The 72,089-nt window shown below is 40.8% G+C and overlaps 1 pseudogene; it reads left to right on the forward strand.

Moving 5' to 3' along the window:
* Window positions 1-21,642: 21,642 nt before the first annotated feature.
* Window positions 21,643-22,469, forward strand: LOC116479691 (large ribosomal subunit protein eL8-like; annotated as a pseudogene).
* The last annotated feature ends 49,620 nt before the right edge of the window (window positions 22,470-72,089 follow it).

Raw genomic sequence — 72,089 nt, forward strand, 5'->3', positions numbered from 1 at the left:
GTGAGCAAGATCACACCGCTGCACTCTAGCCTGGGCAACAGAGCGAGACTCTGTCTCAAAAAAAAAAAAAATTCCTCTAGACAAACAAAAACACAACATATCAAAACTTAAGGGCTGCAGCAAAGGCAGTACTAAGTTCATAGTGATAAACAGGTGCATTAAAAAATTAGCAAAAAGAAGGAAATAACAAACATTAGACTGGGAATAAATGAAATAGAAAATAGAAAAATAATAGAAAAAAATCAGCACACCTAAGAGTTGGTTTTTTGAAAAGATAACTAAAATTAAACTCTTAGCTAGACTAAGAAAAAGAAGAGTCAAATAAGTAAAATCAGAAATAAAAGAATAGACATTACAACTGATGCCACAGAAATACAAAAGATCATAAGAGACTACTATGAAAAACTAAAAGCCAACAAACTAGATAAACTGGAAAAAAAAATGGATAAATTGCTCATACAACCTACTAAGACTGAATCAGGAAGAAACAGAATGCCTGAACAGAACAATAGCTAGTATGGAGATTGATTCAATAATCAAAAACTTCCCCAAAAAGAAAAGTCCAGGACCAGGCTTCCCTGGTGAACTCTACTTTAAAGACAAATTAATGTCAGTCACTTTTGACCTCTTCAGAAAAATTAAAGAGGAGGGAAAGGTTCTAAACTCATGAGGTCAGCTTTATGCTGATACCAAAGACAGACAAAGACACCACAGGAAAACTACAGCTCAATATTCCTAAAGAATATTGATGTAAAAATTTTCAACAAATACTAGCAAAACAAATCCAACAGCACATTAAAAAGATCATATACCATGACCAAGTGTGATTTATGCCTGAGATACAAAGATTTCAATATATGAAATCAACTAATCTGATACAGCATATTAGCAGAATAAAAAATAATCATCACATGATTCTTTCAGTTCATATGTAGGCATTTCACAAAATTCAACATGATAAAAACTCTTTGTTGATGAAAATTTCCAACACATAGTAATAGAAGGAAATGACCTCAACATAATAAAGCATATATTGCAAAGCCCACAGGTAACATCATACTCAACAGTAAAAAATTGAAAGTTTTTCCTCTAAGATAATTGAGACAAGGGTGCCAACTCTTGCCACTTTTATTCAACATAGTACTGGAGATTCTAGCCAGAATAGCTAGGCAAGAAAATGACATATAGGCCGGGTGCGGTGGCTCACATCCTATAATCCCAGCACTTTGGGAGGCCGAGGCGGGCGAATCACCTGAGGTCAGGAGTTCAAGAGCCGCCTGGCCAACATGGTGAAACCCCATCTCTACCAAAAATACAAAAATTAGCCGGGTGTGGTGGCAGGCACCTGTAATCCCAGCTACTCGGGATGCTGAGGCAGGAGAATCAGTTGAACCGAGGAGGCGAAGGTCGCAGTGAGCCAAGATTGCACCACTGCATTCCAGCCTGGGTGACAGAGTGAGACTCTGTCTCAGAAAAAAAAAAAAAGAGGAAAATGAAATATAAGGCTTACAATTGGAAAAGAAGAAGTAAAATTGTCCCTCATTGCAGATGACATACTCTTATATATAGAAAACCCAAAGACTTCCTTTAAAAAAGGTTAGAACACAATTATGACCATGACTCTGATGTAGAGACAATATCAGCACATTTCAAAAGAAAATACCCAGATAATTTGTCCTCTTTGAGAGCAGGGAGCATGTCTTAGTCATGTTTGTTTACCCAGTACCTACAAAGAGCCTGAAACAGTAGACAGTAAAGGTAAATGCCTGCTAAGAGAAGGTTGTAATATATTACCATATTGATATATTGTAGTTTCTGAATATTCATGGAAATAAGTGGCATATAAGCCAAGAACTACTATTATATACTTATATTAATGTAAGTTTAAGTAACAAAGCACAGTGTTGATTTAGTTGGTGGTAAATAAAGCTGGCAACTACCTCACAACAAAAAATTTTAAAATTCAAAAATTAAAATTAAAAAGGTCAAAGCAAGTAAACAAAATTCAGTAAAGTAGTAGAATACAAAATCAACAACAAGGATCAATTGCATTTCTATACACTAACAATAAGCTATCTGAAAAGGAAATTAGAAAAACAATCTCATTTACAGTAGCACCAAAAATAATAAAATACATAGGAGCAAACATACTAAGGAGACGAAAGATTTCTATTCTAAAAACTACAAAACATTGATGAAAAAGTGCACAAGACACAGGAAAATGGAAAGATATCCCATGTTCATGGATTGGAAGACTTAATATTATTAAAATGTTCATTCTTCCTGAAATGATCTGCAGACTCACTGAATTCCTATCAAAATCCCAGTGGCATTTTAAAATAAAAATAGAATAAATAATTCTAAAATTCATATGGAGTTATAAAAGACCACAAATAATCAATCAATCTTGAGAAAGAACAAAACGGGAGGCACTACATTTTCTGATTTCAAAATATATTACAAAGCTGCAGTAATTAATACAGTAGGTACTGGCATAAAGATAAACATAAACCAATGGGACAGGACAGAGACCCTGAAAATAAACTCACACACACACAATCAACACACCATTCTCCTGCCTCAGCCTCCCGAGTAGCTGGGACTACAGGCGCCCACCACCACGCCCGGCTAATTTTTGTTTGTATTTTTAGTAGAGATGGGGTTTCACCATGTTAGCCAGGATGGTTTCAATCTCCTGACCTCGTGATCCACCTGCCTCGGCCTCCCAAAGTGTTGGGATTACAGGCATGAGCCACTGCGCCTGGCCATCTTTATTTATTTTTAATTAATTTATTAATTGTTTTTTTGAGACAGTTTCACTCTGTCACCTAGGCTGGAGTGCAGTGGCACGATCTTGGCTCATTGCAACCTCTGCCTCCCAGGTTCAAGTGGTTCTTCTGCCTCAACCTCTCAAGTAGCTGGGATTACAAGTGCACGCCATCACACACAGCTAATTTTTGTAGTTTTACAAAATTAGCTGTAATTTTGTAAAAATACAAAATTACATGGGGTTTTATTATACAAATTACATGGGGTTTTAAATACAAAATTAGATGGGGTTTCGCTATGTTGGCTAGGCTGGTCTTGAACTCCTGACCTCAATTGATCTGCCCACCTTGGCCTCCCAAAGTGCTGGGATTACAGGCATGAGCTACTGTCCCTGGTCTATTTTTAAATTTTTTTTTTAGAGACAGATTCTGACTCTGTTGCTCAGGCTGGAGTACAGCGGCACAATCATGGTTCACTGCAGCCTCAAACTCCCGAGTTCAAGGATCTTTCTGCCTCAGCCTCCCCAGTAACTATAACTACAGCATGCGTCACCAGGTCCAGCTAATTTTTAAATTTTTTTGTGAAGATGGGGTCTGACTGTGTTGCTCAGACTGATTTTAAACTCCTGGCCTCAAGTGATCCTCTCTTCTTGGCTTTCCAAAATGGTGGGATTACAGGCATCAGCCACTGTACCTGGCCCAGTCAACAGGTTTTTTACAAGGGTGCCAAGATAACACAATGGGGAATAGATATTATCCTAAACAAATGGTGCTGAGAAAACTGGATATCTATATGCAAAGAATGAAATTGGACCCTACACCTGTAATCCCAGCACTTTGGGAGGCCAAGGCAGGTGGATCATGAGGTCAGGAGATGGAGATCATCCTGGCCAACGTGGTGAAACCCCATTTCTACTAAAAATACAAAAATTAGCTGGGCGTGGTGGTGCACGCCTGTAGTCCCAGCTACTTAGGAGGCTGAGACAGGAGAATTGCTTGAACCTGGGAGGTAGAGGTTGCAGTGAGCTGAGATGGCGCCACTGCACTCCAGCCTGGTGACAGAGCAAGACTCTGCCTAAAAAAAAAAAAAAAAAAAAAAGGAGAAAAGAAATTGGACCCTTATCTGACACCATCCACAGAGTAAACTCCAAATGTGGCCTAAGTGGTGGTGCCTATAATCTCAGCTTCTTAGAAGGCTACGGCAGGAAGATCACTTGAGTCCAAGAATTCAAGACCAGCCTGGGCAACATAGAAAGACCCAGTCTCTTAAAAAAATAAAAATAGATTAAAAACATCAGACTCAAAATAGTAAAACTCCCAGAAGAAAACAAGGTTAAAAACTTTTGGTCTTGACAGTGATATTATGGCTATGACACCAAATGCGCAGGCAACAAAAGCAAAATAAACAACAGTCTGGAAGTTCCTCAAAAAACTGAAAGTAGAACTACCATTTATCCAGCAATCTCCCTTCTAGGTCTTTGTCCAAAAAATTGAAACCAAGATCTTAAAGAGATATTAGCACTCCTATTTTCATTGCAGCACTATTCATAATAACCAAAATGTGGAAATAAACTCAATGTTCATTGACAGATGAATGGATAAAGTGGGTAAATACGTACAATAGAATACTATTCAGCCTTTAAAAAGAAGAATTTCTGCAATATGAGACAACATGGATGAACCTTGAGGACATCATGCTAAGTGAAATAAGCCAGTCACAGAAAGATAAATACTGCATGGTTCCACTTATATGAGATATCTAAAATAATCAAATTCATAGAATCAATGAGTGAAGTGGTAGTTTCCAAGGGCTGGGGGAAAGAGGAAATGGGGAGTTACTAATTAATGGACATAAAGTTTCAGTGAAGCAAGGTAAATAAGCTCTAGAGATCTGCTGTGCAACATTGTACAATTTCAATAATGTATTATTTTCTTAAAAATTTGTTAAGAGACCAGGCGTGGTGGCTCACTCCTGTAATCCCAGCACTTTGGGAGGCTGAGGTAGGCAGATCACGAGGTCAGGAGATCGAGACCATCCTGGCTAACAAGGTGAAACCCCATCTCTACTAAAAAATACAAAAAATTAGCCAGGCATGATGGCACGCGCCCTTAGTCCCAGCTACTTGGGAGGCTGAGGCAGCAGAATCACTTGAACCGGGGAGGCAGAGGTTGCAGTGAGCCGAGATTGTGCCACTGCACTCCAGTCTGGGTGACAGAGCGAGACTCCGTCTAAAAAAAAAAAAAAAAAAATTTAAAAGAGTAAATCTGCCAGGCGCAGTGGCTCATGCCTGTAATCCCAGCACTTTGGGAGGCTGACGCTAGTGGATCACGAGGTCAGGAGTTCATGACCAGGCTGACCAACATGGTGAAACCCTGTCTCTACTAAAAATACAATAATTAGCTGGGCGTGATGGCAGGCGCTGGTAGTCCCAGCTACGTGGGAGGCTGAGGCAGGAAAACTGCTTGAACCTGGGAAGCAGAAGTTGCAGTGAGCCGAGATCATGCCACTGCACTCCAGCCTGGGTGACAGAGCGAGACTCTGTCTCAAAAAAAAGAGAGTAGATCTCATGTTAAGTGTTCTTGCCACAAAACATGTTTTAAATATAAAAGGGAGGATAGTGCCTAAATCAAGAAACTTGAATTGACACAACTTATTCCAAAATCCCTGGCAGGTTTCTACTTCTTTAAAAAGAAATGTGCTATCTATAAGGTCACTCTTAGCTGCAAGAGAGACAGGATATTTTTAAGTTTACATTGTCGTCCCAACTTGGATTGTATTTCTGTTACTAAGGAAGAAGCAGAAAATGGATATTAAGTAGGTAATTTGTCATAGTCCATTCATTGGACTGTGAATGGCTTAACACATCATACTGTAAATATATTTTTTGAAATCTGTTTCTTTCCCTAGACTGTAAGATCAGGACTGATTTTTTTGAATGTCTGTATCCCCTCATTTGGCAAAGTATTTTGCACACAGTATGTGCTCAGTATTTACACATGATTTGCTATTGAATGTTTCTTGTGGATCAGTTTATTATGAGTAAAAATTAGGAAAACTTTATTACCAGTAAAAAGTAGGGAGGAAGTTAGGAAAAATTATCACTAAAAATGTTAGCATATGTGACTTCTTGTTCATACTTTTAATTTTTGTATTAATTGATTTTTAGTATATCATAAAACCCTATTTCTTATATAATTAAAAAGTAACTTCAGAACACAAAAATTTTCAAGAATATCACAAGTATCTTAGTTCATTCATGCTGCTATAACAAAATACCACAGTGTGAGTGGCTTATAAACAACAGAGATTTATTTATCAAAGCTCTAGAGGCTAAGAAGTCCAAGATACGATACTGGCAGATGCAGTATCTGGTAAGGGTCTACTTCCTCATAGACAGCTGTCTTCTCATTCTAACCTCACACAGTGGAATGAGGGTTCTCTCTCAGGCCCATTTTATAATAGCAATAATCTTATTAATGAGGGTGGTAACCCTATAATCTAATAATCTCCCAAATGCCCCGCCTCCCAATACCATCATTTTGGAGGTGAGGAGTTCAACATATGAATTTTGGGGGAACATAAACATTCAGACCATAAGAACAATAATTTGTTTATATTAAAAGGAACCATCTTCTCTGCCTCACAGTTTTCCTACCTGGCTCTTAAAATAGAAATATGCTTCTTTCAGAACTATAGAGTCAAGAGGAAATTCATCTTTCTTTCTGCTACTTTCCCCACGTGGAAGGAGTATTGTATTTAATTGGTGATTTGGGGAGAAAAACATAAAACCCAAGCCATTTCTTCCCATCTTTTTCAAATCTTCCCACCCATAAGAAATTATATTCTGCTTAGTTCCTCAATATATGTAATAAACTAAAAACACACGGATCAAGGCCTATGCTTGTCTTCTAGAACAGGCCTGAGGCCTAACTGTCATTCTTTCTACTGTTGATCTCACCAGACATGAAACAGTGATTCTACGTAAGTCTATCCATCTTGCAGACTCAAATTCTCCTATGGTGAGTCATCACCCATTTGGACTTAAGAAGTATTTGATCAGCCTGGCCAACATGGTGAAACCCCGTCTCTACCAAAAATACAAAAATTAGCTGGGCATGGTGGCAGGTGCCTGTAATCCCACCTACTCGGGAGGCTGAGGCAGGAGAATTGCTTGAACCCAGGAGGCAGGTGTTGCAGTGAGCTGAGATCACACCACTGCACTCCAGCCTGGGTGACAGAGTGAGACTTCGTCTCAAAAAAAAAAAAAAGAAATATTGAAAAACCTGGTCATGGCTGTATATTATAATACATCCAATCAGCTTTATCTTAAGAAGCTTTTTTGAAATGAAGTCTCACTCTGTCACCCAGTCTGGAGTGCAGTGGCATAATATCACTGCTCACTGCAGCCTCTACCTCCTTGGCTCAAGCGATCCTCCCACCTCAGTCTCCCAAGTAGCTGGGACTACAGACGTATGCCACATGCCTGGCTAATTTTTAAAACATTTTGTAGAGATGGAGTCTCCCTATGCTAGGCTGATCTTGAACTCCTGGACTCAAGCAACTCTCCCACCTTGGCCTTCTGAAGTGCTGGGCTTACAGTCATGAGCCACCATGCCAAGCCAAGAAGTTGGTATTTTAACTTTTTGGCTTCCTATCAATTGGGTCTGAATTCAGGGAAGAGTTAAGATGTGTGAGCAGCTATCACTGCCTAAGTCCCATTAATGACAGGATAGTAATACATTTTTTAATAGGTAACTCTAACCAAAAATAGTTGTTTAATGAGAACCTAGGTCTAGCAAAAGAAATAAATTTAAATCTTGCCAGGCTAACAATAAGGGAATACAATATCCCAGAAGCCAGATGTGGCAGCTTATGTCTGTAATCCCAGTGTTTTGGGAGTCCAACACAGGAGGATTGCTTGAGCCCAGGAGGTCAAGGCCAAAGTGAGCCTTGGTTGTAGCACCATGTTACAGCCTGGGTGACAGAGTGAGACCCTGCCTCAAAAAAAAAAAAAAAAATTTTGTTTATTTATGAATGCCTACTGTGTGCAAGGCAGTGTTCAGAGGAGAAGTTCAGAGGAGAGTTAGAATACTACTACTTTAAACAAAAGTTACCTGGTACTCTAATTTTATTGTTTGAGTTTTGAATTGCTATAATGATCAAAGCAAAGAAATATCATAATTATAACATTTGAGTGCGTATGGCTTGTCAAATGAGCAGTTTCCTGCAAAACAATATCTGATTGAATCCTCAAAACAACTCTGTGAGACAATACATGAGAATAGTCTAGGTTATGCTGCAGTTGGGAGAAAAAGTAAATGTTTAACAAAAAGTTAGCTCTGGCTGCAGGCAACTGTCCAGGCAACTGTCTTCCATGCAACAACATGATAATCCAGGCAGCTTCAACCTTGTGGTGCTGCCATCTTAAGATGAATCTTTTTCCATGGTTGCCACAGTTGGGAAAGAAGAGAATTTCATATCGACCTTTTACTGCCACATCCTGAAGGTGACACACATAAACTCTACAGTTTTCACTGGCCAGACCAAGTCACATGGCTCCATTCAGTTGCAGGGTTGCTGAGGAGTACAGTCAATCCACTAAGTGGCCAGAAAGGAAAGAGAAGTAAATATTGATTAACAAAGCAATATGTAGCATAAATAGCTATTATGACTGTTGTTTTTATACAGGTGAAGAAATGGAGGCTTAGAAAAATTAAGTTATTCATCCAAAGGTACATATAAGGTAAGTAGGGGAGCCTCATTATGTGGACCTGTCTGACTCCAGAGCTTGTGCTTAACTTCTATCTTCCATTACCTCCCAGCACCGCACTGGAAACCTGGCAGAACCTAGCCACCACTAGGGATATTTAATTCAATTCATATATATTCAGTTCAATTCAAATCAGCATATATTTGCTAAATGCTTTCTTTTTGCCAGGCATTGCAGCTGCATCTGGAGGAGGGTTGAGCTATTTCACTGTATAGATCTCCTACAGCTTTGAGACTGTGATGTAAAGAAATAGGCAACTGTGATGATTATTTTATTTGACAACTTGGCTGGGCTGTGGTACCCAGATATTTGGTTAAACGTTATTCTGGATGTTTTGGCGAAGGTGTTTTTTGATAAGATTAACATTTTAACCAGTGGATTTTAAGTAAAGCAGATTACTTTCCATAATATGGACGGGCCTCATCAATCAGTTGAAGGCCTTCATAAATCAAAGACTGACCTCCCCAGAGAAAGAAGGAATTCTGCCAGCAGGTTGCCTTTGGACTCAAGCAGAAACTGAGTCCCCACAATCATGTGTGCTAATTCCTTAAAATAAACATCTATAATATCTAAATGTATACACATTCTGTTGGTTTGGTTTCTCTGGACAACCCTAACTAATATAACAAGCTTAAAAATTAGTTCTATGAAACAGGGCTAAGAAATGAAACTTTATTATACTTTAAGAACAAGATCCTCTGCAATCCCTATTTCCTTTTATCTTTGAGTGTTAAGGAAAATAGTAGAATTCTAAAATAACCTACAGAAATAAGTCAAGGTTCATTATATTTTCTATAATACAAGAAGTTTTACAAAGCTATTGATCATAAAATACATAAATTTTTGCAAGGAACCTTGTGGACTGAAAAAACAGCCAAAACAAGTCTGCCACATACAGGCCCCAGAATGTGGTTTTATAATCTGTCTATTTAGGAAACTGTTCCAATTATCTTCACAAATTCAGTATTATGAGAATGTGTCTAGGTGTTAATTATCATTTTAGAAGGAAGTCAGCTCTCCTACACAGCTAAAGAATGCTAACAGTCTCCAATTTTAACGTGTTCTCTTATATGAGATGCTGGTTTGGGAAGTATTTAGTTGCCCCCTGCTGGCCATACACTTGCAGGATTCATTTTTTAAAAAGTTCTCAGTAGATTGCAGATGATAATGATAAACTTCTGAAGAGATGCATTCAACTTTTTCATCAGATGAATTCACAATAGACTTCCAATGCTCAATTGAGATATGTAAGTTAATCCAAAATTATTTTTTCCCCCACCACCTGGTATAGGGTGAAATGTTCCAGCAGGAAGACTTTAAGCTAGATCAGTGGGAGAACAGGATGAGATGTAGGAGGAGTGACTGAGGGGCTTCACAGGCTCCCTTTCTTTCTTCTTTAACTTTTGTTTTAGGTTGAGGAGTACATGTGCAGGCTTATTATATAGGTAAGCTCATGTCATGGGGGTTTGTTTTACAGATTATTTCGTTACCCTGGTACTAAGCCTAGTACCCAAAAGTTATTTTTTCTGCTCCTCTCTCTCCCCTCACCCTCCACCCTCAAGTTGGCCCCAGTGTCTGTTTTTCCCCTCTTTGTGTCCATGAGTTCTCGTCATTTAGCTCTCACTTATAAGTGAGAACATGCGGTATTTGGTTTTCTGTTCCTGTGTTAGTTTGGTAAGGCTAATGGCCTCCAGCTCCATCCGTGTTCCCAAAAAAGACATGATCTCATTCTTTTTTATGGCTGCATAGTATTCCATGGTGTCTCTGTACCACATTTTCTTGATTCAGTCTACCGTTGATGGGCATTTAGATTGATTCCATGTCTTTGCTATTGTGAATAGTGCTGCCCAAAATTCCTAAACACAATTTTCTTTCTATAATACTCATGTCATATTTTATGTCTCTTCATATCCTTTTTAAAACCATGTGGAAATAATTTACCAAATTGAGAGAAAAAAAACACTTGTTCAAGAATCTTAAAAACTATATTTTTATCCTATCTCTGCTACTACCTCTCAGGCTAATCTTGAGCAAGACTCTTTAACTTTTGGCAGTGATAAATATGTTTACAAATTTTGATTTTCCTTCCCGAAAGTTTCTTCATGCTTTTTTGTAATTTCTTCCTCCTGCCACTGTTGGGACTTTCCCATCCTCAAGTAACCACTGATCCACTCTGTCACTGCAGATTAATTTGCATTTTCTTGAAAAGAAAATTATTCTATTTTATTTATTTATTTTTGTTTTGAAACAGAGTTTTGCTCTTTTTATCCAGGCTGGAGTGCAATGGCGTGATCTCAGCTCACTGCAACCTCTGCCTCCCAGATTCAAGTGACTCTCCTGCCTCAGCCTCCCAAGTAGCTGGGATTACAGGCATGTGCCAACATGCCTGGCTAATTTTGTATTTTTAGTAGAAACGGGGTTTCATCATGTTGTCCAGGCTGGTCTCAAACTCCTGACCTCAGGTGATCTAATGGCCTCAGCCTCCCAAAGTGCTGCGATTACAGGCATGAGCCACCATGCCTGGCCAAAGAAAATAATTTTTAAGCTTACTAGCTAAGACACTTTATAAAATGAGATATGGAAAAAATGTAAATGCTTTATAAATATTTTTAAAAATTGAGTTTCCCTATCTTGAAACCTGAGGTAGCAGTGTGATGCAGTGGTTAAAAGCTTAACCTTGGGGCCAGGCATGGTGGCTAACACCTGTAATCCCAGCACTTTGGGAGACTGAGGCAGATGGATCACCTGAGTTCAGGAATTAAAGACCAGCCTGGCCAACATGGTGAGACCCCATCTCTACTAAAAATTTAAAAATTAACCAGGCATGGTGGTGTGTGCCTGCAATCTCAACTACTTGGGAGGCTGAGGCAGAATAATTGCTTGAACCTGGGAGACAGAGGTTGCAGTAAGCTTAGATCGCACCACTGCACTCAGCACTCAAGCTTAAGTGACGGAGCCTCAAAAAAAAAAAAAAAAAAGCAAAAAGCTTAACCTTTTAAGCCAGCAGATGCGAGCCTAGGTCTTGGGTCTTGGCTGTGTTATATACTAGCTGTATGATGTTGGGCAAGTTACTCAACACCCTGAGGTTAACAGTTTCCTCTTTTTTGAGCTCTGCCAGGTTTACACTTATTAAAGTTCTCTCCCTACAATGGAAACTACTTGAACCCCACTTGCCAGCCTAGCCCAATTTAGTATCTTGGGCCAATTCTAATTTTATGAAAGAGAGAGTTAAGATGCTGTATCTTGAAATTTGTATAGAGAAAGCACCTTTAGCATGCTTTCTTCCATGAACTTTTAGCACTGCCTCATTATAGTCTAGAGAAATATATGGGTAGGGGGTAATTAATTTCTGAGGAGGAGAACCTCCTGCCTACCATCCCTCCTAACTTGTAGCATACCATTTATACAAGTTTATTCTCTTCCGTTATCTTAGCCTGGCTTCTTCCCTGAAATCGGAGTCTGAGACAATAACTTATGTGCGGATAGTTGATTTTGGGAAGAGATCCCAGTGAATAGGAGTGAGGGGCTAGGAAAATTAAGACATGAAAGGAAGGAAAGCTAACTCAAGAATACATTAATCAATCTGAACATTGTTGTAGGTAACGCAGGCTCATTTCTCTGGATCTTTGAATATCTACCTAGAATTGTCTGCCTTCCCCCAATGTGGCAGACATATCCTAAGGTAACCCCCAGTGATCTCTGCCTTCTGGTATTAATGACCTTCTTTATGCCCCTCACCCTAAGACTGGGTAAAACTTGTGAACTGCTTCCAGCCAGAAGCATAAGGCAAAGGTGATAGGATGTTACTCCCATGATGTAATGTAATACATGCATTACAATATATGATAAATGTGATGGGATATCACTCCCAGGATTATGTTATATTATGTAAGAATCTGTCTTGATAGCCGACTCACTCTCTCACTTTCCTGCTGGTCTTGAAGAAGCAAGTTGTTACGTTATGAACTGCCTATCGGAGAGGACCACGTGGCAAAGAACTCAGAGGTGGCTTGTAGAAGCTGAGAGCCAGCAGAAACAAAACAAAACAAAATCCTGAAGTTCTCAGTCCTATGACTGTAAGGAAATGAATTCTCCTAACAACCTGAGAGAGTTTGGAAGAAGATTCTTTTTTCTTCAGGCTTTCGGATGGGAACATGGTCCAGCCAACACCTTCACTGTAGCCTAGAGAGACCCCAAAGTAGAAAACCCAACTAAGGTGTATCTGGACTCCTGACCTACAGAAAGAGAGATAGTAAATGTGTGTTATTTTAATCTGCTCAATTTTTGTTAATTTGTTACATTGAATTGGAAAACTAATAGAGATTTTGGTGCCTAGAGGTAGAATGCTGCTGTAATAAATATGTAAAAATATGTCTGTGGCTTTGAAACTGATCAGTGGACAGAGACTAGAAGAATGCTTGAAAAGTATGATAGACAAAGCCCAAATCACTGCGAACAAACTGTCAGTAGAAATGTGGATATTGAAGACTGCTGTTGAGGACTCAGAAGGAAGTAAGGAACATGCTATAGGAAACTGGAAGAAGGGAGATCTTGTTATGTACTGGCATAAAGCTTAGTGAAATTATTTCTTGCAATTATGTTGAAAGCAGAACTTGTAAATGGATGAATTTGGTTATATAGTTAAGGAGATTTCCAAGCAAAGTGTTGAAGGGTACAACTGGTTTCTTCTTGCTACTTATAGGAAAATGCACGAAAAGAGACAAATTGAGAAAAGAACTATTAAGCAAAAAGGAATCAGGACTTGATAATTTAAAAAATCCTCATCCTCCCCAGATGGCAAAAAATATTAACAGTTGGAGATGGCTTTTTGGCACTGTCAGAAAAGCCTACTCTAGAGAAAATGCCCTGAAGTTACTCTATAATCTTTTTTAAAGCCCCAAAAAGATCAAAGGTCAGAGTACTCAGGGGTATTTCAAGAGATGGCCCTTAGATTTGAAAAGATCTAAGGGTATGCCTCAGATCCTCTCAATCAAACTTTTGAGCCTCTAGGAAGCTTAAAGGAGATGGAATTATTTTTGAAACAATCTGTAGATGTGGCCTTTGTCTGATAAGAGTGAATGCCACTGAAATACAGAAAGAACCACAATATTCTTGAGAAAATTATTTCTGCAGAAACAGTGCCAACTTGGAATAAGACAGACAAAAAGACTAGAAAATGAAAAGAGGCTGTCAGACCTCCAAAATTTTACTGGCAGAAAGCAGGCTGATAAAACTACTCATCTGCAAACACATGCTACCTTCCATGAAAAAGGAAGAATGACTCAGATGGTGGAACCAAGAACCCAGAAAGCAGAGCCAAGAGCCATGAAGAATCATTCCCAAGCCTAGAAACTTGATTAAGGAACTTCCAGTAAATCTAGTTGTATTTCAAAACTGCTATAGACCAGTGACTCCTTTTTACTACTCATTTCCCCTATTTTTAAACTGGAATGTCTATAGCTGTTATCCTGTGTCTGTCCCACCATTGTATGTTGGAGGCAGATAACTCATTTCCTTGGTTTCACAGGTCCATAGTTAGAGAATAATTGTGTCCAGGAGCTTTACTTAACAGGTTATATGTAGGAGGCTCATCTGCACCTGGACTTGATTCACATGATGAAATTTTAGAATTTGAGCTGATGCTATAATGAATGAAACTCTTGGGAACTGATATGGTTTGGCTGTCCCCACCCAAATCCCATCTTGAATTGTACTCCCACAATTCCCATGGGTTGTGGGAGGGGCCCTGGTGGGAGATAATTTGAATCATGGGGGAGGTTCCCCCATACTGTTCTCATGGTAGCAAATAAGCCTCACAAGATCTGATGGTTTTATCAGGGGTTTCCACTTCTGCATCTTCTTCATTTTCTCTTGCTGCCGCCATGTAAGAAGTGCCTTTCACCTCTCACCATGATTCTGAGGCCTCCCCAGCCATGTAAGTCCAATTAAACCTCTTTTTCTTCCCAGTCTCAGGTATGTCTTTATCAGCAGTGTGAAAATGGACTAATACAGGAATCTTGGAAGGGGAGAAACCATATATTTCATATGGGAGGGCCTGAGGAAAGACTGGCAGACAGAACCTAGGCTGACTCTCCAATGACCCCCACTTTCTGGTACCAATGCCCCTGTTAATTACATCCCATGAATATGGTAGGAATCTGTGAAGCATCTAACTTATAGAATATGGCAAAGGTGACAGAATGGCATTCCTATGATAACATTATGTTATGTAAGACTTCGTATTGCTAGTAGACTCTTCTGCTGGCCATGAAGAAGCAAACTGCTATGTTGCTGCCTATGGAGTAGACCACATGGCAGGCAACTTGAATGGACTCTAGGAGCTAATGGCATCGTCCAGCTGACAGCCAACCAGCACACTAAAGCTTTCAGTCCTATATCCTCAATGAAATAAATTCGTTCAGCAAGCCATATGAGCTTGGGAGCAGATGAGCTTCCCAATGAGAACACAGCCCACCTGATGCATTGACTCTAGCCTGGAGAGACCTGGAAGCAGAAAATCCAAATAAGCTGTGTCTGTACTCTTGACCACAGAAACTGGGATATAATACATGTTATTGTTTTAGGCTGCTAGATTTGGCAACTTGTTATGCAGCAATAGATTACAAGTGCAGTCAAAGATTGTCCCAGAGAGTGTTAACTTCTTTACTCTTCCAGATTGTACATGCCCAAGCGCAGAGTGGGTTCTCATGGGCATCCATGCCATATCATCAGAGCAGCACAGGTTTTGAAATGATAAATATGTGGTACAGTTGCACAAAACTGGTTGCCATAGCAATAGCTGGTATAAAATGTAGGCTGAAAGGATGTGAAAAAGATTATTCTAGTTTGTCTCATCCTGGCTAGCATTTCAGGGAGTCTGTGTTGCTTGACTGGGTGGGGGCAACCAGATCATCATCTCTGAAGGGTCTGAACTCTAATTCTTGCTCTTCAGTGAGTCTTAATTATTACAATTACCCATTTATACTTATCACCAGACATGGAGCACCAAGAGATAACTCAGTGAATCCAATGTGTTCCATGCATCGGACTTCCTGTCTCCATTGGGTAGCAGCAACTCTTTCATATGGGTAATCAAGGTCAGTTATCACCACCAAGATAGTAAGTGTTTTCATTGATGGTCCACTGACACAAGTTATCTAAAATGATCATGTGGTAGTTTATAGTTTCCAGTTCAATGGAGACTTCATGTGTGCCCTCATAGAAGTCCCCTTCATACCAAACAAGTGCTTCTAATCCTGAAAAGCCTAAGAATGCACAGATAGGAAGCCCAAATTCTGCAGAGGGGTCAATGGGAGTGTTGGTGAGAGCCATTCCTACAACCACCCTTTGGTTCCTGGACCTGTATATTCTGGCTATTGGAAACATACCACTATAAATCAGCTGTACTTTTTTTTTTTTTTTTTTGAGATGGAGTCTCGCTCTGTCGCTTAGGTCGGAGTGCAGTGGTGCAATCTCAGCTCACTGCAGCCTCTGCCTCCCAGGTTCCAGCAATTCTCCTGCCTCAGCATCCTGGGTAGCTGGGATTACAAGCACACGCCACCGCACCCAGCTAATTTTTGTATTTTTAGTAGAGACGAGGTTTTACCATGTTGGCCAGGCTGGTCTCAAACTCCTCGCCTCAGGTGATCTGTCCACCTTGGCCTCCCAAAGTGCTAGAATTACAGGCGTGAGCCACTCTGTCCAGCCATCAGCTATACATTTAATGCACCTATCTTATTCTTGAGAACAATACCTTATCCCTTTGAAGTGTTAGTCCTGAGTATTACACCTATTTTATCATAAAATGGGCCCTTTGATATAAAAAAATTAGGTAGAATTCAATGCCAGTAAATCAGGCATTCTGTAAGTTCTTGTATGGTGGGTGGTGCTGACAAAGACACCTACAATAGTGAAGAAAAATGCATACCCATAACAGGTATCAATTCTGATAAGTACAATTTGCTATCCCCTCCAGGGTTGAAAGAGTCCAGTATAATCAATTTCCCACTGAATGGTTGACTAGCCTTCTTAAGAGATGGTGCTATAATGAAGACTTAGCATTTATCTTTGCTATTAATAGACTGGACAAGCAGCAGTGGCCCAGGAGAGAGAGAGTTCATGCTATTGGATCATTCACAGCCTTTATCCCTGCCACCATGGCCATGCAATTATCATGGGCCCATTGTGTAAACACAGATATTGCTGAGAAGAGAGACTGAATGATTTCTACTAGACAAGTCCTGTCTACTTGGTTGTTTAGTGCTTTCTCTGCAGTATAGGCTCTCTGATAGGCATTGATGTAGCACATAAATTTCTGCACACTTTGAGCCTACTCCAGTGGTCTACCCATACATTTATTCCTTGGACATTTTTATTTCCCATCTTCCAGTCTTTCTCCTCTAGGCCCTTCTGACTAACCAAACAAGCCAACTGCCGTCATTCAAAGGTCCATGTACACTTATACATCAGGCCTTTTCTTCCTTTATAGAAAGTAATTGATCAGGTACACTGCTTACGGATCTGCAGTTGAGAGAATTTCCCTTCAGGAATACCCTTAAGTAGGGTGGTTGTGTAGCAGCAGTCCATTTGGAGTTAGCACCAACATAACACCAATAGATTGAGATGACCTTTCTGTGATTAAGCTTCCATGCGCTATTTTGCAACATCATGCATTTAGTCATTTGGAAAATAGTGCTTCATTGAGTTATGCATATCTTCCAAGTGCTGACAGATTTCATGTTGAAATACCCAAAAAAATAACATGTATTATTCTCACAACTGATCTCATCAGAAAATTTTTGAAGAATCAAGAAGCTGCCAAATTCACAGAGGTAGATATGAGTTTTAAAAAATTCCAAATTTTGTTTGAAAGCTCAAATGTTATCATCGGCAACAAACGCTGTGAGTTGTTTTCCTTGAAGTGACGGACTCACTTATTTTTGAGAAAAGTTCTGACACATACCTAAGTTTGAATAACTATAGTTTATCTGTCTGTCATTCTTTCAAGTAAAGATAATTTTCCATGTAAAATGGTGGCTTGTTTAACTCACAACTCAAGCACAAAAATCATTTTCTTTGAGATAACCTTAGAACTTTGGTGTGCAACAGGAATACATTATGCATTTTGTCTCACAGAATTTTAAAAAATACACAATCAAGGGTTGAGATTTAATAAAATTAATCATGCTATTTTATCAAGAATAATATTAAATGAAACTGTCTTGTTTTTCTGGGATATAGCAGTAAAGAATTCAATGTCTACTAGTACACTTTTGGTACTACTGCCTTAATTTCTGTTAAAGCACCAACAATTTTACCCACCATTGCCTTTGTTTCATAGTGCAAATGTCAACTCACTGAGAAAGCCAAGTAATGTCTTACGATTATTGTAAAAATAGTTTTATCTTGTATGGACTTGAAAGGATCTTGGAAATACCCTGGGGTCTGCAGACCACATTTTGTGAACCATGGTCAAGAGAAAAATCTGAGTCCTATGTGGTAGCAATCCACTTTTCACACAATTTGCCCCTCTGAGAAGAGTCTGTGCTGTTTTCACCAATCCTGGCTTTGACGCTTCTCTCATTGGCCTTTTCTGCTTGCTGATATCATGACCATCATATTCCATTCTCGGTTCTAGTTCCGTTTCCCATGTCTAACCATTTATTCTTGTCATCAAAGTAAAGATTCTTTGCCTCTCTTTGTATCTACTTGATCAAATGTCACACAAATCTTTTAATGATTCTATTTTAATTCTTGATCTTTTGTTACCAAACAGGCCCTTCAGGATAGAACTTAATTTCATTCATTATTCTTTTGTTCATACATTATTTATTTATTAAAAAAAAATTTTATGCAGACCTACTATGTCATTTCCCAGAGAAATGGCATTTGCTTTCGGCCTTAAAGGGTGACATTATTTGAACAGGTTAAATGAGTTTAAGCTTTTCAAAATATAATAAATAATACCAGATTTATGGAGGTAAAAACAACGACGATAATAGGGAGATTGCTTAGGGAAGCTCAAAGAGAATGCACACAGTGAGTAATTAAAGACAAAGCCAGAAAGGCATTTCAGCGTCATCTCATGAAGTATGTTGAATGCTTGAAGTTTATTTTGGTAAGCAATAGGGAGCTGCTGGAGATATTTGAGCAGAAGCAGAAGTGATGGTGTAAAACGGGCTCAATATCAGAATTTGCTTAAGATTTATACGGAGGAAGAATTTGGTGGGAAAAAATAAACTTGAAGCAAGAAAACCAGGTTGGAGGCCTGAACTAGGTGGGTAGGCACAGAAATGGAGATGGATGGAGTTAGATTTTGAGTGCAAGTAAGATCAGTAGGCAGTGGTGAAGGAGAAGTTTTTGCCAAAAATAATTACAGTTTCAAGCATGAATTACTAGGAGAATGGTGAACTATTAATAGAAATCAGATAATCAGAAAAAGGAACAGTTTGTATGAGACAAGATGCTGAGTTCAGTTCTCTACCTGTTAGGTATATAAGTGGCTATACTCAGCGGGGGCCTATTTGTAAATTTTATACCATTTACAAGAACTGGAACCTAACAGATATTAGAAGATTGTGGTTATAGTTACAGTGGCTTTATATGTCTCTTTGCATTATAAATATATTAAAGTGCAGTTGTTATTTTAATTTCCTGTAGAGTTTTTCTCTGGACAAATGTAGCAGGGATATATAGCTCTTCTGTGGTTCATACGTCACAAAGATTGCTCTTATAAAATGACATATACTTATTGAGTGAGTGTATATGTCAGTTATTATGCTAAATTTTACGTATTTTACATCAACTAATCTTTACATCAGCTCTTTGGTATTAGTATGTGGATTTTTATAGGAGAAATCAAGATGCAAAGAGGTTAAGTAACTTTCCCAGGGTCAAACAGGAAGCAATGTAATGACATTTGAACCCAGGCTCTGAATGGCCCTTCTCTTTTGACTCTATAGGATAAAGTACCTATTTGCCTCCTTCCCTTTTCCTTTTCATGGAATGAAAGGACATAGTGCCTGTTAGCACAGACTATTGGTCTTTACTCTATGATTGTATCCAGGGATTCATTTAGTGCCTGCTTAGGAGATCTGTCTTAGGAAGGGCTTGTGATCAGTGGCTCTTCTTGGGGCAATGACTTTCCTGAGAGAGATATTAAGTAATAAAATTATTTAACTAAAAAGTCACCCCCTAAAAAGAGCAAATAAAACAGTTTTGAATTATAACTATACTAAAGTCATTAAAAAATAATAAAAAGCTACATAAGGTCCTTTGAAACCACTTTAAATTTAGACAAACAGCAGAGAATGCCCTTAATCGCAAGTCTGAAGATCTAAGTGTGGAACTCTTCCTAAAGGAAACACAGAGGATGAAGAGTCTGGAGATTAATGTTGCGGTTGGCTGATACTCCAACACAGAGTGCAGTGAGCAGGGATTCACCAAGAGGAAAGATACATCTGTGCTACAGGCTTTACATTGCACTGCCTGACACTTGGTGAATTCTTAATATATATAAGTTCCTGTCTTTCTCCCCTTTTGTATGTTACAAAATGTTTTTCCACATCTCATTGTATTTACTCTATATAGTAAAAAGAAAACCCTGAGGAATAAACTGTTATTCCCATTACAGAGGTACATAAGCCTTTACTTGTTGAAGCTGAGAATGGCTGGATAATTCTGCAGCGCAATCTCTCCAACCTGAGTGTTCTGGTTTTCACTCTCCCTGTAGGACTTTATCATTTGTTCTCCGACCATTGGGCTGTTAACAAAGAGTGAAGGTTTTTCCGGTAGGAGGGGTCTTTCTGGTTGGAGTCCGAACTGAACATAGATCCCACATAAGTAAAGGCCCATGACACTTTTTGTGTAACACAATTAAACTTCCTTCATGCAGTAGCTGAGGGCATTACTGTTAATCCCTTGATGTCTAGGGCTGTGTGGGTGACATCTTTTACAGCAAAGAAATACTAGTTGTTTTACTTCACAGAATTATCAAATAAAGCCTCATGGAAAGTCTCAGACATGAGGTAGAGCTTTAAGGACTGGTAGGATTTATATAAACCACAGAAGCTCTGAAGGTTTGTCAGACATGAAGAAAAGCAAAAGTGTAGTGTGATCATGTTCCACAAAGGAGACCTATCTGCCAACAGCATGAAGGGAAACTAAGAGGAGATAAGATTAACTAGATCTTCGAAGTTCAAATGATGGAAGATGTTGACCACGAAAATTTTAAATTTTGGCTATAATCCAGCAATCTCCAATGTTTTTGGCACCAGGGACTAGTTTTGTGGAAGACAATTTTTCCATGGACTGGGGTTGGGGGGATGGTTTTGGGATGATTCAAGCACATTACATTTATTGTGTACTTTATTTCTATTATTATTACATTGTAATATTTAATGAAATAATTATGCAACTCACCATCATGTAGAATCAGTGGAAGCCCTGAGCTTGCTTTCCTGCAACTAGATGGTCCAATCTGGGGGTGATGGGAGACAGTAACAGATCATCAGGCACTAGATTCTTATAAGGAATGTACATCCTAGATTCCTCACATGCACAGTTCACAATAGGGTTCCTGCTCCTGTGAGAATCTAATGCCACCACTGATCTGACAGGAGGTGGAACTCAGGTGATAATGTGAGTAATGAGGGGCAGCTATCAATACAGATGAAGCTTCTCTCACTCACCCACTGCTCACTTCCCACTATGCGGCCCAGTTCCTAACAGGCCATAGACCTGTATCAGCCTCGGGGTTGGGGACCTCTGCTGTAACCTTTTTTTTTTTTTTTGGAGGTGCAGTTTCGCTCTTGTTGCCTAGGCTGGAGTGCAATGGCGCGATTTCGGCTAACCACAACCTCTGCCTCCTGGGTTCAAGCAATTCTCCTGCCTCAGCCTCCCTAGTAGCTGGGATTGCAGGCATGCACCACCACACCTGGCTAATTTTTTTTTTTTTTTTTTAGTAGAGACACGGTTTCTCCATGTTGGTCAGGCTGGTCTCAAACTCCCATCCTCAGGTGATCCGCCCACCTCGGCCTCCCGAAGTGCTGGGATTACAGACATAAGCCACTACACCTGGCCTGCTGTAACCTATTTAAGAAGCATTTGGTCCCCTCCCACCACCCAAGATGCCGAAAGGAAAGAAGACCAAGGGGAAGAAGGTGGCCCCAGCCCCTGCTGTTGTGAAGAAGCAGGAGGTCAAGAAAGTGGTGAATTCCCTGTTTGAGAAAAGGCCTAAGAGTTCTGGCACCGGAGAGGACATCCAGCCCCAAAAGGTACCATACCTGCTTTGTCAAATGGCCCCACTATATCAGGTTGCAGCAGCAAAGAGCTATCCTCTATAAGCAGCTGAAAGTGCCTCCTACAATTAACCAATTCACCCAGGCCTTGGATCACCACATAGCTACTGGGCTGCTTAAGCGGGCCCACAAGTACAGACCAGAAACAAAGCAAGAGAAGAAGCAGAGACTGTTGGCCCAGGCTGAGAAGAAAGCTGCCAGCAAAGGGGACGTCCCCCACTAAGAGATCACCTGTCCTTCGAGCAGGAGTTAACGCCATCACCACCTTGGTGGAGTGCAAGATGGCTCAGCTGGTGGTGATGGCACACAACGTGGATCCCATTAAGCTGGTTGTCTTCCTGCCTGCCCTATGTCATAAAATGGGGTTCCCCCACTGCATTATCAAGGGGAAGGCAAGACTGGGACGTTTAGTCCACAGGAAGACCTCCACCACTGTCACCTTCACAGAGGTTAACTCAGAAGACAAAGGAGCTTTGGCTAAGCTGGTGGAAGCTATCAGGACCAATTCCAGCGACAGATATGATGAGATCCATTGTCACTGGGGAGGCAATGTCCTGGGTCCCAAATCTGTGGCTCACATTGCCAAGCTGGAAAAGGCAAAGATGAATGAACTTGCCATTAAACTGGGTTAAGTGTGCACTGTTGAGCTTTCTGTACATAAAAATAATAAAAATAATACAAATTCTCCTTCAAAAAAAGAAAAGAAACATTTGGTTCTTAAGAGGGGGAGAAATATTTACAAGTAAAGCCACATTACCTTGCCCAAGACATGTTCTTGCATCTTTATTTCAGGCTCCTTTATTCTGCAAAAGGAGAGGTGAGGGAAGCACAATGACTGAGTAACATGAAACCACAGGCCTCAAATTTTCTAAAAGAGTGTAGCAAGCAGAGCCCCTAAAACAGTACAGGTGAATTTTTCTTCCCTCCAACAGTGTCTGACAAGAATCCTAGAAACAGGAAAATTTTCTTACTATATTGAATTCAAACCCTAACAAAATGAGAAGACTATATGCATTAGTCTGCTTAGGCTGCCATTAAAAAAAAAAAATACCATAGACTGTGTGGCTTAAATAACAGAAGTTTATTTTCTCACAGTCTGGAGGCTGGAAGTCTGAGATTAGTGTGCCTGAATGATCGGTTTCCAGTGAGAGTTCTCCCCTTGGGTTGAAGAAGGCTGCCTTCTTCCGTATATATTTGCTCGCATGACCTGTTCTTTGTTCAAATATGGAGAGAGAGGGAGTAAGCTCTCTGGTATCTCTTGTTATAAAGGCACCATGTAATCCTAATGTCCTCCTTAAGGCCCCATTTCCAAATAACATCACATTCGGTGTTAGGACTTCAACAAATGAATTTTGGGGGAAACACAGATGTTCAGTCTATAACACCATATAGCATGAAATGATTGAATAGTGCCTCCTAATCTCTGTCATAATCACTAATAAAAAACATGATGAGGCTGGGCATGGTGGCTCATGGCTATAATCTCAGTGCTTTGGGAGGCCAAGACAAGAGGATCACTTGAGCCTAGGAGTTCAAGACCAGCCTGAGCAACATAGCAAGACCTTGTATCTATAAAAATTTAAAAAATTAGCAGGGCATGGTGGTACTTACTGGTAGTCCCAGCTACTCGGGAGGCTGAGGTGGGAGCATCCCTTGGACCTGGGAGGTGGAGGTTCCATTGATCCCTGATTGTACCTCTGTACTCTAGCCTGGGAAACAGAGTGAGACTCTGTCTCAAAACAAAAACAAAAACAAAAACAAAAAAAAACAAATATCTTTTGAGATTTTATGCTAGGTGTAGGAGATACAAGAATGGCTATCTCAAGGAAGTGAAAGTTCTATCCGCCTGTGAAGGCATTCCATTAGTAAAACTTTTCCATTTTTCACCCTTAATGTCTAATAATGCTGTCTCCTTTGCCTTCTAAAATAATCTCACCTGAATCCCCTTTCTGTTAGCATCCCTGTTTACCTCTCATTCCACTTGCAGCAATTATAGAATACCATCATCTCTTATTATTGAAGGCTATCAAAGGAACCTGTGGGTTTTTCCATGGAAAGGAATTTCTCTGCCATATTGTATCTCAGCTGACATGAAACAGGCCCACTCATTTCTGCTTCAGAAAGCAGACAGCTGCATTTTCTTTGACCTGAGCCTTTATGAAATCACTTGTGAAAACTAATCCACTCCCTTAATAACCCATTAATCCATTAATCTATTAATTTGTGAAAGAATTAATTCATTAATGAGGTCAGAGCCCTCATGACCCAATCACCTCCAAAAGGTCCCACCTCCTAATACTGTTGCACTAGGGACCAAGTTTCCAACACATGAACTTTGGGGAAACACATTCAAACCATAGAATACCCATAAGGCTTAAAAATCCTGTTTTAGAATATGGCATGGTAGAGAACTGAACAAAGACCCTGATCCAATAGCTTTTGGTCTAAGACTTGTCTTTAAGTGTTAATAAGATATTTGTGTTTAAAAAAACGAATTCAGGCTGGGCACGGTGGCTCATGCCTGTAATCCCAGCACTTTGGGAGGCCGAAGAGGGCAGATCACCTGAGGTTGGGAGTTCGAGACCAGCCTGACCAACATGGAGAAACCCCCATCTCTACTAAAAATACAAAAAATTAGTGGGCGTGGTGGTGCATGCCCATAATCCCAGATACTTGGGAGGCTGAGGCAGGAGAATTGTTTGAACCCAGGGGGTGGAGGTTGTGGTGAGCTGAGATCAGGCCATTGCACTCCAGCCTGGGCAACAAGAGTGAAACTCTGTCTCAAAAAAAAAAAAAAAAAGAACAAAAAAACAAACAAATTCGGTCGGGCACAGGTGGCTCATGCTTATAACCCTAGCACTTTTGAAGGCCAAGGCAGGTGGATTGCTTGAGTCCAGGAGTTCAAGGCCAGCCTGGGCAACATGGCAAAACCCTGTCTCTACAAAAAATACAAAAATTAGCCGGGCATGGTGGTGCGCATCTGTAATCCCAGCTACCTGTGGGGCTGAGGTAGGAGGATTGCTTGAACCTGGGATGTCGAGGCTGCAATGAGCCAAGATCACACCACTGCATTCCACCGTGGGTGAAAAGTGAGACCCTATCTCAAAAAAAATTTAATTAAAAAATTTTAAAAATTAAAAAATGAATTCCCTCACATTTATAGCTTAGGTCCCTTGAAAACAATGTAACTAGTTGTAAGGTTGAGCTGATCACACTGTCCTTAAAAAACATCAGAGGGACTATTTCTGAGTAATCAGACAAATATGATAAGAACTTACACTTCTTGAGTTTGCCCCTCTACGAATAGACCAGGTAGGTCTTAAAGCACATATTCCTTCATTGATGTTTATATAGAGCTTTTAGATTCCTGGTGCCAACTTTAGAGCTATATAGTCATTTATAATACCTATAAGCTGAGAGTTATCTTTACCAGAAATCTAAATGCCAGGACTGGTAATGGTCCTACTATAACCCAAATAATTTGAGATATCTTACTTTTATGTAATGATTTTAATAATAAATAACATATACATTCAACCTGGACTCCTCCAACTAAAAAGGAAGATGTAAAACTCAAATAGCATTTCCTAAAAGGTTCCATTTTCCCCAAGTTTGGAAATGAGTACTTAAATAAAATAAATTGGGCTTTTTAGTGAGTATTCCATGAAAACTTTTCTTTTTTAATTGGAGGAATCAAGAGAGAAAAGAGATATAGGTATATATTCTGGTGAACAAAAAAGCACTGATTTGAAGTGTTTGTTGATTTCTGTAGTGTGAATACTCCCACCGTAGCTGATTTCGAGCTATCAACCTGACATCAATGAATGTAGAGTTGGAAAGAGATGCATACATTTGGCTCTCATGGGCTTGTGAAAGCTGGTTCCAGCACTCGCTCACTGTTACCGGGGAAAAAAAGAAATATTAGCTTATTAGCTGTTAAAGATCCATAAGACTACATCTTTCCTGGATGTAGTTTGTGGATAATCCAGTATTTGGAATTAAACTTATTTTTTAAAATTATGTTTACATACTTAATAAAACTAAAGATTCCTTTGATAAAGTTTATTTTATTTTATTTTAATTATTTTAAGAGACAAGATCTTGCTCTGTTGTCAAGGTTGGAGGGCAGTGGTGCAATCATAGTTCACTGCAGCCCCAAACTTCTGGACTAAAGCAATCCTCCTACCCCAGCCTCCCAAGTAGCTAGGACTACAGGTGCATTTTGTTATTTTTGTTAGATAATTTTTTTGCTTAATTAAATAACAAAATTAACCTAATTCTGTTATTTTTTGTAGAGACAGGGTCTCATTATGTTGCCCAGGCTGGTCTCAAATTCCTGGCCTCAAGCTATCCTCCTGCATCACCCTGATACATTTTTTAAATGTTGCACAACTTTGATGTGATTTAGGTATAAACATGGCAACAAGCTTTCCCCAGTAAAAAATATAGATAAGGATATAAATGTTTGTTAGTAAGACAATGATACAAAAAAGACTGTGTTTCTCATCTTGGCAGTTTCTGTGCCTTCATTGTTTTCATGCCACCGAATGAAATAGACTTAGAGTATTCTTCATGACCGTCAGCAAGATGGCAGACATTTCACAGTAACCTTACAAATTAGCAATATCCTCTTCATTTCTGCAAAGCTGAACAATAATATTTGAAGATGCTAAAATAAATAAAAAGTGTATTTGATTAAACAACAAAAAATGCAGGAGCACATTTGCAATTTGGATTGAACTTTTTTTTTTTCACCTCCAGCCCATACCTCTCTTTGGGGTTCCAACTAGTCTTTCCTGATAGTTTCATTCATGGAGACATCTGAATTTGAACATGGCTAAAACTAAACCTTTAATCTTTTCCTCCCCTCCATTTGCACTTCTTTCTGCCTTTCCTTCCAGCTGCTCACCCCAAAACTTGGGAATCATTCTTGATAATTTCATTTTTCTTATTTTCCATATCTAATCAATCATCAGTCCTCCTAATTCTTATCTATCATTTCTCCTGGGGTGACTGCCATAGCCTCCTAACTTGTCTCCCTTCTATGTTCCACACAACAGATACCACATTGTTTTAAAAATGTAACTTAAAACATCTTATTTTGTGTAAATCCTTCAATGGCTTCCCTTCTATTTAGGATAAAATCTAGCATCTTTATTTTATTTTTCCATTTTGGGTTTCTTTTTTCTCTTTTAGCAGAACTGTGGCAAGAACTTCAAAAACCTTAATCTTTAAAATAGCCCTGCATAATTTGACCTCTTCCTATCTGGGCAACCTCATCACCAGCCACTCTTGCCTTTGTTTGCTCACCCTAGCCTCACGGAATTATATCAATTCCTCAAAAATAGTCAGTGTCTAGCATAAGGCCTTGCTTAAATTCAAGCCCCTCCCACTACTGACTGCCCTCAAAATCAATTTGTAAAATGAAATCACATATGAAATACTAACATTAGAAAACTTCTAACACCTTAAAGAAACCTTTTTAAAGTATTAATTGACTGTTTTCTTGAAAGTAATTGGCTTTTTACTTACTGTAGCAAGGCCTGAGGGCGAAATAGCAAATGTGAACAGATAGAAGGCAAAACAATAAACTACAGTATTCCACTGGATACAGCTAAATGGCTTTGTACTATAGTGCAGATGTGTTCAACAGAATATGTCATTTTTTTAGTGTCCTCAGGGCAATAATATATGTATGCCATCTACCACAAGAAAATTATCACCTACTTCAGAAATGTTAAAGGTAGATCTTATTATTATTATTATTTTTGAGACAGAGTCTCACTCTGTCACCCAGGCCGGAGTGCAGTGGCATGATTTCAGCTCACTGAAACATCCGCCTCCCGGGTTCAAGTGATTCTCCTGACTCAGCCTCCCGAGTAGCTGGGATTACAGGCGTACACCACCACACCTGGCCAATTTTTTCTATTTTTAGTGGAGATGGGGTTTTACTGTAATGGCCAGGCTGGTCTCAAACTCTTGGACTCAAGTGATCCACCCACCTCAGCCCCCCAAAGTGCTGGGATTACAGGCATGAGCCACCGCACCTGGCCTTATCTTATTTGGAAGGATATAAAAGTTGTTTGGGAGAAATATTTGAAGGGAACTGTGAGATGATGGTTAGGTCTTAAGACAATTAAGTGCTTGTAACTAGAAAATGTTGAGATAAACCTGCCTCACCCTCTCAGGAGAATCCTTCAGTGTTCTAGTATCCACAGCTATATAACAAACAACCTAAACTTAGTAGCAGAGAACAACCGTCTATTTCTTATTATTTTCTCTCATGGATCTAGGGGCCGACTGTCCTTGTGTGGTTTCAGTCAGATTACGGCTGGGGCTGGAGTCACCTTACAGGTATTTTCATCCGCATATGTGTGGGTGGAAGCATGCTGTTGGCTGTGACCTCAGCTAAGGCTTTTGGCTGGAACAGGTACACATGGCCTTTGTATGTGGCTTGGGATTCCTCACAATAACTGATCTATGTGGGAGAATAAAGGTCTAGCCATCATGACCCACGTTGAGACATTTCTGAAGGGCCATTCCAGCTCTAGAGCTTTCTGTGGAGTCAGCCAAATCTGTCCTTGGGACTGGATCACAGCTTGACTTCTCCCGCTGCACAATCCTGCTTCCTTCCCTTCCGTAAGTGCTGATACCAAGGGACTCCTCAATGAGCGTCATGCACACTAAGTCAGTCTTAGAGTCTGCTCTTGGGGAATCTAGCCCACAACAAAACGGGAACTGTAAATTCAGTAGGCAAGGCTAGCTATGGAGACCAAAATAAGCTGGAACCACATGAGGCCAGTCAGTGTTGGTGCCAGAATTCCCACTTGGGGCATTGGGAGCAGCATTCTCCTGTGTATATGTCTGAGGATGGGAGGTGGGGCTGGAATTCACCTTGGGGATTTATTTTGAAGTGGCTTATGTACAAGTATACTATACCTTAGATTATATATTTACTTGTGGACCTGTCTGGGCAGCTTACAGAGATATGGAGATGAGAATAAAAGTCGCACTCTCCCCCACCGAGACCCAGCCATTCTGAGGATAGCCATCTATGGTTGGCAGAAATAGCTGTGGCATTCTCCAGAAAGTCTGAATAACTGAGGTACTTGGCAGAGTAATTGTTTTTTGTGGCCAAAGAGAAGCAAGAGAATAATCATGGAACAGAGCCAGAGCCTGCAGTGGAGGGCTGATGGAGGGTATAGGAACCACTGCCCTCCTTGCCCAAACTAAGATGTCCCATAGAAAGATTCACCTGAAGACTTTAAAAAGCTTGTTAGAGCCTGTCTGGAATCAACTAAAACTCAGTTTCAAAGCCCCTTATCTCTCAAATATTAGCATGGTGGACTCTCCTTTGGTTTATGTTTTTGCCCATGTATCACCTTTCCAAAGAGGCTTCCTTGATTGCTCACTGTGCTTAACCTAGCACCCTTTTCACTCTCTCTTTTCATACTATTTTTTATTTTCCTTTATATTGATTATCGCCATGTGACACAATTTCATGTATTTATTTGCCATCTCTCCTCCTAGAATGTAATCTCCAGAAAGTCTGAGAGTTTGTCTATTTCATTGATCACTGTATGCCAAGCACCAGGCAATAGCATGAAACTGATACATATTTGTTGCTTGAATGAATGAATGGCCATTTTCTTGGGCAATTTCTCCCATTCTTTGTATTCTGCTAGAAATCCCAAACTCTCCAGATATGGAAAAGCTAGGCAACAGCAACTTTTTACTGAATGTTTCCTAAATGACTTTTATTTCATATTTTTGAAATTAAGAAAATAGATTAATAAGTAGAAGAGAATAGATCACTCAGGTAAAAATTAAACATACGTGCTCAAACCTTGGTAAACTGAAAAATGTCTCTTCTCTCTTGATTCCCCTCCTTTCATTCCCCCAATAAAGCAAGAAAAGGTCATTGCTTCTTAGTGTGTATTAGCTTGAAACACTTTTAACTTTTTTAGTGAAGAGTTCATGTGGGTCAGCACGTGAGCCGTTCTTCCAAATCAATCAGTTGAAATGGGAACATGAATTTATTTGAGTGAGGCTATCAATACTGCCTTGAAAATACCAACCATCACAAATAAGTACTGATAATAAGCCTGAAATATACTGATACAGAGTGATGCAGGATTTTTTGCTCCTTAATTCAGCTAAAATACAGGTTCTTGTCACATGACCACAAAAAATTAGGCACGTGGACACATTGAAAGGTGAGGAGAGTGAAATTTATTAAAAGAAAGCTCTCAGTAAAAAAAAGGGGTCCTGCCAACAGGCGCCCACCTGACAGACTGAATACCAGGCCAGCACACACGAGCTGAAGAGGCTAGGCTCCTCTGCCGTGCACAAGGTGCAAATTCCCAGTGGCCCCACCCCACTCTCCCAGTGCGCAGGTGGTCCCCAGTCCGATGTGGGCATGCCCAGACAAGGCCCTGGGCAGGTTCTCTCATATGCACGAAAAGCATCTGATGTAAACACTTGTGGGGTGAGTTGGAGATTCTCCGGGTACCCTCCCTTATCTGCCTCCTGAATCTATCAAGATATTATATTTCCGATGGAATAGGGTGACTTTATTCATGAAAGGTATAAACGCAGTCAACTAAGGTAGAATCATTTTTTAAAGAATCTGCTTATTAATTAGAGAGGCATCCGTAGAACATCTTTTGGACCAAGTCTTCCGACTTCTTAGGACCTGTCCTCTTTCTGTGTGTTCTGGGAATTTGGAGCTTACCTCCTCAATCCATATGAAGATACAATCTTCCTAAACTGTGACACTATTCTCTCCTCTTAGGGATAGGCATTCATTCTGGGGACATGCTGGGGACCAAACTGGGCCAATGAGACTCCTTCCTTTGAGATTTGTAATTGAGACCAAAGATTTCAACTCTTTTGAACATAGGAGATATAATCTAGTGTGGGAGTTATTGATGATGAATACTTTCTGCTCCACGTCCTGGAAAACAGGGAGAGGCAGTGTGCAGAGACTGAAGAATGAAGGAGACTTGGAGGGAAAGCCGAGGCCCGCGAAGGAGGGCCTCTTGGTTTGCTGATGGTGTGTGGGGCCTTGCATCCAGCTGGCCATTGAAGTCCTGCTGTATCTCTGTCCTTGGGTTCTGTGAGGCAAACTCATTCCTTATTATAAATCCCCCCACTCCCCACCAGTCTAGCTCATTTGGGTCTTGAGGACTAAACTCTGACTGTTTTTTTTTTTTCTTATATTGCCCAAACTCCTACCTAAGGGGCCTGGGGGAGTCACACCCTGCAAACCATAAAGTCTCATCAGAGAGGTTTTATTTAACCTTCTGTAACATGACCTTCTTTCTCACCTGACTCTGGCATAACATCACGTAACAAGGAAATAAATCAAAATATTTTAAACCCCAAGTGTATTTCCTTGTCATATTCTTGAAACGGCTCTGCAAAGTTGTCTCCTGTGGGAAAAATCCACATTCTGTAGAGAACTGCCTTTCCCCGCCCCTTTTTTTTTCTTTCCAGATCCAGGAGATAATCAACAAAGAGTCAGGCACCCTTTTAAATCCGATAAGAAAACATTGTACAACAGAGACATAGATCAATGGAACAGAACAGAGCCCTCAGAAATGATGCCGCATAGCTACAACTATCTGATCTTTGACAAACCTGACAAAAACAAGAAATGGGGAAAGGATTCCCTATTTAATAAATGGTGCTGGGAAAACTGGCTAGCCATATGTAGAAAGCTGAAACTGGATCCCTTCCTTACACCTTATACAAAAATTAATTCAAGATGGATTAAAGACTTATATGTTAGACCTAAAACCATTAAAATCCTACAAGAAAACCTAGGCAATACCATTCAGGACATAGGCGTGGGCAAGGACTTCATGTCTAAAACACCAAAAGCAATGGCAACAAAAGCAAAAATCGACAAATGGGATCTCATTAAACTAAAGAGCTTCTGCACAGCAAAAGAAACTATCATCAGAGTGAACAGGCAACCTACAGAATGGGAGAAAATTTTTGCAACCTACTCATCTGACAAAGGGCTAATATCCAGAATCTACAATGAACTCAAACAAATTTACAAGAAAAAAACAAACAATCCCATCAAAAAGTGGGCAGAGGACATGAACAGACACTTCTCAAAAGAAGACATTTATGCAGCTGAAAAACACATGAAGAAATGCTCATCATCACTGGCCATCAGAGAAATGCAAATCAAAACCACAGTGAGATACCATCTTACACCAGTTAGAATGGCCATCATTAAAAAATCAGGAAACAACAGGTGCTGGAGAGGATGTGGAGAAATAGGAACACTTTTACACTGTTGGTGGGACTGTAAACTAGTTCAACCATTGTGGAAGTCAGTGTGGCGATTCCTCAGGGATCTCGAACTAGAAATACCATTTGACCCAGCCATCCCATTACTGGGTATATACCCAAAGGACTATAAATCATGCTGCTATAAAGACACATGCACACGTATGTTTATTGCGGCACTATTCACAATAGCAAAGAGTTGGAACCAACCCAAATGTCCAACAACGATAGACTGGATTAAGAAAATGTGGCACATATACACCATGGAATACTATGCAGCCATAAAAAATGATGAGTTCGTGTCCTTTGTAGGGACATGGATGAAACTGGAAAACATCATTCTCAGTAAACTATCGCAAGGACAAAAAACCAAACACCGCATGTTCTCACTCATAGGTGGGAATTGAACAATGAGAACTCATGGACACAGGAAGGGGAACATCACACTCCGGGGACTGTTGTGGGGTGGGGGTAGGGGGGAGGGACAGCATTAGGAGATACACCTAATGCTAAAGGACGAGTTAATGGGTGCAGGAAATCAACATGGCACATGGATACATATGTAACAAACCTGCACATTGTCACATTGTGCACATGTACCCTAAAACCCTAAAGTATAATAAAAAAGAAAAAAAAAAAAAAAAAGAAAACATTGTACAGCCTCTTCTCTCTGAAGCCTGCTAGCTAAAAGCTTCCTCTGCACAATAAAACTTCGGTCTCGGGCGGACACAGTGGCTCACGCCTGTAATCTCAGCACTTTGGGAGGCCGAGGCGCGCGGATCACGAGGTCAGGAGATGGAGACCATCCTGGCTAATATGGTGAAACCCCGTCTCTACTAAAAATACAAAAAAAAAAAAAAATAGCCGGGCATGGTGGCGGGCGCCTGTAGTCCCAGCTGCTCGGGAGGCTGAGGCAGGAGAATGGCCTGAACCCGGGAGACGGAGCTTGCGGTGAGCCGAGATCGCGCCACTGCACTCCAGCCTGGGAGACAGAGCAAGACTCTGTCTCTCAAAAAAAAAAAAAACAAAAAAACTTTGGCCTCTACACTGCCAGGTGCAGTGGCTCACACTGTAATCCCATCACTTTGGGAGGCCAAGGCGGGCAGATCACCTGAGGTCAGGTGTTCGAGACCAGCCTGGAACCCTGTCTCCAATAAAAATAGAAAAATTAGCTGGGCATGGTGGCTGGCGCTTGTAGTTTCACTTACCCGGGCAGCTGAGGTGGGAGAATCACTTGAACCTGGGAGGCAGAGGTTGCAGTGAGCTGAGATCTTGCCACTGCACTCTAGCCTGGGCGACAGAGCAAGACCCTATCTCCAAAAACAAACAAAAAAAAACCAAAAAAAAACAAACTGTGGTCTCCACAATCCAACCCAAACATTTCCTTTCTACCGATCCCAGGTCCTTAGACAAACTCAACCAACTGTCAATCAGAAAATGTTTAAATTTACCTATAGCCTAGAAGCTCCCCCCAACTCCCCGCCCCCCACCCTGCAACCCTCCAAGTTGTCCCGCCCTTCTGAACCAAACCAATGTACATTTTAAATGTATTTGATTGATGTCTCATGTCTCCCCAAATTGTATAAAACCAGGCTGTGCCCTAACCACTTTGGGCACGTGATCTCAGGATCTTCTGAGGGCTGTGTCATAGGCCATGGTCACTCATGTTTGGCCCAGAATAAATCTCTTTAAAATATTGTAGTTTGACTCCTTTTGTCAACAGTCTCTATCACTTGCCATCAAATGTTCTAACAAATATACTTTTTTAAAAGTAAGTTTTAGGCTTCTCAGGCCTGCCAATTTCTCTCCAACTGCCCATGAGAAATCTCAGAAAGACAAAGAGGCGGAGGAAGAGGGGGAGTTCTTTCTTCCCTAGCAGAGAAGCAGACACTATTTAGCAGCATTAAGGTATTTCTGATAAAGGGATGAATCGAGGACGTTCACAAAAGTACCAGTCTTAATATTCTGTTCGGTTTAGAGACACTTGTAAAAATGTATAGCCCTGTTCTCCTTTCTGTTATTAAAAACTCTCTGTGAAAGACATTTGTACAAAGGAGCCTTTTCAGAGGGGCTATGTCTTCTGAAGTTTCTCTATATCCTCTGGCAGTCTGCAATTCTAATTGGTTATCTTAGTAACTTGTTTCCCTAGTAATTATATTCAAACTGACATCTCCACTATTTAAAAGGCAATTACATGTTTGCCAGATTTCTTTGTTAAGCCAGAAGAGAAGTTTAAAATGGCCTTTCCCTCTGCTTTATGGTCAAATGAAGAGCACGTTCATGATTCTCTTGGTCTCCTTTTTCAAACAGATGGTTGAGAGTTTTTGTAACTACTTCCCATTCTTATTGCTTCCCATCCTATTGCTATCATACAATTTATTTTCATTAACTGATCCCTAATACTGGGAAATGCATTTAAATTCTGTGAATCCTTATTTCCTATTCTTTCCCACACCATATTTAAAAGATGAGTGTTTTTACTTCTATAACATAGGCTTGCTGTGTATGAGGATTCTCAGGGGCTGGGCATGAGTGCTACTTGAAGAAAAACAAATCTGATTTTTGTGGTCTCTTGGGGAAGTGGAAAACTCTCTGCAAAATTTCATTTTGTGAAGAAAGCAAACTAATTTTTGGGTGCATGTCCAAATAATATTTATTTTATCTGATATGTTTGAGTGGTATCTTCTGCATTTTAGAGGTTTGCCTGGTTCTAGGGGTTTTTGTATGATATGTAGTCCAGGCCTGGGTAACACCAGGGTTTCTCATGCTAATGCGGGCTCACAGCGATTGAAACTGTAAGAGCAGACTGGAGCAGGGAACAGGGAGGACTAAAGCAGCTGTGGGCTGTGTAGACATTTCTCTCTCTTCACATAGCCTCCGACTTTCTCCATTTGGTCTTTCTGCATGAGTTAGTTTGGGTGTTCTCACATCATCATGGCCTTAGGGTATCTGGATTTCTCATATGGCAGTTCAGGGTTACAAAACAGAGTGTTCCAGCCAAAAGGACAGTAGCTGCATAACGTTTAATGACTCAGCTTCAGAAGTCATATAGTGTCACTTCCACTGCATCCTACTGGTTACAAGCAAGTCATAAGCCTGCCCAGATCTGAGATACTGATGAGGCAAAGTTCCAGGAGTATCAGACAATGTCATATATTTTTTATTTTTGACTGTCATAGATATTTAAAATAACCGAAGAGGAGAAAGTAGACAACTAAATAAATATAATGGACTATTTTCCCTTCTTCATTTCTGAGGTTCCAGGTTTTGCTGTGGTATCATTGTACTCTCATGTGAAGACCTTCTTTTAGTATTCCTTTTAGAGCAGGTGCTCTGGCAAAGAATGCTATAAATTTTGCTTCATCTGAGAATATATCTGTTTTATTGTCATCCCCAAGGTATATTTTCACTTGATTTAGAATTCTGACTTGACAGTTCTCTTCTTTAACCCCTTTGAAAAACGTCATTCTACTTCCTTCTAGCTTCCATGATTTCTGATAAGAAATATGCAATCATTAAACTTACTGATCCTCCACTTGGATGTATCCTTTTTCCTCTGGCTACTTTCAGCAGCGTGATTATGATGTCTCTAGACATGACTTTTTATTTTTTATTTATTTATTTATTATTTAATTTAGTTTATCTTGTTTGAGGTTTTCTTAGCTTCCTTTATCCACACCTTTATATATTTAACCAAATCTAGGAAGTTTTCAACTTCTATTGAAATATTTTTTTTCTGTGTCACACTCTTCCTTCTCTCCTTCTAATATTATAATGATATAAACATTATAACTTTGGTATTGTTTCACAAGTCCTTGAAGTATTGTTTATTTTTTTAAAAAACTTTTCCTCTACATTGTTCATAGAGGGTAATTTCAATTCACCTATCTTCAAATTCACTGAGTTATTCCTCTGTCATCTCCATTCTGCTATGGAAGCCATTTAGTGAATTTTAAATTTTATTTTGTTTTTCATATCTAAAATTTCCATTTAGTGTGTTTTTTGATGTGTTTTATTTTTATATCTTCTATTCCTCTTTGAAGACCTTATATCTTTCCACTGGTTTAAAGGGAGGGAGTTTATGAATTTGATAAAGAAAATGTGGTACACCATGGAATACTATGCAGACATAAAAAATAATTAAATCATCTTCTTTGCAGCAACATGGATACAGATAGAGGCCATTATCCTAAGCAAATTAATGCAGGAACAGAAAAGCAATTACTGCATATTCTCATTTGTAAGTGGAAGCTCAACAGTAGTACTCATGGACATAAAGAAGGCAACGTAGACATTGGGGACTATTAGAGGGGCAAGAGATGGAGGGGGATAAGGGTTGAAAAACTATTGGGTACTATGCTTAGGACTTGGGTGACATGATCAGTTGTATCCTAAACCTTAGTATCACATAGTATATGCAGGTAAGAAGCCTGCATATGTGCCCTCTGAATCTAAAATAAAAGTTAACATTATTTTTTTTTTCAAAGAGTGTTTGTCCTCATCTCTTGAAGTGTGGTTATAAAAGCTGTCTGAGAATTCTAACATCTATAATAATCTTGGAGTTAACGACTATTAATTGTCTTCTCTCTTGTGAAATGTTGAGATTTTCCTGATTCTTCATGTGCTAAATAATTTTGGATTATATATTGAACATCTTGACTATTAAGTTATGTGACTCTGAATCCTGTTTAAATCACATGAAATAGATTGTTTTTTATTTTTGTAGTTAATCAACCCTTTAAATCCTATGAAATAGATTTTTAAAAAAAATTTTGTAGTTAACCAACCCAGTTAGACTACAAGTTCCTACTATCCTTCTGTGGGTATAGTTCTAATTCAGTTCCATTTTCATATCTTTACCGTGCTATTTGGATTTGTCCCAGGTCTGGGCCACCCCATAGCCAGTCTTGGACTTGTGTAGTGGCCTACACTATAATTCAGTTATCAAATCCTTTAGTATGCTATTCAGGGTCAGATTTATGCATGTGCACGTTGGGGGTTAGCCCAGAAGTTTGTACAATTTTATAGGATTATTTTCTTGAGCTCTGTTATTTTCACAATCACCTTGATACTTTCAAGCTCCTAGCATACCCCCTTCCTGGTTCACTGGCTAGAAATCCAGGGCTTTTGATTCCTTGCCCTGCCGTGCATGGCATTTCCATTTGGGGCTAAGCAGTGAGGAAATATATAGAGAAAAATAGAGACATAGAGAAATCCAAATATATAGTCTTACACTCTTGAGACTATAGTTCTTTTGATCATAATAAATAATTCTCTTGGAGTTTTAGACACCAGCCTGGCTGCTTCTCTTGTTACAAGATTGCCAGGGTACAAGAATGAAAAATGGGGGCAAAAAAACCAGAAAATTTTCTCTACTATCTCTGACCCATTAAGGGACCCTCTTTTCCACTCTGTGGACAAAAATAGAGGACTCCTCTTGGAGTACTTTCTTTCTGCATCCATTGTGCAGTTCCACATTTCAGACTGCCTTTGAGTCCAGGACAGGAGATACTGGAGGAGGGATAACAGAAAGCTTACCACCAGTTCGGCAGTACTTCAAGTTCTGGTTTCCTTCTCCAGTCTGTCATGACCATACACTTTCCAGAGTCCTTAGACAACTGCTCTGTGCATTCTGTCCAGAGTTTTCAGCTGCATTCAGTGGGAGAGAGAGGATGAAGTGCACTTACTTTACTGTGACACTCTGTTTAATAGCTAATATCTGCTTTCTCTTCTCTTGGGCTTCCTTTTCCTTTCTATTATTATTTGAGGTAGATTTTTAATCTGGCCTATCATCAAAGCTTGTGGAACCAAATGGAATGATTCCATGATTTGTTGTGTTGGTAGTATGTTAACACTACACTGCCATATTGCTGCCAACAATGCTGTTATTTTTAATTGCATTCATAAGGGTTATTTGACATAGTTTTCTCTAGTGAAATAGCAAACAACAATGAAAATAAGAACTTACCTCTTAATCTGCAAAACCAAACCAAGTAAAAAACCTCAAAAGATTCTTGTATCTGTAAACTATCAGTGTTCCTAGGTCTTATTTGGAAACATATAATAATGAGACTGCCTAGATTAAAAAGAAAATTGTATTGGATTTTTATGGTTTGAATTTGTGTCCCTGCCCAAATCTCATGTCAAATTGTAATCCTCAGTGTTGGAGGAGGGTCTTGGTGAGAGGCGATTGGATCATGGGGGTGGATTTCCCCTTTGCTGTTCTCATGATAGTGAGTGAGTTCTCATGAGATCTGGTTGTTTAAAAGTGTGTAGCCCCTCACCCTGCTCTCTCATTCTTTTTCTCCAGCTGCATAAGACATGCCTGCTTCCTGTTTGCCTTATGCCATGATTGTAAGTTTCCTGAGGCCTCCCCAGCCATGCTTCCTATACAGCCTGTGGAACCATGGGTCGATTAAACCTCTTTTCATTACAAATTACCCAGTCTCAAGTAGTTCTTTATAGCAATGCAAAAACGGACAAATACATGGATTGTTTTTGGATTCTGGAGATTCATTGCTATGGATTTCACATGAGTTTGGCTATTTTGATTAAAATGTGGCTGTTTGTCTTTCCATCTCTGCTTTGTTTCATATTTCAACCTCTGGCTCTCACTCACTATTTACCCTTTGAAATCACCCTTCTTGGTCCTGCTGCTATCCCACTACATTCTACCACTCAGTTGGTACTAGGGTGATGGTGGAATCACAGGCCTCCAATGAACCTCATAAAGCTATCTAATCCAATCTCCTATCTGATGAAATGGCTACTCTCGGAAAAGAAGTCGCTATTATTTAATTGACCTTCTCCTTAAATTTCAATTCATTTTTTTTAAAATGTGAACTCTAGGCCAGGCACGGTGACTTATGCCTGTAATCCTAGCACTTTGGGAGGCCAAGGCGGGCAGACTGCCTGAGCTCAGGAGTTTGAGACCAGCCTGGGCAACACGGTAAAACCCCGTCTCTACTAAAATACAAAAAATTAGCTGGGCGTGGCGGCATATGCCTGTAGTCCCAGCTACTTGAGAGGCTGAAGCAGGAGAATCGCTTGAACCTGGGAGGCAGAGGTTGCAGTGAGCCGAGATCATGCCACTGCACTCCAGCCTGGGCAACAGAGCAAGACTCTGTCTCCAAATAAACTAACAAAAAAATGTGAACTCTAAAAAGCTTATACAGAATAAGTACACATCACTTATTTTTAATAATCATAAATGTTTTTGCTAAAACTACTATTTTGAGTTTACCCAAAAAACTCAATAATATAATTAATAATTATTTTCAATGAGTTGCTGGTTTAAGTGAAACAATATAACTATACACACAGGAAAAGGACAGGCACAGGTCTATACTCTCAATAAGTGCTGAAGGAAAGGGAAGCCTCGGGAATGGTTAGCCAGAAACCTCTGCTGGGTGATGTAGTCTTTAAGCTTTCCCTTGAAGAGAGTGGCTCAGCTAGAGAGATAGAAGGGAGGGGGTTAGGAGAGGGCCCTTCAGGCAGAAATGGAACAACCAGATCTAGACTCACAATGGAAATAAGAAAAGCATAAATAAGAAATAAGAAAAGCATGAATAACAGAAAGTGAAAGAATGAGAATGAGTGGCACTGAGGTATGTCCTACTCTGAAAGGTAAAAAGACACGGAGTTCCAGTAGCCAAGCTCTACCTTTCCGGAAGATGGAGAAACACATCTGGAAGGAATACAAAGCATATGGGCCTGGGGTTTAGGAATGAGAAAGCATCACATTTTAGGATGGGTGATGGTTAAATGTTCAGCCTTGCCATAGGACCAACCTGGATTTAAAGTTTAGGTCTTCTTCCTGCTGGCTATGTGACCTCTCTCAGGAAAGGTTGTGTGTTTCCTCTCTAGGAAAGTTATGCCTACCTCATTAAATAACATGTTTGTAAAATACTCAGAGTAATGGCTGGCACAAAGTAAACACTCAGTAAATGGTAGCTCTTATTATTTTTATTTTTATGGAAGCTCTGAAGAAGTTGAAGATAGGCTTGCCCCCCCTCATTTCCACAGCAATTCATTAAGGAAATGTTTTCCAACTTGGGAACTTTTGTCTTCATTATTATTATTTTTGTTATCATTATCTTTTGAGACAGGGTCTTGCTCTGTCACCCAGGCTGGAGTGCAGTGGTGCAACCACAGTTCACTGCAACCTTGACCTCCCAGGCTCGAGTGATCCTCCCATCTTAGCCTCCCAAGTAGCTGAGACTACAGGCATTTGCCATCATATCTGGCTAATTTTCATATTCTTTTGTAAAGACAGGGTTCTGGGTTTCTCCATGTTGCTCAGGGTAGTCTTGAACTCCTGGGCTCAAGTGATCCTACTGCTTTAGCCTCCCAAAGTGCTGTGATTACAGGCTTACAGGAGTGAGCCACCATGCCTGGCCTCTTTGTTATGATTAATTAGCATTCATATAACTTAATGTTCCAAATGTTCTGACAAAAATTTGTTTGCAACTTTAATACCACTCCTGACAGAAGGTAGGTGCTGTAACAAAAGAGGAGTGAGGAGAACATAATTAAAAGAGCATATTGAGATAAGTAACTTATGACCCAAATTATGGATCTGAACACTGCACCAACCAAGACTGCGTGCTGACGATGTGTCCATTCTTCTAACCCAACTGGTTACCACTAAATCCCCTCACCTGTTGTGCATGGACTGTCCCTTCAGCAGAAGTGCCTGGAATTACTTTGTTTCTACATAAAAATTTTACAGTGTTCAACTGGTATCCTGAAATCTTTGCAAGGAGTTACATGCTGTTTCAAAGATTCATAAGGAAATTGACTATTTGAATTTAGAAGTGCATTTTCCCGTAAAAACTTGATTTAAACAATTTACTTCTGAGGTGAGTCCACCAAATGAATGCATAATGCAACTGAAAAATTAAATATTTTAAAAGAGGCAGTTTAAAAAAACTGATATAATAATTGGCTATTAAGCAGAATAGGAAAATAGTGTTTGTCAATGAAACAGTAGCCCCAGGTTCAGTCCTCTGCTCAGCTACTCTCTGGTTGTGTGAATCTGACCAGATCATTTTACTTCTCCATCCCACAGTTTCTTCATCTGTAAATGAAAGCGTAGGAAGACTTTTAAAAAGTCTTTCCTATTCCTATACCCACTAAAAGGAACTGAAAGAAGCTAATTATAGATGGAAAGAGTATACAGTGAGACTAAGAAAGGCTCTAACCTCATGCTACTAACTCATCAACATCATCCACAAAGATGATCATCCAAAAGAACATCACATGAAATGACCTAAAAGAGAAGCAGTGTTCTGATGCAGGACTCTCTTGCTCCTGGACACAATGAAAACTAGAGATGAGACTGAAGCACTTCTAATTCTATCCAGTTTAGAGGAACGAAGTCTTCAAAGAAAGGGTGGGCGTCAAGGAAGACAGCAAACATTCTACTTTGAAACATTCGCCTGCTTAAATTATCTCCAAGAGGCAGTATCTCCAGAAGTCCTATTTAGGTTGGATTTGAGGAGAGATATTTGTTAGAAGCGGGGCCCTAAAGCTGATTTTGCAAAGTACTTTACATCAGACTGAGTGAATGTCAAAGGTCAATATCAAAGAACTGGGGAGAGGGCACTAATAAAATTATGGAGCCAACAGTCCCCAGGTACTCCCTGGCTCCGCCATAGATGGAAATAATGGGACAGGAGGAGGAAGCCTTCAACGAAGGAGAAACTGTTTTCTTCTTTGTAGAAACCACTTGGAGGGCAGTCATTGGGAAAACTCTGAAAGGCCACTGAAGCCCCAAGCTCAAATCAGCTGACAGCTGTGCAGCCCTTTGTGTCTCAGTGTCCCTAGTGTGACAAGACGAGGGGAACTTGAGGCCACAGAAATCCAGCAGTTAATCCATCTCATAGTGCGAAGGAGTGAGACCTACCAGAAGGAATAGAAATGTGTCACGCCCAATTGTTGAGGGAGCCCACATCGGCTACAAACACGGGCCTTTCTTTATAATAAGATCAGGGGAAAATTCCCAGTAGACTGGAGAAAAATGAAGAATCAGGAAAGAGGTCAAGTCAGACGATCAGCAAATGGCTTCCTGTGAAATAGATTTGGGGCATCAAACAGCAGAGAACTGTAAACAAAATGTTGAACTCTAAATGATCTCTAAATCTCGTTCCAACTCTAATATCGCGAGGGTTGGTGCATAAGAAATCTTTATCACAAATTTGATACTTATAAATCTGAAACACAGATTTAAGTGGAAAAGAATGAAGGTGGTAAGCAAGGACTTCATGGTGATTCTGAGGGGGTCTTTGAGTACTTGCAAACACTTTGGATTCAAGGGTTTTGCTATCACTGATTTTACCTGCAATGTGAAGGCTCTCCTAGCAGGGTGCAGAGCTGTCCAAAGAGGAGCACAGCTCACTCTCTGTGGCCTACAAAAACATCGTTGAAGGCTACAGGTCCGCCTGGAGGGTCTCTTGAGCATTGAGCAGAAAACCAAAACCTCTGACAAGAAGTTGCAGCTGATCAAGAACTATTGGGAGTGAGCTTCACATCACTGAGAAAAACCAAAAAACAACAGAAAACTATCAGGAGAAAGTCAAGTCTGAACTGAGATCCATATGCATTACTGTCCTGCAATTTTTGGATAACTATTTACTATCCAATGCAACTAATCTAGAGAGTACGATCTTTTATCAAAAATAAAGGGAGATTACTTCCAGTACCTTTGTTGCATGTGGTGATGGTTGAAACAAATGATAATTCCCAAAGAGTTTCCTAAGAGGCATTTGATATAGTAAAGAGATGTAATCCATATACATGTCTTAATATTTCTGTACTTTACTATGAGATCCTTAATAACCCAGAGCTTGCCTGTGAACTGACTAAAACCACTTTTGATGAGGCCATAGAAGAACTTGATACACTGAGTGAACATTCAAAGACAGCACCCTTATCATGCAGTTGCTTATAGAGACAACCTAACATTATGGCCATCAGACAGTGCAAGAGAAGAATGGGATGTGGCAGAAGAGACAGAAAAGTAAACGCATACAAGGCATAATCTTTCTTCCCTTCAAGAAACTTTTGTACACATCTTCATTGCCTTTTCCACTTGGATTTCCTGTAGAAAAGAAACCCATTCATGATGGCCGGGCGCGGTGGCTCATACCTATAATCCCAGCACTTTGGGAGGCTGAGGCAGGCGGATCACACGGTCAGGAGTTCGAGACCAGCCTGGCCAACATGGTGAAACCCCATCTCTTCTAAAACTACAAAAATTAGCTGGGTGCGGTGGCAGGCACCTGTAATCCCAGCTGCTCGGTAGGCTGAGGCAGGAGAATCGCTCGAACCCGGGCAGCAGAGGTTGCAGTGAGCTGAGATCGCGCCACTGCACTCCAGCGTGGGCGACACAGTGAGACTCCATCTCAAAAAAAAAAGAAAGAAATTCATGCGTATAGAATCAACCCCTTTATAGTCTTTTCACAATGCAGCTTTGGGAAAACTCCATTTCTTTCGTTTGTCCTGGCCCTCCTGGTGTACAGTTACTGCTATAGAAAAGTATTAATGGCTTCATTTCATATAAAATATTAGTAACTTCCACTTATATAGTGGACTAAAAATGTACTTGATATTTAAGTAATCTTAACTAATTCTGCAAGCAATTATGTTTTGTACCACCGTAAAGATCTGAAAATATAGTTAATTACAATTCGAGAGTATTCCCTATGTAACTTCTTGATTTCTTTATTCCCTCCCTTACTCTTCTTCAAGGGTTTCCTTTCAGTATGGAACTTTTCTGGCCTTGGGGGAAACTGAAATGTCTCCTATATAATAGTTTATGGAGGTCATGTATATCCATAACAACAAGGTTTTCATTTGCTGCTGTTTGAGTTGACAGCTTCCCTTCCCAATAAAAATTCATGTACACCTCTTGTCTTTTACTTCCAGTATTCATCTTACTATGTAATAGAAGTATCATGTTGCTGTGAGGACACACGCATTGCTTTAGGTAAATTAAAGTGCATATCATTACTTAATACCCTAGAAAGCAGAAATACATTACACAAGTCCAATTCTAAAACTTTAGTACTTTTCTATGCAGATTTGTGCACATGTGAGAGGGTATCCATTTCATCTAGTGACTGCTCCTCAGAGTTGGACCAGCATTTTGTGTTGCTAATGCTCTGTGGTCCCAAAAAAAGCCTTGCAAAAATGTTGTGCCCTGTGTAATAGCAGAGGAGCATAAAATAAACTTACACTTTATAAGCCGTTTACTATTGCTTTGTAACAATTGCCTACTCATATTTTAAGGAATAGGTGAGTTCGCTACTTTCTGAAGTTTATCACAGTTCCCTTGTATCTTATGCAAAGTGTGGTAATGATACCCATAGTTCTGCATTGTGATACCCTTATCTAGAGAAACCCAGAGATGTAAAAAATTGTACTACATTTCTCAGAGTGTTTTAACATAGATCAGCATCACAGGCTATCTATTCTTCAGATATAAATTATACATGTTAAGTGTTATATGGAATAAAGTGGACATTTTAAAGCTAGAAATAAAATGGAGTGTATGACAGAATCCTACTCGAAGAAATGATTATAGGGAAGGTACTAGGTCAGACAGTTCCCCATTCTTGTCAGCAGGTGGCACTAGAGTAGCTTGGATGCCAAATGGAACAAAGGGCAAAAATAGATCTGGATCAAAACAACCTTTGGGTGAAAGTGCAGGAGAGGCAGGTGACTGGTTGTTTACATTTCAATATGTCTTATCTCTCTTTCTAAAGTGTTCATTGTTTGAAGTGAGGCACACTTCTAGGTACAACTAAAAGTTGTACTGAACCTTTCTGTGCCTTGGACTCTTACCTGAAAATGGATACAATAATAATGCCTACCTCTTAGCATTATTGTGAGCTGTTGTGAGAATAATGAATTAATGCATGTCAGTGCAACAGTGCAGATTGCAGAGTAAGTGTTCAATAACTGTCTATTATTATGACTCTGCACAATGACCACGAGGCACACATAGTAGAAATTCAAAAGGTATTAGTGGATGCGGAATTGCATGGGATGCTCATAAGCCTGATGTTTAGAACTCAGAGACCACCTAGTATTAAAATATCTGTAAGACAGATTGGTATGGGAATAATTGGGAATAATTACTTACATTAATAATGTGACTGTTTTAAATGTAACCTCAAGAGTTCACTGAAATGCTGTCTCTCTGACTATCATTTAGTTCACTGAGTCTTTTCAGAGATGTATTGTGAGGGAAATCTAAAACAGTAATAAATATTGCAAAGCTAGGCAAACCTATTCTGGTGTGTTCCTTCAGCAAGAAGTGTCAGTCTCAAACGTGTTCAGCTCAGCCCAGACACAGGAAACGAAGAAAGACCTTCCGCTTTATGAATTCAGTTCCATCATTACCAGAAAGCCACTCAAGATATACAAAATGTTAGAAGAAAGAGGCTCGTATTGGTCATGCTGTTCTAAGCTTAATATTCAGTGGACCAGGGGGAACTCTTGAGTACTTGCTCAGCCATCAAGCTGCACTTTCCCTTGCAAACTTCTGACTCTGCAAGTTCAGATCTTAGAATAGGGCTTCTATCCAGCTTCCAGGTTTTCATGCCACTTTTTCCTGAGAGTATAGCTCTGCACTCACCACCAGATAGGCCCTTGACAACCTGCCTATCCATTTCTCACCCTTTTATCCTGTTACCTGAACTATGCTACTGTCTGCCATATACTGAATGAGATCCTGCTTCAAACCCCATGGATCCTTCTGGAAAGATTATCACTGCTTCTCTGACTATAAGTACTACTGTTACAGCTTAGATTCACCTGGTATTCCCCATACCACTTTATTTATTTATTTTCATTTTTTTTGAGACAGGGTCTTGCTCTGTTGCCCAGGCTGGAGGCCAGTGGCATGCTCATAGCTCACTGCAACTTTTGATTCCTGGGCTCAAGCAATCCTCCCACCTCAGCCTCCCAAGTAGCTAAGAATACAGGCAGGCACCACCATGTCTAGCTAATTTTTAATTTTTTTGTAGAAATGGCATCTTGCTGTGTTGTCCAGGCTGGTCTCAAACTCTTAGCCTCAAGTGATTATCCTGCCTGGTGATATGACCTTGTGCAAGGTTAAGCCCTCTATTTCCTCACTTATACAATGAGGTTATAAAATGGTTCATTTTGCAGGGTTATTGTGAAGACTAAATACGATGACGCATATGAAAATGCTCCGTTTATGCCTGGCAACTGTCCTGCCCATGTCTTAGGTTAGAGGTTGAAAGGTGAAACTATTGGCTGAATTTGATTCAAAGATATGTTTTGTTTTGCCTTGAGTTAGGGTCCCCAAGACCAGCCCCAGGTTTGATGATTCACTAGGAGGACTTACAGGACTCACATATACTCATGATTATGATTGGCAAAAGGATACAAAGCAAAATCAGCAAGGAAAAAGGCACATGGGTCAAAATCCAGGATATACCAGCCACAGACTTTCAAGAGTCGTCTCCCATGGAGTTCACACAGGATGTGCTCAATTGCCCCAGTAATGAGTTGTGATAAAACATGTGAAATGATGCCAACCAGGAAATTCGTTACAGACTCAGGGCTCGGGGCTTTTATTGGGGCCTAGTCACACAGGCAGCCTCTGCCAGGCACATACTCAAATTTCAGAGTCCTAGAAGGAAAGCAGGTAGTCAGCATAAACATGTTGTCTACACAAAAAGTTTAGGCACAGCGAGTCACTCTTACCAGTTCTGGGAATGGTGGGAACCCTCCTGAAATCCAAGTTCCCAGATGCCAGCCAAGGGCCGGCTTTGTAAGCGGGCCTTTCCAAGGATAAGCAGTTAGGGCTGCTACCTCAACTTTTTGTTGCACAGATCTGCACAGGGTTTGCCTATGCAGGTTTCTTTGTTTTATTTATATTTTACTTAGTTGCCATTTTTTAAATATTAAGATATTTCACTGAGGATTTCCATCTTCATGTGAAAAATCAAGTAGTTAAAAAATAGATTCCTATTCCCACATGGCAACAATTGGTAGTCCCTTTTAGATAAGGCTTCATGTTCCCTCAAATTCCTCCTAGTCTCTGCCACTCCCAATAGTCTTTCCCACACTGAGCACCAACTGCCATTCACATCCTGCTTTTGCGAATCTGGCCTTGGCCACTTGGACCAGGAATGGCCAATTGACCAGACGAGAAGAGAAAGAAGCAGGTATGTGGAATACCACTGAGTCGTGATAATGAACAATGATGCAAACAGGTCATGGTTAATGAATTCCTGCTGTTGAGGTCACCAGAAATGCCATGAAATCAGAACTCCTCTTTGCCACCCTCTGTTATAGCAGTTACTTGTGGGTATTCTTGGGTTGATATGACAACACTTTCATTGCTATATATAATAAGTCCTCTTTATTTAAGCTAACTCCAGTCAGTCTTTTCTCCTGCCCATCTAAAGATCACTGATCGGAAAAGTGTTAATATAAATTAATTATTACATATATTTGCCCGTTAGAACTTTGTAAGTTGAAGTCATTGTTATTGTCATCCCCACTAAGACTTGTGATCACAGACTAAAATAATACCTTCTGTTGACACAGAAAGGTAAATCTTGTTCAAAGGAAATCGATCCAATCAAGTAGTTGTATGTATCAATATGCCCTTTTATTTACTAACTCAACTACTGTGTGATCAAATGAAATTTCATCTTTATATTCCTAGCATCTAGAAAAGTACCAGCTATGGAGTTGGATTCAATAAATGTTTCCTAACTTTAGAAAGTTCACCTATAACAAGGTCCAGAAACCCAAGGATAGAAATAATGAAAATCATTATGCTCATGCTAAAAAGGGGAAAATGCAAGTGATATAATTGCAGTAGTGTGCTGCATGCCACCCAACCATATGAATGTTCTAGATGCTTCTTTTCTCATTCCAGTTACAAAACCGGCACAGATACAAGTTCCAGAGAAGGAACTGCAAAGATTCCAATGTCTGTTGATAGGTTTATTCTACTAAAAGCAAAGAATTTGAAAAGTTCTTTACTTGCTTCCTTGATAGTTTCATTTCTCAGACGACTGAGGAAGCAATTAGGGGATTTTAGATTCTAGACTTGAGTTTTACTAATAAGAAAAACTGATTAGTAAAGTAACTAGAAACTACAAGAACACCAAGAAAAAGAAGCAGTGTCATGCAGATTGCGTATCCCTTATCCATTGAGGTGCTAATACAAGAATTAGGCGTGCTGGGGATTCATTCATTCATTCAACAAATGTTTACTGAATGCTTACTATACGCATGCCTATTTTAGGTTGCAGGTATACAACAGTGAATAATATAGACAAAAATCCATGCTCTGTTGGACCTTGCATTCTAGTTGGGGGATGGGGATAATAAACAGCTGTATTAATAAAATATGTAATAGTTCAAATGGTGATATGAACTATGAAGGAAAATGTCAGGGAAGAGGAACAGAAATTGCTAGGGAAGAAGGATGCTGTAATTTTATGTAAGGTTATTGGAGAAGGCCTTGAAAAAGGGACGTTTGAGCCAAAGTAGATGGGGGAATGAGCTATGTAGGCACGTGGGAAAAGAGGGAGAGAGAACAGAAGGTATATATGGGTTTGTGCCCTGCTAAGTGAGCCAAGGGAGAGTAGGAGATGAGATTAAAGATTGCAAAATGTCTTGTAGGCTATTGACTTTGGTTTTACTTTGGAATGATAAGCTGGTAGAGAGTTTGAGCAGGGTAGTGACATAATCTAGCTGACATTTAAAAACGCAGGCGAAAGGGAGGAAGCAGGAGATTAGTGCAATAATCCAGATTAGAGATGTTGCTAGTGTAGACCAAAGTGATAACAGCTGACTAGGTAAAAATAGTCAGATTCTCGATGTATTTTGAAGGCAGGGCTACCATCATTGAATTATGGGAGAGGAAAAGTGACAGAAAGAATTGAGGATGACCCTAAGGTTTTGGCAAGAGTGACTAGAAGGATGGAGATGTGATTAACTGAAATGGAGGAAAACTGTGAAAGGAAGAGTTTTGTAAGAGAAAAGGAGTTCAATTTTTAGACATGTTAAATTTGAGATTCCTTTTACACCTCAAAGTGGAAATGTTGGTAGGCAGTTAAATATATAAGCCTGAAATTTAGGCAAGAGTTCTTGGCTGGAGAGTTATCAGTATATAGGTAATATTTAAAACCATGAGATTGGATGAGATCACTGAAGGAGAGAAAGTATTGGCCAGGTACAGTGGCTCATGCCTGTAGTTCCAGCACTTTGGGAGGCTGAGGCAGGAGCACTGTTTGAGCCTAGAAGTTTAAGACCAGCCTGGGCAACACAGTAAGACCCTGCATAGCAAAACCCTGTCTCTACAATTTTTTTTAATTAGCTGAGGATGGTGGCACACACCTATAGTCCTAGCTACTCAGGAGGCTAAGGTGGGAGGATCGCTTGAGCTCAAGAGTTAGAGGCTACAGTGAGCTATGATCACACCATGACACTCCAGTCTGAGCAATGGAGTGAGATTCTGTCTCAAAAAAAAAAAAAGAAAAGAAGGAAGGAAGGAAGGAAAAGAAAGGAAGGAAGGGAGAAAGAGAAAGAAAGAAGCATTGAAGATAAGAATATATGAGTTTCAAGAATGAGGTGTTTCAAAGTTTAGATGTGAGGGTGATGATAAGGAATGAGCAAAGGAGGCTGGAGGCTGAGAGAGAAGTAGCAGCTGAAGAGATAGGAGACAATCTGAGAGAATGAGATGTCCTGGCAGCAAAAGGAATAAAGTGCCTGGAGAGGCGAGAGGTCACTGTCAAGTGAAGAGAAGTCAAGAAAAAATAAAGACTTACCTTTGGATTTAACCACGTGGAGGCTTTAACATGGGCAGTTTAAGTGTTGTAAAGGTGAATAAAACACTGTTGGACTCTGGTCAAGAGACAATCAGAAGAAAAGAATTTGGAGACTGCAAATTTTGCAGCAAAAACACGCGGTCTATTTCTACATGTTTTGCAATAAAAGGGAGCAGAGAAATGGACAGTAGGTAGAAGAAGAATGTTGGGTCAAGAGGTTTTTTTTTAATTGGAGGAATTTGTACGTTGATGGAGTTATCCAATGGAGAGGGGAGGGGAAACTGAGGATGTAGGAGAGTGAATGCAGAATTGACAGAGCAATGTTCTTGAGAAGGCATGTAAAAACAACAGATGTCTGCTCTAAAAACATATGGGAAATCTTAGAAAGCCCAGATTTTCTAAAAACCGAGTAAAGATAACTGCAGTCCTATGACCAACACCATTAAAAAGGGACAGCAGATGCAGAAGAATGGAAGTGTCGAAGGGGTGGAATTCTGATGGAGTGGAGGATTCTGGCTTGAACCTAAATTTGGTCACCATTGGCATTTATTCAGACACATCTGCCCGTGTAGTGCCAGGGCATGAGTCCTCTGTTTTCATGCATGAGTGGAAGTCTCCTGGGAAAGAATTTCTCCTAAAGAAAGAGAAAGCAGGGCCCTTAAGTTTGGACCAATAACTGGTCAGAGGGGAGGGGTGATTAGCACACTGTGATATCTGTCTCTCAGGTTTGGCCTCTGGTCCAGCCTCCATAAACCCATGTCAGATTACTAAGGAGAGGGACATATAAGAATGGACAGCTTTGTTTCACTAAGCTATGTAAGATACTAGGATCATGAAATTATTTTATTTTGCTACTCTTCTGCTCATGATAACACAAAAAGGAGAAAAAGCTTGATCCCACTTAGGTGCAGCACGGCCTCAGTGCGTTGAAGACTCCAAAAACCGCCTTCCCCTCAACTTTAATGCTCAGCGGATCTGCAATGGAGACCAGCTCTTATGTCTGTGACCACAATAGAGGCCAGCTCTCATCACATTGCAGCAGTGGAACCAGTTCCAAGAGTGAGAGATTTTAATAGTTTGCAGCTTCAGGACCCATTAGCATGGACACACCACTGTAATGGTGGATACCACCTGCAGTGGCAGTGGTCAGGAACTATCAAATGACTTAATAGCAAGCAGAGCTTCAAGCAGCAGACATCACCACAGGGGGCCAGAATGGGGGAGAATCATGGCAGACACAGACAATAGCTGCTATAACTTGTTTACAAGCACCTGTTATATAACCTAAGGGCACCTAGAGACAACTGGATGAGACTTTGAGGGTAGCTAGAACCACAGTAGAGGGTTGGGGTAAAACTAATATACAAAACCCTTTATTACTATTAATATAGTTCCATTTTATCCTCAGATTAGTGTGGCTAGGGAAACAGCTTATAAGAAATTACAACACATATAAAGCTGATAAGGAAGACAATACTAAAAGAAACACATGTGGCTGAAAAGAATGAGCCTCTATTGAGAGACATGCTGATGACAGAAAGAGGCAAGAACAAATATGAAGGAAAAACCTCAGCAAAGATAAAGCACAGAACCAGCTGAGGTCAAAGATAACAAAAATTGCAGTTTAAAAAAAAAAAAAAAAACTATGTTTGGAGCAAGAAAATGGTGTAATGCGGACAGATGGCAGAGAAAGTATGACTACTTAACCATTATCTTATTTCTTTATTTTTTTTAAATGAAGAAAATGGCCTGCAAAGTGGGAGGTAGAAAACATAACTAAGCAGGAACTAATCTGGACAGTATAATTATGGTAGATCCTCTTTATTATTTCTTTTGTCTATTTTTTTGGAATTAAAAAGAGCATCCACAGACAGTATGTAAACAAATGGACATGGTTATGTTCTTTTTATTTTATTTTTGAGTGAGAGTCTCACTCTGTTCCCCAGGCTGGAGTGCGGTAGCACACTCTCAGCTCACTGCAACCTCTGCCTCCTATGTTCAAGTGATTCTCCTATCTCAGTCTCCTGAGTAGATGGGACTACAGGCACGTGCTACCATGCCTGGCTAATTTGTGTATTTTCAGTGGAGATGCAGTTTCACCATGTTGGCCATGCTGGTCTCAAACTCCTGGCCTCTTCAGCCTCCCAAAGTCCTGGGATTACAGATGTGAGCCACTGCGCTAGGCCCACTTTTCTCTATTTTCTAAAAATAGTTTTAGAATGAGTTATTATCATTTTTAGTTTAAAAAGACTCTATTTTATTGAAAAACAGGGAATTACTATTTGACATAAGTAAAATATTAATAAAAGTTCAACTCAATGCCTTAGATGATGCTAAGCCCACAAACCCAGATTAATTACTTCCTAAGGTACTAAGAGAGAATAGATGTGATGGTGGCACAAGTGCTGATCATTTTAAAGGCATGATGGAGAACAAGAAAGTTGCTAGATTATATCTAATAAGTTTTACAGTTTATAAAGCAATGTTATATGACTGACATTAACTAGTATTATCTGCTATGTGCTAGGCATTGTGCTAGACCAGGAGTCTGCAAACTATGGCCCCCCAGGTTAAATTCAGCTTGCTGCTTGTTTTTATGTTAAAAACAGTAAATTAAGTGGTTTAAAAAAATCAAAAGAAGAAAATTTTATGACATGAAAATTAGAAGAAAAATCAAACTTCAGTGTACAGAAATAAAATTTTATTAGAACAGGCTGGGCATGGTGGCTCATGCCTGTAATCCCAGCACTTTGGGAGGCCAAGGTGGGCAGATCACTTGAGGTCAGGAGTTTGGGACCAGCCTGGCCAACACGGTGAAGCCCCATCTCTACTAAAAACACAAATATTAGCAGGGCATGGTGGCAGGCACCTGTAATCCCAGCTACCCGGGAGGCTAAGGCAGGAGAATTGCTTGAACCCAGCAGGCAGAGGTTGCAGTGAGCTGAGATCACACCACTGCACTCCAGTCTGGGCAACAAAGTAAGACTCTATCTCTAAATAAATAAATAAATAAATAAATAATAAAAAGAGCATAACCATGTCCATTTGTTTACATACTGCTTGTGGATGCTTTTGTGCAACTACAGCAGGGTTAGGTAGTTGTAACAGGGACTGTATGACTTACAAAGTCTAAAATACTTACTGTGTAGTTTTTTATAAAAAAAAAAAACTTCTCCCATTCCTGGGCAAGATGCATATCTGATGTAATCTCTAATCCACAGCAACTGTGAAAGTTTATATTTTATTTCATTATTCTCTCCAGATCCAGCCCAGGGATGTGGGCTGGGAAGCCAGTATTATCCCTGTAATAAAACTGAAGCTCAGCCGGGCGCGGTGGCTCATGCCTGTAATTCCAGCACTTTGGGAGGCCGAGGCGGGCAGATCACGAGGTCAGGAGATGGAGACCATCCTAGCTAACACGGTGAAACCCTGTCTCTACTAAAAACACACACACACAAATTAGCCAGGCGAGGTGGCGGGCGCCTGTAGTCCCAGCTACTCAGGAGGCTGAGGCAGGAGAATGGCGTGAACCCGGGAGGCGGAGTTTGCAGTGAGCCGAGATCGCGCCACTGCACTCCAGCCTGGGCCACAGAGGGAGACTCCGCCTCAAAAAAAAACAAAAAACAAAAAACACCGAAGCGAAGCTCAGAGCATTTCAGTGACTTATTCAAGGTCACACAGCTCACTTGGGACTCATATTGAAAGTATTCACTAAGTGTAAGTTCCTGCTTTGTGTTTCTATACTATAAAACATTTCATATATTATAAATACATTAAGATATAACACATAAAATTATAAAGAAGGACTCTTATTTTTGTACCATGCTTTACAGTTTATAAAAGCACATTTCACGAACTATTTTCTTTGGGATCTCAGCTCTGCTAGCTTGGCAAGACAGGTATTGTTAGCTCTTTTTGCAAATGAAGCTCGGAAGGGTTAAATGGCTTGTCTAAAGTTATAGAACTAATTAGTGCCAGAGCCAGGACCTGAACCCAGATCTTTTGTCGTCCAATTCAGTGCTAAGTGCATAATAAAATTGCTATTTTTTTGCATTCTTAATATACCAGGAACTGTTCTAAATGCTTTACAGATATTAACTTATTTGAGTTTCACAATGACACTATGAAATATTTACTATTATTATTCCCATTCACAGATGAAGAAACTGAAGCACAGAGTGGTCCAGTTACTTGCTCAAAACCACAGAGCTTATAGTAGGTGATAGAGGCAGGATCTGAACTAGACCATCTGGCTCTAGAATCAGATCTCTTAACCTCTACAAACTCTGATTTTTCCCAGGGCATCTGACACAGCATCAATGATATTACTTTGAACCAGTTGCAAACCTGTGTGCTAAATGAAAATGCAGTTAGACGATCACATTGTCAATTAAATAGCAATACTAAGAGTAATGTTTAAAGATCTGCAGTATCCTGAGTGGGAATCCCTCAAAGGAAAGGGGTTGGTAGTAGAGTCTTCAGTAGTTTGTTAGTTTTTGCCTACAGCACTGTGTTGCAGGTTACTAAAGCAAATATGTGGATTTACAGGTTATATTATCTGCTTTTAAGTAAGTAACCCTCTCAAAATGAGAGTATTGCCTAACAGGATCCCTGCAAAGAAACTGTGTATGGTAGGCAGTTTATATTTTCATATGCTAATAATGCAAACACAATCAACAAGATGATGGCAGAGCCACCACCTGTAAATTCAGGGGCACTCACTCGTCACCTGTGCTGAGACAAAAGCGATTGGTAATAATCTAAGCAGATATAACATATGTAGTCTCATTGCTCTCACTAGAAATATAATTAATAATATGCAAAATAATATATAATCATCAATAAAAATAATTTTGCAATCAAAACAGTTGGAGATCATGATGTACATATATAAAGTCAAGCTGAATCTATGGATGGGGAGCTGTATCACTGAGTGCAATATATACCAGGAACATTCAGGTAGTTAAAAGTTTGCGGCTTGTTCATATGACATGTTTTGCAAATGTTACAAGCAGAATGTATAATTCGGGTATTGTAACCAACTTCTTTGAAGTTATTTGCAATCATTCTAAAGTAGCAGTTCAGAGTGTAGTTCTAGGACCAGCAGCATTAAGCATCACCTGAGAACTAGTTTAAAATGCAAATTTTTGGACCCCACCAAATGAGAAACTCTGGGGGTGAAGATAAACAATATATGCTTAAGCAAGCCCCCTAACTTATTTTGTTTATTATAATTTAAGAATCATGGCTGGGCGCGGTGGCTCACGCTTGTAATCCCAGCACTTTGGGAGGCCGAGGAGGGCGTATCACGAGGTCAGGAGATCGAGACCACAGTGAAACCCCGTCTCTACTAAAAAATACAAAAAATTAGCCAGGCGTGGTGGCGGGCGCCTGTAGTCCCAGCTACTCGGAGAGGCTGAGGCAGGAGAATGGCGTGAACCCGGGAGGCGGAGCTTCCAGTGAGCCAAGATTGCGCCACAGCCTGGGCGACAGAGCGAGACTCCGTCTCAAAAAAAAGAATCATGCATTGCCCAGGTCTAGAGCAGTTAGTACGAAATAGCTGAAATAATAGGCAGGCATTTCTCAATACTCAACGATAATTAATATTGGATAAAGACCATTTAAAGTGAATCTACATAAGGTCACAATTGTACAGTCTTGATACTCAAAGTAAAGTCCAGAGACTAACAGCATCAGCATTCCTGGGAACTTGTTAGAAATGCAGAATTAAGGATCTTTCTCCTGACCTAAATGAATAACAATCTGTTTTTTGTTTGTTTGTTTTGAGACAAGGGTCATAGCTCACTGCAGCCTTGAACTCCTGGCCTCAAGCAATCCTCCTGCCTTGGCCTCCCAAATCATTGGGATTACAGGTGTGAGCCACTGTACCGGACCAGAATCTGCATTTTTAACAGGAGTTCCAGGTGATTCTTATGCATATTAACATTTGAGATGTTCAGTTATAGAAAATAATTTTTAAAATGTTTGTTTGGAAATTAACTTTTAAAACGACACTTTGGCTTTTTCTTTTGGACAAAATTGTATGATAGTATGATACAACATTGTTTACCACTTTATGTCTGACTTTTATAGTACTGTCATAACTTTTACAACAAAAATAATTTGAGGGTTTTATTGTTTTCCAAAGGGCTTTATCTTTGATAATCAAATCATTCTCTTTTGAAGTGCCTCATCATCATCTCTGTTTATTTTATCTTAGTAGATGCTCATCAGGCCTAACTTCCTCATTTGCCAATGGCTTTTATGTGATCCAGTAGTTTTCCAACATTATGTTCACTTATTTCATCAAACATATATTATTTTTCAAAGCTCACAATCCACTTAGAGTCAATTTCCATTATATTTGCGGATATTCATATGCAACATTCAGGAAAGAGCTGACTGACAAGCACATTAACAGGATGGGTGGGGAGGGAAGCCAGTGTTAAGCTGAAGGATGTTTGGGTGGGGATAAATTTGATAAGTGGTCAGGTTGTTAGTGAACATGTCCATAATAGGACGACTATTGCTTTCTTGGGTAACATGATAACTGGGTAGGCAGGCAAATAAAATCCAGATAACAATAACCTAAAAGTGAAGGTGATTATCTCTGGGCAGTAAAAGTCCAGGCAATTTTTATTTCTTTCATTGTGCTTATCTGTAATTTCTAAGTTTTCTAGAATGAATGCATGTTATTTTTGCAATCAGAAAAAAACTCTGTTATTTAACAATTTAAAAAATTGAGATATCATTTACATTCAGTAAAACGCAAAAAGATAAGTATTCAGTTCGAAGAATTTCAACTGTATGCATCCATGTAACCACTCCAAACAAGATATAAAATATTTTCATCCCCAAAAGGTTGCTTTGTGTCCTTTTTAACCAGAAATTACCCTAATACAGCACTCCTTCTATAATTACCCATGGCCTCCAACACTGTCTCACCTCTGAAGTGGTTTCAATGTGCTACTCTGGAATGACACATTATATCTAGATTTCAGCAAATATACTTTTTTTTATATACAGAGGTAGTGGATGCTGCACTCTGCATTTCTTTCCATATACCCTTCTTTGTGTATTTCTAACTCATACTTTGAGCAGAAAATGGGAAAAAATGTTTTCCTCCTATAATTTCCCCTCCTACAGGACCATCCTTTTTCTCTTTCCTTCCTGCTTTGAAACAGCTACTGAGCTGCCAGCAGAGGATTCTATTAAGATGAAAGCTTTGTCCTCGCAGAGGCAGACAAAGGGCTCTAAACAGAGCCTGCTCTCCAGTGTCTAGAAGAGGTTACCATTCTGTCACAATGGTCTCTCCCATACCTTGCCCCCAACAACGCCCACATCTACCTCTCAAATATCTCGTTTTTATTGCTCCAGTTTATGGCAACGACAAAAACACTAAAAAAATTACTGATTCAAATATAATAAAGTTGAAAACACACAAATAACTTTTACAAACGTTATCTCATTTTGTGAAGCTGTCTTGGAAAACCCCTCAAGTTCTGTGGGGGAAATACTAGTATTCAATCTTTCTTTTGTTCACTCATACCTAGCACTTTTTTTTTTTTTTTTTAAGACAGAGTTTTGCTCTCATTGCCCAGGCTGGAGTGCAGTGGCGTGATCATGGCTCACTGCAACTTCCGCCTCCTGGGTTTAAGCGATTCTCCTGCCTCAGCCTCCCAAGTAGCTGGGATTACAGGTATGTGCCACCATGCCCGGCTAATTTTGTATTTTTAGTAGAGACGGGGTTTCTCCGTGTTGGTCAGGCTGGTCTCGAACTCCCGACCTCAGCTGATCCACCCGCCTCGGCCTCCCAAAGTGCTGGGATTACAGGCGTGAGCCACTGCGCCCGGCCCACAGCACATATTTTTATGTGGAGATACTGTGTGCCAAGCAAGATATTAGGCACTAAATAACAATGGCAAAAAAGGAAGTGTTCCTCACAAAGCTTATTGTCTAGCTGGGGAGACAAATGAGTAAGCAGGCAATGACGATTTATTCAGAATGTACCAATTTGGGTATGCACTTATGGAACCCAAGGTCATTGTAATGGTATTCAAAAGTTGGAAACTATCTAACAATAATAAGATGTTAAGTTACTATTATTTTTTAAAGATATATTAGTGATATAATTTTTATTTATTTATTTATTTATTTATTTTTAGAGAGAGGGTCTTACTCTACAGCCCAGGCTTTGAGTGCAGTGGCATGATCATAGTTCACAGCAGCCTCAAATTCCTGGGCTCAAGTAAACCTCTCATCTCAGCCTCCCGAGCAGCTAGGATTATAAGCACATGCCACCATGTCCAGCCAATATTTTTAAAAAATTTTTGTAGAAACAGGGTCTCACTCTCTTGCCCGAGCTGATCTCAAACTCTTGTTCCCAAGATCTTCCTACCTTGGCCTCCCAAAGTGCTGGAATTACAGGCATAAACCACCACACCTGGCCTTAATGACATAATTTACACTAAATGTTTTGAGAGGGAGGGAGAGAAAAGCTGAAGGCCAGAATGCTAACTTGAAGAAATATATTAAAAAGTTTAAAGGACTTATCTCTGTGAGATGGATTTTTCTCCTTTTCATGTTTCTGTATTTTCCTAATTTCCTATTGTGTCCGGAATTGGTGGGTTCTTGGTCTCACTGACTTCAAGAATGAAGCCACGGACCCTGGCGGTGAGTGTTACAGTTCTAAAGGCGGCATGTCCGGAGTCTGTTCCTTCTGATGTTCGGATGTGTTCGGAGTTTCTTCCTTCTGGTGGGTTCGTGGTCTCGCTGGCTCAGGAGTGAAGCTGCAGACCTTCGTGGTGAGTGTTACAGCTCTTAAGGCGGCACGTCTGGAGTTGTTCGTTCCTCCTGCTGGGCTGGTGGTCTTGCTGGCTTCGGGAGTGAAGCTGCAGACCTTCGCGGTGAGTGTTACACCTCGTAAAAGCAGTGCGGACCCAAAGAGTGAGCAGTAGCAAGATTTATTGCAAAGAGCGAAAGACCAAACCTTCCACAGCGTGGAAGGAGACCCGAGCGGGTTGCCGCTGCTGGTTCAGGCAGCCTGCTTTTATTATCTGGCCCCACCCACGTCCTGCTGATTGGTAGAGCCGAGTGGTCTGTTCTAACAGGGCACTGATTGGTGCGTTTACCATCCCTGAGCTAGACATAAAAGTCCTCCACGTCCCCATCAGATCAGTTAGATACAGAGTATCCACACAAAGGTTCTCCAAGGCCCCCCCAGAGCAGCTAGATACAGAGTGTCCATTGGTGCATTCACAGACCCTGAGCTAGCCACAGGGTGCTGATTGGTGTATTCACAATCTTTGAGCTAGACATAAAGGTTCTCCAAGGCCCCCCCAGAGCAGCTAGATACAGAGTGTCCATTGGTGCATTCACAGACCCTGAGCTAGACACAGGGTGCTGATTGGTGTATTTATAATCCCTGAGCTAGACATAAAGGTTCTCCACATCTCCACCAGACTCAGAAGCCCAGCTGGCTTCACCCAGTGCATCCCACACCGGGTCTGCAGGTGGAGCTGCCTGTCCGTCCCGCGCCGTGCGCTCGCACTCCTCAGCCCTTGGGTGGTCGATGGGACTGCGCGCTGTGAAATGGGGTGGCGCTCGTCGGGGAGGCTCGGGCGGCACAGGAGCCCATGGAGGGGGTGGGAGGCTCAGGTATGGCGGGCTGCAGGTCCCGAGCCCTGCCCCGCGGGAAGGCAGCCAAGGCCCGGTGAGAAATCGAGCACAGCGCCGGCAGGCTGGCACTGCTGGGGGACCCAGCACACCCTCCGCAGCCGCCGGCTAGGGCGCCAAGCCCCTCATTGCCCGGGGCCGGCAGGGCCGGCCGGCCGCTCCGAGTGAGGGGCCCGCCAAGCCCACGCCCACCCGGAACTCCAGCTGGCCCGCAAACGCCGCGCGCAGCCTCAGTTCCCGCTCGCACCTCTCCCTCCACACTCCCTGCAAGCTGAGGGAGCCGGCTCCCGCCTTGGCCAGCCCAGAAAAGGGCTCCCACAGTGCAGGGGTGGGCTGAAGGGCTCCTCAAGTGCCACCAAAGTGGGAGCCCAGGCAGAGGGGGCGCCGAGAGCGAGTGAGGGCCGTGAGGACTGCCAGCATGCTGTCACCTCTCACTATGACAAGTATGTGTTACTTTCATAATTAAATTTAAAAATTGTAAGGTGAAAAATGTAAGATTGTTATAAGTATGCTGGCACCCAGTGATGGTAATATTTATCTTCAAATATACCTTAAGCTAAAATGTATCTTTCTAATGAAAGTTTAGTTTTTAAATGTTCCTTTATAACTTTTCTTTCAGTATTTTATCTATAATTAGCTTTCTGGTTTTAAAATTTCACATTTAAGGAAGAACTTTCAAATATGTGCCTATGTATTCAGAGATATTTACAGTGCTTTCGTACATTATGTCATTTAATCTTGACAGTAATCCCGTGAGGTTGGTGTTGTTATCCCCTTTTTACAGAGGAAAACCAAGGTTCAGAGATGTTAAGGAACCAAAATCACAGTTGGTGGGTAGCAGAGACAGAGCTCCAATACAATTTTTTCAAAACTCGAAATGCAGAGTTTCTTGCATTTCACAATGGTGCCTGTTACGTAGCTCTGAAATGATTCCAAACACTTACATAGTTTGCTATGTGTGACATATGTTTTGCTGTGATAAGAACATGGAGTGTAATCCCCCTCCACATGGGAATGTTACGTTGCAATGTTATAGGACCAACAGACTCGTATGCCTGCTGCACAGTGACAGACAGGTACAGACATAGCGGGGTTTGCAGCAGAGAAAGAGTGTAATGATCACAGGGCACCAAGCGAGGGGATGGGAGGAGACCCTTAAATCCATCTCTCTGAGAAGTTTCAAGCTGAGGTTTTTCAGGGGGTCATGGAGGGTGAGGGGCTGGGAAATTGGGGTCGTTGTTTGGTGGGGTAATGGGGATGAAATCATCAGGATGTAGAAACTGCATTCTTTGGTGAGTCAGCTCTTCCTGGGGTCCTTCAGACCAGGTGATGTCAGTACTTTCACTGGTATACAAAACCTGAAAGAGCAAATGAAAACCTCAAATGGAAAACTTAACATTTTATAATGTTTAAATTATTCTCTGTAGAGCAGTTAAGGGGAACTATAATCTTGTAACAGGGTCTATGTGATTCTAAGGCAAGAGGCACAAAACAACTTATGAGGGAGTGGGTCAGAGAGCAGGCTGACCTAGCGATTAATGCTGCATGTGCTGCAAGCTTGGTATATTTTTGTTTCTTCCCCTCGCTTCTTCCATGATTAATTTATAAAGTTTTCAGGGACGGTTTCAACACCTTATCAGACTAGATATATGAGTTATTGGCCTCAACTACTGGACTCCAAAATGCATATAAACCCAAGATTTTTAATTAAAAACAATTTTTCTTTGACATAGGGTCTCATTCTGTTGTCGAGGCTGGAGTAGAGTGGCACAATCATGGCTCACTGCAGCCTCTACCTCTTGGGCTTACGTAATCCTCCCCCTTCAGCCTCCCAGGTAGCTTGGACTATAGGCACATACTGCCATGCCTGGCTAAATTTTGTATTTTTTTGTAGAGACGAGGTTTCACCATGTTTGCCAGGCTGGTGTCAAACTCCTGGGCTCAAGCGACTTGCCCACCTTGGCCTCCCAAAGTACTGGGATTGCAGGCATGAGCCACCACGCCCAGCCGAACCCAAGATTTTGACAGAAAGATTGAGAGCTTAGGCGATGGGTGCCAGAGCTACTCTCTGCCAACCTCCCCACCAACACCAGCATCACTTACTAGCATTGAGGGGCCTTGTGTGTCACCACGGATTTCTGCCATGTTGGTCAAATCATCTCTTCTGAAAGCCTCCCCTGTAAAGGTATACCTCGAACTTCTTTTTTTTTTTTTTTTTTTTTTTTTCTGAGACGGAGTCCTGCTCTGTCGCCCAGGCTGTAGTGCAGTGGCATGATCTTGGTTCACTACAACCTCCACCTCCTGGATTCAAGCAATTCTCCTGTTTCAGCCTCCTGAGCAGCTGGGACTACAGGCACAAGCCACCGAGCCTGCCTGATTTTTTCATATTTTTAGTAGAGATGTGGTATCACCATATTGGTCAGGCTGGTCTTGAACTCCTGACCTCAGGTGATCCACCCACCTTGGCCTCCCAAAATGCTGGGGTTACAGGCATGAGCCACTGCACCCGGCCCCTAAGTAACTAAATTCTAATAATTGGATTCTAAGCAAAATCGGAACTCATTCACTATGTGACTAATGGACTACATTTATAGAGTGCATTCCTTTGAGATTTGTTGTCATTATTCTCCCCCTCTTTAAGCATTGTAAAAAAAATCTGTTTGTATGTCAATAACCCATGTGATTCATGAAATCATATTCTGATCCTCTTGTTTTAACCATACAAAGTAGTGCCTTGGTAGCATTATTTATATCCCAATGTGCCCTAGACATTTCAATCAAGCAGAGATGTTTGGATCAGCATGGTATAAGTACATGTGTTCTCAAATTTATTTTCACTGTTGCTTCCTATAATTAATTACTAACATAATTTCAAATAGCTAATAGTTGCTTAATATGTAGAAATAATAGTGAATACAACTCACCTCTGCTCTATTGTTTAAATGTATTTTTAGTGTGTATTTTATTTACTTGATTATAAATGTAACAACTGTTCATGTAGAATTTTTGTTTATTAGGATTATTTTGCCATGCTGATTTTTAAAACATTTTTTCCCACTTAATGTGGTGGGTCTGTTGTAGAATTTTTTTCTAATTTAATATTCAAATTTTTATGAAAATAGGCCAGGTGCAGTGGTTCACACCTGTAGTCTCAACACTTTGGAAGGCTGAGGTGGGCATATCCTTGAGCCCAGGAGTTCAAGAACTGTCTGGGCAACATGGCAAAACCCCATCTCTACAAAAAAAATACAGAAACTAGCAGGGCATGGTGACGCATGCCTGTAGTCTCAGCTACTGTGGAAACTGAGGTGGGGGAATCCAATGAGCCCAGGTGGTTGAGGGTGCAGTGGGCCACGATTGCACCACCACACTCCAGCCTAGGCAACAGAGCGAGACCCTGTCTCAATAAATAAATAAATACATTTTAATGAAAATAATACATTTATGCAGATTAAAATAGTCAAATAATATGATTAAGTTTATAGTGAAAAAGAGCAGTCCCCTGTACTCTTCCTCCCATTCTAATTCCCACTGTCCCACAGATAACTGCTGTTTTAGTCTATTCAAACTGCTCTAACAAAATACCTTCGACTGGATAATTTATAAACAACAGAAATGTATTGCACAGTTCTGGAGGCTGGAGAGTCCAAGCTCAGGGTGCTGGCAGACTCAGCATCTGGTGAGGGTCCATTTCCTCATAGATGGCGGCTTCTAGCTCTGCCCTTACTTAGTGGAAGGGCAAAGAGGGAAACAAGCTCCCTCACACCACTTTGATAAGGGCACTAATTCCATTCACTAGGGCTCTGCCTTCGTGACCTAACCACCTCCCAAAGATCCCACCTCTTAATATTAACGCATTGGAGATTAGATTTCAACATACAAATTTTGGAGGGACACAAATATTCAGAGCATAGCAACCACTTTTGAAATATCTTAGCTATTTTGGTGGTATATACCTTGGTAATCTGAAATAACACGTGAATACTGCTGTTTTCTGTTTTGTATTGTTGTCTTTAAAATTTCAGCATCTGCTTTGACATGCTGGTTTCTATGGGAGCACTTCATTTCTCTGGTCTTATGTTTCCACTTGGGGCAATGATAGCAAAAATAACTCTTTGGGCCTCTCTCTCCATTTCTCATTCCCTCCTCCAGGAAGAAGGGACTTACTTGGCTAGTGAGCAGGCCTGCCTCAGCCTCTTCTTTCTCTTGGATGAAACTGCCTGAGGCAAGGTGCCTTCAGTTTGTCTCTCCCATTTGGTGAGCATATTGAGGCAGTGTCTGCTCTGAACCAGAGGTTAGTGATGAAGGGGCTAAGTCTGCTTAACTCATAGTTGAAATATTAGGAAGCTCACACTCTGTGCTCCAACCCAGCGTTTGTTTGACAGAAGCTATTAATGCTCCCCTCCCAGGCCCCCACCCACCTCTAACTGTAAGCTCACCTGCTGTGGTGTGACAGCTTCTACCCTGCTGACAGCCTCCCACCTTGAGCTCCAGCATCTCTTTACTTCACCACAGTAGTGCTTTCTTTGGCCCGACAGGAGCTCTTAGTTGTATAAGCAGAATGAGAAATGCAGAGGCGTTTGTCTACGCCATCTTCAACCAGTCGACCAGCCTCCCTGTCCTCTTGTGGGACAATGCAAAGGCATGTTCCACCCTGTTTCTCAGAAGGTCCCCAGTGGGACTGAGCTCGTTGACACCTTCTTAATGGCTTTTCTCCTTTTCCTGTCTCTCTTTCCCATACCCTCACTCCACTTCCTAGAATCACTTCCCCCAAAACCTTCCCACACCCAAACCTTGAAGCTGATATTTTGATCTTTATCCATCTGACTCTTATGACCATCTCTCAATGGATTCTGAACAATCTCCTATGATGAAAGATGAGGATTTAAGTGGGGCGTGGTGGCTCATACCTGTAATCTCAGCACTTTGGGAGGCCATGGCGGGTCAGGAGGTCAGGAGTTCAAGACCAGCCTGGCCAATACGGTGAAACCCCGTCTCTACTAAAAATACAAAAATTAGCCGGGCATGGTGGCACACACCTGTAATCCCAGCTGCTAGGGAGGCTGAGGCAGGAAAATTGCTTGAACCCGGGAAGCAGAGGTTGCAGTGAGCTGAGATTGCACCACTGTACTCCAGCCTGGGCAAGAAGAGCAAAACTTCCTCTCAAAAAAAAAAAAAAGAAAGATGAAATTTAAGTCTTTTTCTCTCCCCACACCCCACACTCTCCACTTACATACATGCGTGCTTTTCCAATCTGCATGCCTCAAATATAGTTATACAACCAGTATTGAATTAAATTAGTATTAAATAATTACATGATTATGACCATAAGTACATATCTGATCCACATACGTACTACCTTAAACTTCCTGCATCAACTTTTGTCTATAAAAGCCCTCTGATATGGCCAAACACATCTGACCATCTATCAGTCCCGTTTTTTCTTGGCGATGTTGCTCCTGCCTCCTGCTCCAGCCTGGCCTGGTTGCTGTCCGACCTGCTACCCAGATTCTGACCTTCACCACCATCATGGGATGTCCCCTGGCCTCCTCTGGTGCTGGACCTCCATTTTCCTCTTTCTCAGTTTACTCTCTCATTTTAGTGGAGCCCGATAACTCCCAGGAGCTTTCTGAGAAGGGGATATGGAAGGTAAATTATTTGAGTCCTTGCTTGTCTGAAAAAATCTTTAGCTTTTTGCTTCATGTAGAGTTTAGGCAGACAGAGAATTTTACTTAAAAATCATCTTCTTTTAGAATTTGGAAATTTTAACCAATTATCATCTAGTTTCCAGTGGTTGCTACTAGGAATTTTGATCCCATTTTGATTCCTGATAACTTTGTGACCTTGCTTTGCTTTTCTCTTTCTTTTTTTTTTTTTTTTTTGACAGGGTCTCACTCTGTCACCCAGGCTAAAGTGCAGTGCCAAGATCTCAGCTCACTGCAGCCTTGACCTCCTGGGCTCAAGCAGTCCTTCCACCTCAGCCTTCCGAGTAGCTGAGACTACAGGCATGTGCCACCATTCCTACTTAATTTTGTATTATTTGTAGAGATGGGGTCTCCCTATGTTGCCCAGGCTGGTCTCAAACCCCTGGGCTCAAGCAATCTGTCTGCCTCAGCCTCCCAAAGTGTTGGGATTACAGGCATGAGCCACTGTGCCCAGACTAATTTTTCCTTTCAAGGAGTTTTCATAGATACGTCTTTTAAAATCTTTTGTCTTTTGAAATTTCATGATGTTGTTCTTTTGTTTAGTTTTTTGACAGGACTGTAACTGAGATGTTTTCATCTGAAAACTCAGGCCCTTAAATTCTGGGAAATTGGTTTGTATGTCTCTAATGCTCTTCCTTATATATTTCATCTGTTTGTGTGTGTGAGTGTTTTGTTTTCTTGTCTTGTTTGTGTGTGTGTGTGTTGTGTGTTTGTTTTCTTTTGTTTTTAAGACAGGGTCTCACGCTGTTGCCTAGGCTGAAGTACAATGGTGCAATCATAGTTCACTGCAGCCTCAAACTTCTGGGCTCAAGCAATCCTCCCTCCTCAGCCTCCTGAGTAGCTGGGACTATAGGCGTGCACCACCGTGCCTGGCTTATTTTGCTGTGTTGCCCAGACTGGTTTTGAACTCCTGGCCGCAAGTGATCTGCCCCCGTGGCCTCCCAAAGTGCTGGGATATCAGGCATGAGCCACTGCATCTGGCATCTGTTTATCTTTTTGTTCTTTCTAGGAAATTCACTTGACCATATATTCAAGGTTCCTTTCAATTTTTCATTTCTACCATCTTGTTTTGTAATGTCGAAGACCTTTAGACTATTCTCTAAATATTCCTTTAAAAATAGTGTTCTTGAGATCACAGCCTTTCTGATACAACCATTTGAGAGAATAAATTTCCACTTTTCTGTTAGGGGAGGGAACGGGTAGCCATGTTGAGAGGGATGAAGAGATGGGGAAGTGGGTCATCTCCTACTCCTTTTCAATATTTTTAACCAATCCTTCTGTTTTAGGCCCAATTGTATCCCTATCTGAGCTCTTCTGTGATTCTACAGTTTGCTTCTTATTAGTCCTTTCCATGCAGCCCTCCTTTACTCTGACCTTTTCTCCCCCAATGCAGACTTAAATTTCAATTCTCTGGTCTGCTAAATCAATTACTACTCATACATATGTTTCTAGGAGGTAGAATATTTTTACCATAGAATTGTAAGATGATTAACATATACTTCCAACTACCTCACTAATAATGGCATGACATTTGCATAGTATGTTGTAGTTTCTGTAGTACTTTCACATATGTCATTCCCATGTCATCCTTCCATCAGTCTGGCGAAAAAGGGGTTATTATTCCCATTATGCAGACTCATTTAGCACTTAAAGCAAGATAGTGCTTGCTGAATGCCAACCACTAATAAGCCAGCTTTACAGATGAAAACTCGTTTAATCCTCAAAACAACTTTATATGGTAGGAAGTATTACTGTCACCATCTTATAGATGGGAAAATTGAGGCACAGAGGTTTAGTAATTTACCCAAGTTCCATTAGCTAGTACATAGTGAAGCTGAGGCTTGACAGTCTGCCTCTAAAGTCCGTGATCTTAAATTGTATTTTATGTTGCAAATAAGATGTTAAATAACAGACTCAAAAAAAGTAATTTTCTAGAGTCAGACAGGAGATAAAGGGTTAGAACAAGGACTTGAGCCAATGTTTTTGACTCCCTGCCTAAAATGCTCTCCAAATTACCATTCAAGGTGGTTGTCAACATTGAAATTTATAGTAGAGCAGTGAGACACCTCAGAGACATAAGTTGCTAGGGATTCTGCTCTTCTTATAGAGCTTGATAAATGCACTTGGTATGTAAATCTTTGATTCTATCTACAACTGGTTTCTGAGAATGGATTTTTAGAAGCTGTATTACTGGATGAAAAATACATGAGGTTCTTGGCACAATGTTTCACACCTGTAATCCCAGCTACTCAGGAGGCTGAAGCAGAAGGATCATTTGAGCCCAGGAGTTCAAGGCTGCAGTAAGTTATGATCATGCCACTGCACTCCAGCCTGGGTGACAGAGTGAGAGAGCCTGTCTAAAATACAATTAATAGCTGGGCATGGTGGCTCATGCCTGTAATCCCAGCACTTTTGGAGGCTGAGGCAGGCAAATCACTTGAGGCCAGGAATTAGAGACCAGCCTGGCCAACATGGTGAACCCCATCTCTACTGAAAATACAAAAAAAATAAGCTGGGTGTGGCAGCGGGCACCTGTAATCCCAGCTAATTGGGAGGCTGAGGCAGGAGAATTGCTTGAACCTGGGAGTCAGAGGTGGCAGTGATCTGAGATGGTGCCTCTGTACTCCAGCCTGGGCGACAGAGCGAGACTCCATCTCTAAATAAATAGATAAATAAATAAAGGAGAAACTAAAATACACCAGAACAAATACTAAAATGTTTCTCTGGCTCACAGAAAAGGTTTTCTCTTAATTCTGTTTATCTAAAGATTTGTAAGAGAAGTAAAAATGATACAGTGAACACAAAAACACAAAAATACTACATTTCAACTGACCTAAGATTTCCCCTTTTTCTTCTAGCAGAATCCAGTATTCATTAAATACTGAAAATCCATTAAATGAGAGAGGAAATTTCTATGAAATGCTTTTTACTATAATAATTCCTACCAAGTCCTATAAAATTTCTGGACTTCTGCACCACTGATAGAGTTATTAGGTAAAGCCCAGAGTTTATTGATGAAACAATGCTTTAGCAAAACAGCCAGAGGCAGCTTAAGTAAAAGGAAGTGAGCACTTGACTTACAAAATTTACCTAAATAATTTCTGGCTGTTTTATAAATAAATAAATAAATAAATAAATAAATAAATAAATAAATAAATAAATGGATTTTCCTAAAAGGAGAGTTCTAAAAGGAGAATTTCTTTTTTTTTTTTTTTTTTTGAGACAGAGTCTCGCTCTGTCGCCCAGGCTGGAGTGCAGTGGCGCAGTCTCGGCTCACTGCAAGCTCCGCCTCCCGGGTTCACGCCATTCTCTAAAAGGAGAATTTCTAAGGAGAATATTGCCCACAGGTGAATTCCACTTTTCAGAAACAGTGAACAATTTGAACCTGGCTACTGAGGTCCAAATTTCCTCCCACCCCCAGTGATTTAGTGTACTGGCAGAGTTGGAGTTTCCCAGGCACAACTGCAGCTGCCCAAGCTGCAGCTGCAACCCAGGCACCCCTGTGCTCTTGGGAGCCAGAAGCAGGCAGGAGTCCTGCCCTCCCAGGTGCAGCTGCAGCTGCTCAATCCCTGGCTGTGGACCCAGGCATCTCTGCACTCTCAGGGCCCCGAGAAGGTCCCCCAATCCCCTACAGGCTTAGAAGTGCCTGCTCCCACTGCTTGGCTTCTCTCTGCTCTCAGCACCCAATCCGGTCATGGAGCAAAGTTGAGGCTGAGCCTGGGCACTCTTGCAACCTGGCCGGGTGTGCACATGCTCAGGACAGTGCTGACATGCCAGCCCCCTGCCGCGTTGGGCCCCTCTGGACTTTGGGTGCCAGTGATCACAGGAGGGAGGCTGAGTTGGACTGAGGGCAACACTGCGCTGGCCTGCAGGTGCCCCTTTGCACAAATAGCCTGGGCATCATGAATGGCAGCAAGAGGCAGATAGGCTCCTGGGCAGAAGGGGGCAGGTCCCTGGTGAAGCCCCACCTTCAAGCTGGGGAAGGCCTGAGCCTGGGGGACGAGCTGCTGGTCCCATGGACCAGAGTGGAAACTTGTGATGCCTTTTCCGGGCCTGCCCGGACAAATCAGTGTGCACTTCCTCTTCTCTGGGGCCCATAAAAGCTCTGGACTGAGCCAGACTAGAGGGATGATAGGACCACCAGCTGCAGAGAGAAGCTACCCCCTCTGCTGAGAGCTGAACAGTTGTCAAGATGCCCTGCCTGCAGAGGGAGCTACCCTCTCGGCTAAGAGCTGAACACTCATCGGGACACCCTGGCTACGGAGAGGAGCTGCCCACTTTGGGTCTCCTCCGAGCTGCTCTATTCCTCAATAAAGCTCCTCTTCATCTTGCCCACCCTCCACTTGTCTGCATACTTCTTTCTTCCTGGACACAGGACAAGAACTTGGGACCCCCTGAATGGTGGGGCTAAAAGAGCTGTAACACAAACAGGGCTGAAACACACACCTTACTCACCACATTGAGGGTGACCAGAAGAGAGGAGAGAAGAGCTGCAACCCTTCAGGGAGCCCAGACCTAGGAACTCTCCAAGCCAGGGCTATGACACCCTCTTTAGGGCTCTGCAATTCCTGGTGTCTCCAAGCTTTTAGGCACCACCTCATTCCCCTGTGTAAGCTGTGGAAGCTGCTTATGGTACACCTGTTCTAGCTGCAGCCTGGCAGGGAGCCTGCACCCATGCTAGCACCTGGAGCTGCCCGCCCCAACGCAGCCAGCATGACTGGTTGTGTGCAGTGGTCAGACCCCACACTCACTCACACACCCTTTGCTGCTCCATGCCTGGCTTGGCCTTGGCATGCATGGGATCCAGACCAGTAGCATGAGCCTAGTGCAGCCTGCTAGGCCAAGTGGGCAGAATGAGCCCAGTGGGCCAGAGCAAAACTCAGGCAAAGGTGCCACTAGCCATAGAGGTTTCTGGCTGGTGAAGCAACACCCCAAGGATCCCTTAACAATATGATTACTGAAAACTATACCCCTTTAAATACCAAGAGAAAGATGTGAGTGATTCAGGTGACTTCTCAAGAGAAATGTCAAAAATAAATATTTTGTTTGTATCTTTGAACTTAGCAAGTCATAAATCTCAGCTTGTGAATTGCTATCTTAGAGTATACTGTAGGACAGAGAAACTTAAGTAATACTCAAAGCAGCAGTTGAAAATGCTTCCCCGAGAGTGGGTGGTTCTGGTTGCTTCCTTGGAGTACATTGTCAGTGACCAATCATGAAAGAAAAGTCTTTAGAGATTAAACATAATAATATGAATATTTTTTTAAAAGACAGCAGAAGCAGGACAAGTTAGCTCTGAGTCAAACTGACAGGGATAGATACTGCCAAGTCTTGTTCTTTTATTTTGTTATTTTACTCATCCTCATTTAACAGATGGGAAAACAGAGACACTAAGAGGTTGAATAGCTTGCCCAAGGCTACACAACTGCAAACTGGATTTGAACCCAGATGGTCTGACTCCAGAGCTCATGCTGGTAACAACTATGTTATGCTGTACCCAGACCTGGTACTAGCAATTTGTTTTAGTAATAAAGGCAGTTTCATTTAGTGCTAGTAATAAAAGGCAGTTCCATTATTACCTTTGAGCAGTCACTGTCTTGTTGGGGAGAGAAATCTTTTACTTTTATTTTTAATTTTTTTTAAGAGATGGAGTCTCACTATGTTGCCTAGGCTGGTCTTGAACTTCTGGCCTCAAAGGATCCTCCTGCCTCAGCCTCCCAAGTAGCTATTACAGGTTACAGGTGCAAGCCACCATACCTGGTGGGGACAGAAATCTTGCATACAAAAAGATTATTGTGTTAAGTAACAGTTAAGTAATACTATTACTTAAACTTGTTGTGAGGATGAAATTACTTAATTCATGTAAAATGCTTAGAATATCACTATCCTTCATAATTTTACATATATACTTGACATATATTATCTTTTGAAGTTCTAAAAACCACTTTATAAATACTTATAAGTACTTGCCTTGTAAGTACTTATAAGTAAATATTATTAACTCCATTTTACAGATGAAAATATCTAAACTTTGGGGCCTGAAACACCTTCATTTGAATTTTACCTCTTAGATGTTTTTCTTTTTCAAGTTAAAAAAAATTAATAATCCTGAGCTGACATTCAGAAGAATATGCCTACCTCCTATGCTGACTGTTAGAGTTGAATGAGTCAAAGAATGTAAAGCACCTTGCTCCATGCCTGGTGAATGTTAGCAGGACTGCAGCTTTGTCCATCTCTAGAAAGCGTTGTTCACGTTATAATGTATATAAATGGAGCCCCAATTTCCTTCCTGATGCAATAATCCTAATTTAATCATATTTACTTCTTTTGAATACTTTAGTAATGAAAAACTTACTTTACTAAGTGGCCTATTATTTTTGAGGATTTTTAATTGTTAGGAAGTGCTTCATTGTGGTGAACTGAAGTCTGCCCTCTTATAACATGGACCCACTGAGATGAGCTCTACTCCTTTCAAAGGCACAAAAGGAGTCTTGTGCAGGGTCCTTACAGTCCTTACACAGGGTGCGTGATGGGGAGGCCTAGGCCAAGAATATCTATGGATACATTTCAAGGGTCTATGAATTTAGTTGGGGAAAATATACAACATCTTCATTTTCACTCATCTCTAAATTTAGATTTCCTTCAATTATTGAATGGAGGCAGCAAACCACAGTAGCATTAATAGTCTCTATGACTTTGTCAATAACAGGAATCACAGATATTTCTGTATCATATTCCTGTT

Source organism: Hylobates moloch, unplaced genomic scaffold (assembly GCF_009828535.3).
Source record: "Hylobates moloch isolate HMO894 unplaced genomic scaffold, HMol_V3 SCAFFOLD_12, whole genome shotgun sequence".
In the NCBI taxonomy this organism is placed as follows: domain Eukaryota; kingdom Metazoa; phylum Chordata; class Mammalia; order Primates; family Hylobatidae; genus Hylobates; species Hylobates moloch.